A 70,920-nucleotide genomic window follows, 5' to 3' on the forward strand; every position below is an offset into this window, starting at 1 on the left:
GAAATCTCTTTTCTTCCACTTTCCAGCAATGAATTTTGATCATTGTTTCCATTTCAGATTCCAGATTCAACTTTAGATTGTATTTAGATACCGCTCAAAAACAAAGCCCTGGAAACAAGCAAGGTGGTGCATTTCATTTTTCTAATAACATGGTATTCTGAAGTCACTGTCTTTGGTACTTGAATTCTCATTGCTTCTTAGGGAATTTCTAATTTTGGTGTTCTGGAGCATATTATATGTGCATACATCCTAGTAAGTAGGTTGTGCGTTCTGTTTGTCAATATGTCTTGGATGTTTGTCTGCAATGAGAAAATTATTTCCTTGCTAGAACTTTTCATTCTTTACTAGTTCTAAGCTTTTGTTTGATTGAGACACGGTGGGTTTCATTTATTTATTTATTTACATGCAGCATGTCTTTGCTTGTAAACATTGTTGTTCGGAAATGCAGCATAATATTCTATGAATAAGAGAATGAGTCAACACTTCTTAATGAGGAATTAAAGATTTCTGCTTTTCAGCCAGCAGGAATGCAAAAGGCTGGTCTACAAAAGGAAGGTCTAAAACCTGAAAAAAATATATATTTTGATAGAATAGCTAATTTAGTTAACTTTGTTTCCTTGTATTTGTTTTCATAGGGTTTGGAGACTTTTTACAGTTGGCAGAGTTATCAAACCCTTGGTTTGCTCCTCAATACAGGCCTCCTATCTCGCACAATGTACCCATCCCTTTCAGACACTGATACCAGACTTGTTTAACTAGCAGAGTATTCATTTTCCCTTTTTTCCCTTTTTAAATTTTTTGTTGTAACTCACTAGAAGGGACTAATCAGGTACTTTTGATTCTACTATTAGTATTTGAAGCAGCTGTGTTTACCACTTAGTAAACTAAATACAAAAACTCTGTTGGTTTAATCTTGGCAGCATTCATCTTTAGAAGGATCTAATGGATGGGATCAAATCAGATAAGATTTGGCAGTGCGCATTTCAGGTTCACAATATTTCTGTATCCAGGAGCCATGCATCAGTTCCTCAGAGTTTCCTGTTCAATTAAAGTTACATTCTGGCCCTGAAGCTGAAGAGGAGGATCTTGGATAAAAAACAAGACTCTCCCAGTTCTCTGTGGATAGCAGCAATCCTTTTATATGGGATCAGAGGAATTTTATAACGCTCTTGGCCAGTATTTTCTTATCTGTATGCCAGTTAGTGGTCACACTTTGTACTCTGTGGAGATGGATTGGAATCCTCTGAAATAAATCCCACTGTAGAAATGAAAGATGTTATTAATGGCAAGATTGAATATCATGAAGAAGAAAAGGTTTCCTGTGTTTAGGGCTGTGAGGAAACAGGATGTGAGATAATTAGCCATAATTTATAATATATAACCATATTGTTTCCTCAGGAAGAAATGGGACGGGTGCCATCCTGTCATGGAGACACCATTCTTTAATTATTCTAAGAGTTCCCATGAGTATTTTACAAATATTCTGGTAGTTAGCTGTGACAAACCACATTTATTCATAGTCCTGAAACAAAAAAATGCTTGTAGCTTTTAACACCAGCATTTAACATGTACATACCTTGCAAATTCCAACAAAAACCCAACAGTACACTTCTTAGTGAAAACAAATGGCATTCTTATCCTCTTTCAAATCATTTTTTTCCTAATCTGTGGGATGTTGACCTGTCTAAATTAGCATGCTGGACTGAGGCTGAACCCCTTAATGCCAGCGTTCCTCTCTACAAACCTGAACAGGCATACTGATTTCGTTCAAACTTGCACCAACAAGTTGTGATAAATATTATTGAAAGCTGTGGGTGTAACTATCACCCATCTCTTGGAAGAACCATAGGAGATAGCTAAGCAAAAGCCAAGTTAAACTCAAATGAAAGGCATACATGGACTATGGGTGGAGAGGTTTTGCTGTGCTATGTTTTGAACTGAGCCCTGAGTGTGTGTGTGACAGAGTGAGAAGGAGGTTGAGTGGGAACAGAGTTAATCAGGAATGCCAAGGAAAAACTGAGAGTACAGCTGAAGTATTTAGGGTAGCAGAGTCTTTCACATTTGTGCAAATAAGCAGAATAAGCAAAATTGTCACACAAGATTCCTTACTCTTCTTTCAGCCTCTTCTCATGCAGAGTTGTAAGATCTCACACTGTTATCCGCCCACTTCCATCAAATGGTGTAGCAGTGCATAACGCATGAGTCAACCACGGCATGCTTCAGGAAAGCCTGTGATAAATCCAGCATGAGACACATGAGCAAGCTGTATGTTTTGAAGCTACAATATTTACTGGGAACTGGGGGCACGACAAGCTACAGAGAGGGACTGCCTGTTTCAAACTGTAACTGTGATTATGGTTACTTTCAGGTATAGCCCAAGGATGTGCTACGTGACTGCAGCTGCATAGGTCACTCCTTCATAAACTTGGCACTCTCAAAACATTGAGGAATGCCAGAAAACATAAATTTCTGCTTTCTTTGTACTTCTCTTTCTAAAAGGAGTAGTTCTTGTTTTATATTGCTAATTTCTTCTATTTTGTTTAATTAATCTCTGCATATTATTTACTTAAACAGAAGCTGATTAGTGTTTTTAAGATATATCTGAGTGCTTTTATCATTTAATGTTATTTAAATATGCAGCGTGCTGAGAGTTGGAAAAGGAATATTTAAAATTATGTACTGAATTTTAAATAACCAATTCCTACTATACTTCATATAAGGTCTTGTCTTTTCTTTCCCTTTTTTGACAGAGGAATATACACATTAATATTTTCAAGGGACTAGGTAAACTGTACCTTCCTGGTATATCTTACAATACTTCAGCTACCTGAAGCAATTGTTAAGTGTGAATTCATTGTTTTGACTTCTTTAGTTTATGTCCTAGTTTATGTTTTAGTTTTATTAGAAAGGAGTAACAAATTAGGCATGTCTAGGTGTTACTATGGAAGTGAAGAAACCCTATGAAATTAAGCCACTCTGAGGCCTGTCACATGGTAGGATTAATAGGTATTTTGTTATTTATGTGTTGACTCCTAAGGTTTACCATACAGCTGAAGTCTATATACAGAAACACTCCTTCCACTGGATACCTGCACTCTCTTACATTAATAGACTTACAAAACAAGATTTTTCCCTCTTTTTTTTTTTTTTTTTTTTTTTTTTTTTTTTTTTAAAATGTACCCTGGGGGATGAAAACATCACATCTATCAAGAGCTTATGCAATCTGAACCATTACTGGAGGATGTTATAACACAAGAATTTAATAGCTGTTTCACTTGAATCACTGTTTTTATATCCATATGAAAATCTACAGGATTTTATGTTTTAAACAGATTCAAATGGGTCAGTAGTTCTACATCACTAGACAGGGGAAGTTGATTTGTCTGATCTTTTTCCTTAAATTAACTTCAAGAAGTTAGGAACATTATTCTTGCCTTTGATGGTTCTGCTGCAGAAGAGCATCATAGACTTCAATTAAAATGCTGAATTTTTAGCACAGACTTCTTTTCTCCAAAATACTGATTAACTACTGCAGTTAGTAGTAGGGTTCCTTTGGGTAAGGAACTGGCTAGAGTGCGGTGCCCAGCGGGCAGTGGTTAATGGAGTTAAGTCCAACTGGTTACAAATGGCATCCCCTAGGGGTCGGTACTGGGGCCCATCTTGTTTAAAATCTTCATTGATGACCTTGATGAGGGGATTGAGTGTCCCCTCAGTTAGTTTGCAGATGACGCCAAGCTGGGAGGCTGTGTCAGTCTGCCTGAGGGTAGAGAGGCCCTTCAGTGGGATCTGGATAGGCTGGATTGCTTGGCTGAGGTTAATGGAATGAGGTTCAACAAGGCCAAGTGCCTGGTCCTGCAGTTTGACCACAATAACCCCATGCAGCGCTATAGGCTGTGTGGCTGGATGACTGTGGAGAGGAAAGGGACCTGGGGTGTTGGTTGATGCTCGGCTGAACATGAGCCAGCAGTGTGCCCAGGTGGCCAAGAAGGCCAGCAGCATCCTGGCCTGTATAAGAAATAGTGTGACCAGCAGGAGCAGAGAGGTAATCATCCCTCTGTACTCAGCTCTGGAGAGGCTGAACCTTGAGTACTGTGATCAGTTTTGGGATCCTTAGCACAAGAAAGATGTTGAGGCCCTGGAATGTGTCCAGAGAAGGGCAACGAAACTGGTGAGGGATCTGGAGCACAAGTCTTATGAGGAACGACTCAGGGAGCTGGGATTGTTCAGCCTGGAGAAGAGGAGGCTCAGGGGAGACCTCATTGCACTCTACAACTTCCTGAAGGGAAGTTGAGATGAGGAGGAGCTTGGCCTCTTCTCCCAGGCAAGAAACAGGACCCGAGGGAATGGTCACAAGTTGTACCAGAGGAGGTTTAGATTAGACATAAGGAAAAAACTTTTTCTCTCAGAGTGATCAGGTGCTGGAATGGCTGCCCAGGTTGGTGGTGGAGTCTTCATCTCTGGCAGTGTTCAAGAGGCATCTGGATGAGGAGCTACAAGATATGGTTTAGTAGCTTGTGGTAACAATGGTTATGGGATACTAAATGATACTAAATGATCTTGTGGGTCCTTTCCAACCTTGTGATTCTATGAGTTCAAAGGTGCTCATAAACAAAACAAAACAAACAAACAAACAAACAAAAAACATAAAACAAAACAAAACAAAAAAACCCTCTGACTTGAAATCATTTTCCTCCTCAGTTGTCCAGTATTTTGAGTCTCGCAGTATGATTTGCTCTTCCTTGAGATTCTGAATAGACCAGACTTCTTGAAGTTTCCTGCTGTTTCAGTTCCCCTGTTGAGGAACTCTGTATCTGTAACTCTAATTTATAGCAACAGCAGTACCTGCAGTGTGACTGGGACTCTCTGAAATTCAGCATGCAGTGCCAAGTAGCTCTTGTCTAAGAGAAGTTACAGAATCTGATCTCCAGAAAATATGTCTGTTAGAGAAGTTATATTGCCTCCCTGTCTGAAATGTCTATTCCCCTGAAGTTTCCATCTCAGGATGAAACATTAAATCCCAAACTGCTCAAGGTCTTACATTAATATGCAGCATGATGAACAGTTTGAAACACTGAGTCTGCTGCCTGTTATGAGATGACAATCATAAAATCATAGAATCCTTAGAGTTGGAAGGGACCTTTAAAGGTCATTTAGTCCAACTCCCCTGCAATGTATGGGGACACCACAGCTAGATCAGGTTGCCCAGAGCCTCATCCAACCTTGCCTTGAAAGTCTCCATGGATGGAACATAAACCACATCACTGGGCAACCTGCTCCAGTGCCTCGCTACCCTCACTGTAAAAGACATTTTCTTTGTATCCAACCTAAATCTACCCTCTTTCAGCTTGAAGCCATTCCTCCCTGTTCTTTCATCACAGACCCTTCTAAAGAGTCTGTGCCCTTCTTACAGCTCGCTTTTAGGTACTGAAAGGCTGCTATCATGTCACCTTGGAGCCTTCTCCAGGCTGAACAGACCCAGCTCTCTCAGCCTGTCCTCATAGGAGAGGTGTTCCATCCCTTTGGTGATGGCTTGGGTCTTTCACAGAAAACACCTCTATTTCAGTGTGGCACAACCGAGAAGAGTATCTGTTCAGAGAAAGCAGTTCTCAAAGGACTAACAGACCATTTCCTAAATTAACTTCTAATAGCTAGTTTTAAAGTGGTGAGTTTTTCTTTAAATTCAGTCTTTAAACGTGTATGCATTCTGCAAATGTCAAGTTCTAAGCACAACAGGCAACAATCCAAATTACTAAATTAGGAACAAAACTTGGCTATAACTTTGGCAAAAGATAATAATCAGTTCAGACTTTGGATTATTTGCAAACGGTTCACATGAATATATCAGTGCCAAAACCACCATCATCACATTTTCCAACCAGTCTTTATATTATTATTATCAAATATTTTATGTTGATAATTTAATTTGGACATTAGTGATTTACTGCACCAAAACTGGGCTATGTTATTGCAGTCCCTAGGCAATGATACCCTGATGATCACCCATAAATGGCAGTAGTCACCCATGAGGCTGCTAGCTAATGGTCCAATACAAACTGAAGTTCTGTTAGCTATCTAATAAACACATTTTTCATAGCAGATTTGCTAATAACACCACTAAAAAGAACATCCCTTAATCATATATAATACCACCGGTATATTTTTAGTGAGAAATAAACAACCTTTATACTCAAAGCAGTTAAGGATCCACTCAACTGAAAGTACAACTCATTTAATACACTCTAAGAATATTAGTACAGTATGTTCAAAACTCTTTTGAAATAAATAATTTCTGGCACTTCCCCCAAAATAACTCTTCAATGAGTCTGTGCTTGTCTGCAGCTGCTTGTGTTGGCATTATGGGAAATGGCAGCTAGGTGGAGGAGTTGCTAATGCTGCAGCGACAGAGCTAATGCAGCCAGCATCCTGGGTGGAAGAGGTCCCTAACTTTGTGCACTGCAGAGTTTTGTTGAATCACTGAGATTACTCACGGGATATAACACTGAACACCTAAGTAATTATTTGTAATTCCGATCATCACAAGCCTCAGGGTTGTTCTGGAATCATCTTTGTTTTTCTGCTATGGTTACAGACAACAATGATTAGCAGTTAAACTAGCATTTATTTTCTGTAGGGCTTTTTCCACCTGAAGCATCATAATCTTTTGAATTTTAAATGCTGGGAGATCTTACCAAATCTATGAGCACACTTATACCTGTAACTAATAGCTAAAAGTAGTAAAATAACATTTCCATAGAAATTCAGTAAGTTGGGCACCTTCTGATGTCCCCCTCTGCTATCAAAAGAACCAGTGTTATCTGTGTTGTCTTCTTACTCTAGAATCTTGCTGTTACTGCAGACCTTTTCAGGAGGAGTTCCTACCTACCCTCATTGCCTGCAGCAATCCCTTAGTGAGACCCTTTCTTCAGTATACTAATCAGACCCTTCATGGTCTGATTAGTATACTGAAAATATCCTTCTAACATACACAGAATTGTTGTGGAACAATTTATTTCTTAGATAAAATTCCCAGAATCGTGGAACTGGTTGAGGCTAGCATAGACCTCAGGGTCCAATAGGGCCAACCCTGTTCAGCAGGGACAGAGCGGGGTGCCCAGGCCCACATCCAGGTGACTTCTGAAGATCTCCAAGGAGGACATCCCACAGACTCTGGGCAGCCTGTGCCAGTGCTCCGTCACCTGGACAACACAGTTCCTGATATTCAGAGGGAAACTCCCATGTTCCAGTTTGTGCCCATTGCCTCCTGTCCTAGTATAGAGCAGCAGTGCACAGAGCCTGGCTTCATCTTTGCATTCTCTCTTCAGGTGTTTATGGACACTGATGAGACATCCCATGACCCATCTGCTCTCCAGGCTGAACAGTCCCAGCTCTCAACCTTTCCTTTTGGGAGGGGTGCTCCTGTTCTTCATCATCTTTATGGCCCTTAATCCTTAGTGGATTCTCCCCACTATATCCACGTCTCTTTCATACTGGAGAGCCAAGAACTGGACCCAACTCTCCAGGTGTGAACTCACCAGTGCCAAGCAGGGGAAGGATTACCTCTGTCATCCTGCTGGCAATACTTTACCTAATGCAGCCCAGGATACCATTACCTTTCTATACAGTTAAAGGCATACTGCTGTGTTCATCAGGACCCCAGGGTCCTTTTTCTGATTTTGAACAAGTACAAGAAAAAAAAAAAGAAAAAGAAAAAGAAAAAGCTATAAAATTAGATGAATGTTTTTATAAATTTCCAAATTGGAAGGCAGGAGAGCTAAGCAGATCATATAAATGCCAACCTCTCAGGTTAGTGAGAAGGAAATGTTATAAAGTTTTAATAAAACAGAAAGCTGCATTTCTGCTGAGGGAGCACATTATATATTTGTAGCTGTTAATAACACTAAGCTGTTTTGGGGAATCAGTAGGGACTTGCTCAGTTCAACAATAAATATGTGCCTGAGTCCATACATTAGGTGCAACAGATCTTATGTTTCAAGCACTGGAGTGCACTGCGTAAAAGGAACATTTAAAGCACGTAGTGTTAGAGTGATTATTTTTACCTACTAACCTCTTCCGACTGCTTTAAAGCCCGTAATAGAAATATTAGAGACTCAAAATATAACTTCATACCTTTTTAACAAAAATGAGGTCAACACTGAGACTGCACATCTCTAGCAGCGACAGGCTGGGTGCTATTTGTTCAGCCCACTCCTCTGGAATAACTTAAGTAGGCTGTAAATTTTCTAGCCCTGCAAAGGCTATGATTTCTTGATGTCATCTTCACTACCACAACAGCAACGTAAGAGCTCACATGGGAGGCTGGTGGGGTGTTGGCTGTAAGGGCACTGCTGCCCATGAGAGCAGTTACTGTCATTTAAGGATGGAGTTAATCTATCAGAAGATAGCTGTTAGCTGCTGGGTACTCCCTTTTTTTGTTTGTTTGTTTGTGGTGGGAGAGATGGGCATCTCTGCTGCTGCTAAGACATGACACGTGCTCCTTGGAGGTGGCAGGGAGTGAGCTGAGCAAGCTGTCCTCCTGCCACCCAGTTTGTAAGTGAGCTGCCCCAGTGCAGGGGAATGCTATTTGGAGCAGCAGCATGCAGGGATTACTAAATTGGAAATGCTGTTCCCTCAGGCTCTGTCATTGACACAGAGAGCACTACTCAGCACTACTCCCTGTGAGGAGCTGCAGCTGCCATGAGGCCTCCCTTCAGTTCTTCTGCTGTGGGCTGAGCACACCCAGGGACCTCAGCCATTCTACACATTTCTTGCCCTTTAGAAACTTCACCATCTTGTTCAGATGCTCTCTAACAGATTTATGTTCTTATACTGTGGCACCCAAACCTGCACCCAGTGCTGGAGGTGAGGCTGCACAGCGTAGAGCAGAGAGGACAACCTCTCACTTGCCCAGTGGGTCAGGGGCAGTCAGGCATGGTTGGCAATGCATAACAATGTATGAAGACCAAATTATTCATTGTAGTTACTAAAGAATAAGATAAGATCCTGAATCTCTTGATTTCTAGCTCTAAAAATGTTGTAGAAGTAGCTTGCTAAGTGTGAACATTGGTGCCTGGAGTTTCTTTCTACAAGTGAAGTACACAGCTCCATTCTGCTATGGAGCATGCAACACGATCAACCATGAACATTCCACAGATGCAACATTCTGGGGCAATTGCTCATTCTGGAGGAATTTTTTAATTGTGAGAAAAGATGCAATATCCTCTTAGAATAGGGCCTTTTCTCCAAATGGGTGTCAAGATGAGGTACGGGAAACCCCCTTCAGACCTTGTTTTTGGGTTATCTCTCGCTGAGCAGTTGGTTAAAAGCAGCTCAGTACATAACTCTTTACAGCAGCTGCAAACTGACCGAAGCAGCCACATGGTGGAGCTGGTTCTACGGAGAGGAAGGGCAGAGTATCCCGAAATGTGCTGGTACACAGGACAGGCTGCCTCCTGAGCTGCCGGCAGGTATTCTGCTTGGTGTCTCCCACAGTAGGCGACCACAAGGCCTTAGGCCTTTCATTTTGCAAAGCCACCAGCTCTTCTCTCCCTTCTGGCTTTCTGTAGGTTGCACATCAATCATCTCTGTCTTTCCCCTGGAGATAACCACATATTCACACCCCTTTCCCTCCTCCTCCCACCAACACTTCATTTTACAAGAGGGACAACTCTTGTCATTGCTGGGGTCCTACTCCAGGTGTCTTAAAAAGAAATAAAAAAGAAAAAAAATAAAAAGATGATGGTTATCTTTTAGACAGGGTTAAAGGCTGCAAACTGTGAATGAACACAATGAGCATCCCTTAGGGAAAGGGAGTAGCAGAGATGTTGTCAATTCCAAATAAGTGGCAATGCCAAAATTTAACAGTGTCAGGCTTTATAGGACCAGACATATTTAGCATTTCAGAAGTACTGTAAATGAGGATGTGCATCATTATTTCCCGTGATTGTCAACCCTCTGATTGAACTCTTGGTATGTGGTGAATAATATTATTACAATACTGTACATTCTTAAACGCAGAGGACATAACAAAGTCCCACCCACAAAGGTCAGATACATCTGACTTGCTATTGTTAAGAGTTAAGAGGTTTCCATTCAGTCTAACAATAACTTGTTTAGAAAATGAAGTCAATGAATTTCTTGGTTTTGTGAAAGGTGTCATTTTACTACAGCAGGAACAATGGAGTTTGTTTCTGAAGTGAAGCTAAAAATAGAGGAGAGATACTATTAGATCAGATGGCCATTTAAGACATTACAGCCTCTTTGATGAAATCAGCGTAAGTATTATTTACACTGGTCTACTACTGGTTCTACTACTGGTATATACTACTATATTCTACTACTGGTATATTTAAAGCAGGTCTATATACTTAAGGGATAATTGCTAAACCAATTTTATAGAAGTTATTATGAAGGAACTACACTTCTAAAGTTCAGTACTATTAGGTATTCGCATGCTCTTATCACCATAAATCAGCTTGGACAAAAATCTGTAATTCTCATTTTTATGACAGTTTTGCTGTCTGAAGCTCTTGTAGAAGCCCAGTACTGGTCCACTGTATTTGTATCTAGCATTGCATTGGAATATTTACGGGGGTCTCATCAGAAGAAAAAGAGTTTGAGCTATCATCACAAATAACAACAAAATAATTGTTAATGGAAGGGATTAGGAAAAAGCAATCTCTATTTTTTTTTTTTTTAAACTGATTGTTTGTACACTTTAAAGCCCTCTGTCTATAATTAGTTTCTTGGTTTTACTGATCTGGCCACTTCAACCCGGATCTTGATAAAATCATAGGATCATCAACATTGGAAAAGACCTTCAAGACCATCAAATCCAACCATCAGCCTGACCTGCTGAGTCCTATTGCTAAACCATATCTCTTATTGTCACATCCACATGTCTCTTGCCTTCCAGCTTTGAAATCTAGGGCAAGCCCGGTGTCCATGTTTATTATTAGGAGTCTAAATATCCTCTTGGAGTCAGATATTAGTGCTGGTAATGCAAACACATTAATCTGTACCTAATTCTGTTACTTTTAATAGTTTGGCTGTCAAGCTATAAAGTAAAAGCAGTGAAAAACAAAACTTCTTTCTCACTCTTTAAGTAACAGAAGTAGACAGAAAGCTTACATTGAGCAGTACAGAAGATACCAGCCAAATCCAGATTGACTTATCACTGTACATCCCGTGAGAGGATTTAGGAATCTACTAGGACTGTGTGTGTATTTTATACAACTTTTCTTTCATGCTCGCATGAAAGAACCACATCAGCTCACATTACTGTGTGTGGTACAGATGAAAGTGCTGTATACAACCAAAGCAAAAGATTTCAGCAGCATCTGGCAGCATTAACAGCAAAGCTCAAAAACAGAGGAAGAATGAAGCCTGAAAGTAACTTCCAAAATGATTGTATAGATCTCTGCCTTGTTTCTTCTCAAGCTGAAGGGGAGAGGGCAGGGTTCCGTACAACATCAGAATGAATCTAAATGCTGTTTGTGATTGATTTTGCTGTCTTACTTACATAACACACTTAATCCTGCCTCTCAGCTCTGTAAATCGCGGCCCACAGCCTTATTCTTATGCGTCTACTCAGAGGATCATGATGAAAAGAAAATCTCATTACTGATCTGCAGAGCAAGTGATACAGAATGGAAAGTAAAGAGAATTAGAACTTTGCTACTTAGATTGAATCAGTTTTATCTTTCTTTTTATCCTGTATTAATTCCTACACACACAAAAAAAGCCCAAAACAACCATAGTGCCTGAGGGCAGGGGAATGAGGTGGAACTGGGATAAAGTATCTTCTCTGACCAGATGAGCCCAGATCTTACATGTGAGGTGTGGAATTAGGAAGAAGGGAGCCTGAACAACATGTTTATTCCCATGTCCCTAGCTAAACCCACAAATAAATAGAGATTTGCAAAGAGGTATTCAACTCTCTGAAAGAGAGGTCTTACGAATATATCATGGCCAGTAATAGCAATGCAAAGCACTTTAAAAAAATCTGCTCTTATTTATTGACCTAAGAAGGAGCTGAGCTCTTCAGACAATTCATCCTTAATGGGGAGACAGCGTTTGGGCAGCCTGACCTTGCTCACACTCCCTTGTCATCTGGGAGGTGTGGGTTTGGCTTTGGCTTTTTATGTAGAAAACAAAGGCAGTTCTGAAAATACTCACAGGGGCAGGGACTGGCCTTGCTTGAGCCGTCCCTGCACTGAAAACAGTTGAGGTTTTATGCAAACACTTGTTTTCTGAAGGGAAATTTACAAGGAGAGATGATGAAAGAGCTTGTGGGGAGGAAATGGGAAGTAAGGGGCATGGCGATTGTTTGCATGAGCCTCAGAGAGCTTGAGAAAGTGGTGCTGGCCAGGTCTCTGCTGTCCTCCATCCACCTGCGCCTTGAGAACAACTCCCCTGGGTGAAGCACTGAGCCAAAGGCTTAAACATCCCTTGCAAACTTCAAGGGTGAAGGAAAGGAAAATCTGGTGGTGTAGCATCATATTGTGCACACTGTCCTTCAGTGAGAGCTTCATCCATCTCCTGGCAGAGCAGGGGCATGAGACCATTGCTCCAGCTGGCAGAAATGGATGGAAGCAATGTGACAGGAGCATGTACGACTCCATCTCTTTTTAACCATTAGGAACCTAGTGTTTTGGAGCAGTATCGGAACAAGCACAATCAGGAAGGCCACAAGAAATTAATTTCTGTTTACTTATTCATTGTGTATCTCTGTGTTGTACTGAGGAAATCATTGAGACTCCTGCAATACCCAGTTACTTTCAGCTGCCTTCCTGAAGGTAAGCATGTGACTCTGCTTTCGATTGCTACTGTAAATATACAATTATTTATAAACTACCTCACAGGGACCATATGGTCCCCTTTTGAATTAAAAATGCACAGACGGAGCTGAAAAAAATCTGTGAAAGAGAGGCATAGTAAATTGATACATGGCATACCATCTGCTTGCATGTGTGAGTGATGTTATAACAAACTGCAGGAGGCGCAGCTAAGGCAACAGTAGAGAGCCAACTCCTTTACGGTGTTTGAGGATCTTCTGCCGTTCTTATGCCTAGTATTAGTTTTGTGTTGTCATTTGCTGTGGCATTAAACCAAGAGGGCCATATTGGCTAACTTCTGCACACTTAGGCTAATACCCATCTGTGGTTTCCACTGAGTATCCAATGAGCACCCCTGAATTAGATTTCAATCACTTTCATTTTTGCAGGGTTTATGAAACACACTGGATATTACCAATCAACCAGGCTAAAATTTACAGTACTTCTGACAATGTTTATTCTGTAAAACAGCAAGAAAACCAATGTAGAACTTCTAAATTTTTGAACCATTTTCCATACAGAACTGAAACTTCTGTTTTTTCACAGATGTTTTTAAAATAGTATTTGCATTAGCGCTCACTTTTGGCATAGGACCTGTAAAAGTTACGTGTGTTTTTATTATTGTTATTTTGATGTCAGGGCACTATAAGTGCATGTGTCAAATGAAAGTAGTTGAATGGAGTCTTTGCCACAGCCATTGTTTACGATGCCACGCAAGCTGTGGTGTATGATCTCTTGTATGAATTGCTGGCAATGTAGGTAGAGGGCAGCTCAGCAAAAGCAAAAGGGCATGAAGGAAATGGATGAAATATTGTGGTTTTTACTATGGAAAGAAAAGAATGGAGTGGTTAACCAGCAGGACGGCCTGCCCTGACACTAGCACTGCACATCTGGCCATGGTTTGATGAGCTGGCTTGGTACTCATAGCACATCACGTCTGCTCTTGTGTGAGTCAGGAATGAGGCGGGGGCCAAGGAGGCAGTGCTGCCTGTCCTGCCTGCTGGGAGACACGGCCCCAGTTTGTGGCTGTCACTGGGGCCTCGGGTCTGCACTGCCCCTGCAGAAATCCAGCCGTGGTCATGTCACACCAGGGAGGGGAGGTGTCTGAGAGCATCTCAGAATTTTTCATAAATGCTTGAGAAAATGATACTTTTCATTAAAAAGGCACTTGGAATACACATTTCAAGATAGCAACAATGCTATCTTAATGAGTTACAAAATAGTGTCATGCATAATGTTAACACTGATATTATTCAATTGTATTCAAATTGTTCAGGTTTTGACACTGAAATTCCAACCACAGGGCGGGGGCTGAGTCAGACAGAAAAGAACGGAAGAGTTAAAAGGGAGATATAAATAAACAGAGCTGCCTTATTCTCTTCCACTGCTCTCCTTGAGGCCCCCAGCTCCAGAGCAGCACTCCCCTTGCCTCTGGCCACTTTCCTCCTTTAGTACCTCTCTGCAGAATACAGCATACACATGGGCATAGACTTCACCATCTCTACTGCCTGTGCACTGAAAGTGATTTGAGACCTTGTGCTGAGAAACTGCACCAAGAAGTGCTGAGGTAGGAGAGTGGCACATTACAAAAACGAAAGCAGTGCTCATCAAGAGACCCATATTTTCATGCATAGCTTTCTGACCTTCTGTCAGTCCTTCCTTACTTCAGACAATATTAAGGTTGTGTGCACACCATCATTTTCCTCTTTCTCCTCCTTAGGCTTCCCAGGTAACAGGCTGCTCACTGAGGCTCTACAGGGTCAGTTGAGCTCCTTTGGCTCTGAAGCAGCCAGGAAGAAAGACAGTCCTTCTGAAAGTACCATCTGCTAACTTGAAATAGAAAAAGCAGCAGGCACCCACTGTCTTGCATATTGGTTAAGGCCACCACAAGTAACATGAGCTGGGCTGCTAAATGATACACATGCATCAGAGTTGTGCTATGACTGTTTTTGGTTTTTTTTCATCTATCAAAGCAAAACACTCGGTATCTCTTACAGAATCATAGAATCATGAGGTTGGAAAGCATCTACAAGATCACCTAGTCCAACCATCCTCCCATTACCGTTGCTATCACAAGCCACTAAACCATCTCTCTTAGATTCCCATCCAGACGCCTCTTGAACGCTACCAGGGACGGCGACTCCACCACCTCCCTGGGCAGCCAGTCCAGTGCCTGACCACTCTCTGAGAGAGAAAGATGTTCCTTATGTCTAATCTAAACCTATCCCAGACCTGATGCAATGAAAAATGCTGTGCGTACCCCTGAGGACTGCACTCACCTCTGGTTTCCTTTCTGGGTGAGATGGGTTTGTTCAGCAGAAACGTGTATGCTGCACTTTCTGCATGGTCAGATACAGAACAATAGTGCAGGAGGAAATGCTCCTGGTGAAATAGATTAAGTGGTGCTGGGGGCAGATGCATTTTTTCTACAGCATGCAGCACTGCTGCAAAGCTATCATCAGTCTTGCTGATCTTTACACCCGCACCTCCTCAATAGAGCTTTGGAATAAAGTTACCCTAAAAGATGTTAAGGGAGCTCCTTCATGGACTGGTGCTGGTTTGCATTCCTTCCAACATTTTCCTCAGCAATGCACCACTGCTATCATTTACTGTCTGCTATCCTGGCTATTTGTTGATTCTCCACACCTATAGCAGAGTAAGTTTGGATAATTTTTCATTTCACATCTACGTTGAAAGCAATAAAATATAAATCCTAAGCATCAATAAAAGTCACAGAGACTTGATTCCTATCTTAGGTTCCCCTCTTCCCCTCTCAAAGCAATTTGTTTGTAGCTTAGCTCTGGTACCCCTTAAGGCAGTTATTCGGATTGTGCCAGTGCAGAGCTTTTAATCCAATCATGTAAAACTAAGTCTGATTCAGATGACCACAGTGAACATCAACCATTCTGCAGCAGGCTGTGTACCATGGGAAGTCTGTGGAAGTCATGCTTGGGAATAGCTCTGTGCATCTAAATAACAAACCAGTCTGATCCCTTTCAGGAGTGTTTTTGGCACTTTGGGGTGTCTGCTGGTAACTTTTGTCACATGAGCTTTGAACCAAAGCAGCAACTTTGTGGCTAAATTTCTTTATTACTAAAACTGAATACTCTAAATCACGTCTTTGTTAGGAGCTAATTAGCTTTCCATTCTTTGAAAACATACAGCATTTGTATATGGCTGCTGTACGGCTAATCTGGTTTGTTGTAACTAGCTTATGGGTTTTTTGCCTTTAGCTCACCCTGATCTGCCTGAAAGGTTCCTGGGACCAAAAGTTTGCTGAGCGGAGCAGTGGTGAGGATGAGGACGTGAACTTTCTTGCAGTTTTCAGCCGCTGGACATCGCAAAGTTAGTACTTTCCCCAGCAGGACTGCAGAGGTATTATGGGCTGTGTGCAGGGACAGTGCTTCCTTTGAAGGATTTCAGTGACATAGAGGGTTGGAAACATTGCAGGTTCTTCCTTGTGAGTAAATGCCATTCCCTGTGGGTAAATGTCCTCATCGTGTCTTTCCCCTTGAGAAACACACAGCTCTTGGGGCTGGCTTCAATGATTCTCACTCTTTGTGGGTGTTGTTTACATTGCTCAGCTGTGCTAACCGCAGTGTTTTCTCAGAGGTACGCAAGGAGTGTATTGCAAAAGGTTTGGTTTTTTTTCTGGCTATTAGTTTTGACCTATTCTGTTTACTGTCATCTGAGCTGTTTGTAAATACCAAAATCAAAAAAGTCTTTCCAGTTTTAAACAGATGAGCCTAAGAGGTATTTAGATGCCCTCAAAGGAAGCATAGGATATTTCTGTAATAAACAAGACTGATGATCTCTTATGCTTTGTGCTTGACAGAGGGTTGTAAAGTAAATACGGATATGTTACTACCTGAATGAACTTATTTATAATTGACCACTCTTTTTCGCACACTTCCCCAGACAAGTCAAAGACTTGCGCGCCTGTTGTGCTATAGGGTCAGTCACTTACCTTAGGTGCTTGCCTGGGGATTGCAGACCCCAGTTGGTGTGCATCTTTTGCTTTGTGGTGCTCATGCTTTGCTCAGTTGCAGAGAGAGAGAGGGAAGTGCTGGGCTTCCCCTGGTGTGCTCTGGAGGAGGCAGAGATGAGCAGGAGCACTGGACTATGGGACATAAGTAGCTCGTGTCTGAGTTGTCTTCCTGCTCGCCAGAGGCTACGCCGCATCTCAGCAGGCCCTGCACAAAAGAATTCTGTTCCTTGGCTCAGAGTAGAGGTGAGGGTTTTATCCTCTCTCTGAATTACCTTGGTAAAGGTAAGTGATGAGAAACAAATTAATATCCCATGTGAAGATGAAACTTCTGTTTTTGTGGTGATCCCAAATCCATATTGAAATAATCAACACAGCTAAGTCTCAATTATCCAGGCTTTTTCATCAACCAAATATGATTGGCTGCCCTGTACCAGAACACTTTAAGAAATCAGACAGTTTCTCTTAGTACTTCCTCAGTTTCATCTCATTAACAGCAGGGATTGTGGCTTCTGGTTAAAACTGTCTGCCTGGGTAAAGCAAGGAGGCTGACCCTGCTTGTTCTGCCCAGAAAGATGCCAATTAGTGCTCCACTAGAGTCAAAATTTAACAAAAGCTCGAATGTTCCTGTTCCTGTTGCTCAACAAGATTATTTATCAGTTTACATTGAGGCCACACTGCCTTTTCAAAGTGCTGCTGGAGGGCTGCCAGACGTAGTAAAAGAGACTGCTTTCATTGTTTAAATGCCACTGAATACAAGAGAGGCAGACTGATGCTTGTTTTCCTTTTATTTTATGATGATCTAATTGCCAGATATATATAATTCCTCATTACGGCAGGGAAGTTGTTTCTGCAGCATCTGGTAGTTCTCTGATTATCTACAAACGGTATCTGAAAATTAATAGATCCAGTGACATCCAGCTTTCCTGTAGAAGTATTGGTGGGAGCTGTTGCCTGCTCAAAGCTTGAGGAGACTTCAGAGTGCACGAACTGCCTTTGTCAAGGAGCATACAAGTATTATTTTTTTAACATCCTAGGAAATTACAGGCTTTAGTTACAGCTTCAAGAAATGTGTTCTACAAATGTTGTAGCATCTGTATGTTGCTGTTTTTACTGCAGTCGTTGTACAGGTCATTAATCTCATCTCACCTCGTAAAAATTTCTCCACCCTCTTTATGAGTTTCTTTGTTATCATAACACTTTCCAATACCTTGGCGCCTCACTCCGCTATACTCCATTATAATTACCCAGGGTAGAACAATGCTTTTTTATACTTGTCATGTTCCACTTCTTCAGTGGAGCTGCTGAGCACCACGTTTGCCACATTGCTGCTCTGGGCTGAGCATCCAGGAGCATGGCTGAGCTTTGCAGAGCTGCCCCCAGAGGCTGGGAGGCATTTGGCCAGCAGATCCTCCATGCTCTGGGCCGTGTGTGGAAGCTTGACAGCACAAAGCAGCTGCCTTATTCTCTTCCTACTGCTCACTTGAAGATGGAAAGGGGTTGGGTGACAGCTGTGACGTTATGGTGGTTGTGGTGGAAGTGGGAGCAGCCCAAGGGGGGAGCAAGCTGTACTACAGAGTACGCAGACAAACAAGGATAAGGGCCCTCCTTGTGCGTGTTAGGAGAGCTCACCTGTATAGATGCCAGAAGCCCACAAGCTCCCCTGTAGTCCACAGGGCACAGTAATAATCTCACAGGTTATTTCTGATGGCTGTGTGTGCAGTGAGCAGAGGTGAGACCAGTTTCCATAGAAACGCAGGGGAAAGATGAGGCAGCACACTGGAGGTGAATGGTGTCTGACATAGCATTTTGGAGAAGCATTTCCAGCTCTGCCAAAGACACTGATCCTGCTAGGCCGTAATCCATCCTGCACGGGATCATGCATGCTGAAGGCCACAGTGTGACCCCAAAATGCACTGTGCCTGATGAGACAAAGGTCTGCTTCTGCAGGTCTTGGGAGCAGAGCTGGGAGAGTAGGTGCATTTGGTGCTCCTGCAACTGGTACATCACTTTCATCTCTGCCATCACTGCCAAACAGCTCTGCACAATCTTGGTCCGATGTTGTGTGAAAAAGAGAAACTGCAAAGGGAAGAGCTGAGCAACCTCAGCTGTCACAGAACCACAGAATCAAAAAGGCTGGAAAAGACCTTCAAGATCATCAAGTCCAACCATCAACCTGATCTACTGAGTCCCATCATTAAGCTACATCCCTTAGTGCCTTGTCTGCACATCTCTTAAGTACTTCCAGAGATGACGACTCACTCTTTTCCCTGCACAGCCCATTCTAGTGCTTGACCAACCTCTTTGTGAAGAAATTCCTCCTTACACACCACTTGAGACTGTCCTGCTTAAGGCAAGGTGGTGGCAGCTCTGCCCAGAGTGCAGGGCCAGATTATAGCAGTGCCATTGGAACCAGGCCCATCATCCAGGCGGTACCATGGAGCGGCTTTGGTTTGCAGATGGGCTCACTGACGTGGTGGCTTTTGCCCAGGGGCAGGCACTCAGCCCATTGCAGCCTACTTTCATAGCTCTATTGTCTCAACTTTGGTCGAACTACACCTTTTTCCAAGAATCCCAATAAGCTCATGTTTTTCAAGCAGTAAGCCATGGCAAGGACGAGGCCTGCTAAGCCAACTGCACTTTCCCTCGCCAAAGCTGTGGTATTTAGCAGTGCAATACACACAGACTTCATTGTCCCTAACAGTAACTTGAAAGTGAAATGCATGGTACGTAATGTTTGCGAAAGACAGGTACTAGGCTGCCTGAAAACTTATATAAGAGCACTGTTAATGTTAAGTAGGCCCTGTTTTGGCCAAGGTGTATGAGCACAACTGAACACAAAGCAAATGCTGTTGCAGTCCTGTGGGGCCTGAGAACAAAAGCAATGACCACATTCAGTTTGTTGTGAGTTTGTGACAGACCTGTTACTCATCTCAGCTTCCTCCAAACTTATCAAAGCTGGTGTGAGTGCTTCCAGCTCTGGGCACAGTGAGGAATGAGGATGGGGAATGAGATGTCTTAATAACAACCCGAATTTAGCTTCAGCCTGAAGACCAGCTGTATGAACATGAACTGAAGTAAAAGTTCAACCAAATGGGGGGTAGTTTCTCCCTTAAGACGGGGCGTTCTATGCCCAAGGAAAAGGTAATTTTCCTTACTTTTTGCCCCCTAAGTAGGGAGTGGTTAGATGAACTCAGAGATCTGGCTAAGCACAGGGATTCATAAAGACCAAGCAAAAGGTAGCGGTCAGTGTCTAGGAAGGAAGCTGTGTTCTTTGGCTCTGTGGTTTACGGTTAACCTGAGGTGAAGCTGACAGTCTGCACTGCAGGTGACAGATGCTTATGCTCATCTCTGCAGGCAGGAAGAAAAGAAATACAGCTTATTCTCTTCCTCTACTCCAAAAGCCACCCTCCTGAGCTTTAAGGCATGGCTCTGAGGTGACTCTCCATTGCTGGGTAGAGAACAGAACCCAATGGTATGCCTGAAGGGGCTAAGCTATTGGACCAGGTCAGGAGCATGGCTTTGAGACATTTCCCTGGGTCTGCGGACCAGACAAAGACTTGTCAAGAATCCTCCGGTGCACAGATCCTCCCAACATTTGTCCCACAGAGGGGTGGGGGAGCTGCACCACAGATATTGACTGTTCCCTCCCCTTCAGTCTTACGGCCAGGGCTCCAGCCAGGGCCTTGTCTTGCCAGTGGTCACTACAACCTCAGCACTATTTAAAATTTGTGGTCAAAAGCAAAAAGCATTTTTGAGACCTCCTCAGGCTGTGACAGAAGCATAGATGTAGTCAGGAATACTCACATGGCCTCCTCATCCTTCTGCTATAAGTTTCTGTCCCAGTAGCAGAGAACATACAGCAGGGGTAGTTCTACTCCAGACACTATTTTGGCATCTGAGCTCAAACCCAACTACAGGAGGCCTTATTGCTTTACACTGAAAAAAACTGGTGAAAGTGTGGACATTCTTCAGGGAATGGACAGAAGGAAGCACTGATTAGCACCTCTGCTCTGTGGTGACACTAAGTCCTAGCTTTAAGCCCCTCTAAAGCTCTGTCAGAAATGTTATCTCCACAGCCACGTATTGTTGTGCCCTATATTTTGCACCAGGTCTTATGGAATTGGCTTCACAGAGCTGCAAGCCCTGAGTTCAGTGGAAACACTTGTGTAAGAGCTGGGAACACATCCTGTTTAGGGGATTAAAATGATATACATTCATCCCCTTCAAAGAATGACTATTGCCCACATGTTAGTTTAGATCACAATTTTAATGTTTAAAAACTATAGAGGTAACAGAGAGATTACAGAACATAATACATTTTCTTTTTTAAGTTTATTTACACACTGAAACTGAAAACTGCATCATTTATTTGAACATGAAGAGCACAAAGTATGATGACGATAGCAGGAGCAAAATGTTACCGATCACTCACTTGAACAATCTATTAGAGATGAGCTCATATCGAATGTACATCACTCAAACAGTACTGATTACATTGGGTCTGGGTGAGCCTTAACGTACCTTGGGATGCTATAAACAGATTTCTATAAACAAGTTCAAGTCTTGTGGAAACATACCTTTACAGTTTGTATTTTGTTGGCTGTAACAGTGAAAACAAAAAGTACCAGTAATTTGAAAAGCTCTGTAGAATCGACTGCATATAATTTTTTCCTCAAATTTGTGCTCATGGTGAAAGCAAATGTTATTTCAAGTTTCATTTTCATCCAAGATCATAAACTAAACATGGAAAAAATACAGTTATTTTTAGATGCATATCTCAACCTCTGATTTCCATCAATCCTGAAAAACACGTTCCTGTGCTTTACCAGTGAGACTCTATGCCTGCAGGACCAAGGCTGCACTCCTGTGGAGTTACTCTCGGGACTTACACAACTGTGGTTCCCTTCCATACCCTGCACCGCGGACATGCAGCCATCCCCTGAACAAAATGCTGCCATCCGGTTCATCCTATATACAGAGGGATGTACAAGCCATCCCTGTGCGGCTGATACTCTCCCAGCACAGGAGGTGCTAGTGTTGTGGTTACAGATAGCAGTGTGAGCCTGGGGCTGCAGTGAGGGAGCTGAGGGCCACAGGCTAAAACTGCACCAATTACTGTGTTTGTCACCTACCCTGGCATGTGATATTTCATGTCTCAACTATGTTTCTGCTGGTTGAAAAGGAAGTGCAGAAGTCCTTGCCTGACTTCTATCTGTACTAGTTGCCTTCCATGGAAAATACTGATAGCTATGCCCGAAAACCAAAGTGGCAAAATGTTAGGGCAGGTTGCTGGCTGCAGCTTACTCCACTTTCTGCATTAAGGCTGTGTCAGCGTGCTGCTGCCACCTGACCTCAGCTGAGGAACTGAGGGCATTACATGTGCCCTCTATGCTAGGAGAGACTTGCTAAGGAGAAACCAGGGAGATGTGCTGCAATTAAACCAAGAAATTTCATTGGACCTTTTTCGTCTTTTTTTTTCCTTTTTTTTTTTTTCCTTTTTTTTCCTTTTCTTTTGGTTTGCTATTTTTACATCAGCAACGTAATTATAATTTCAAGTTCAGGATTCAAATTGCCAACTCTTGGAAGAAAAGATATAGATTTTGCTAAGTCTGAAGCTAAAGCATTTGTATTTCTATTAAAATTATTCTTAATATGCAGAGCCTATCTCAACACTTATATATCATAGGGGATAAACAACTGCAAAAATATACAGCATCCTATTTATTTACAATATATATATGTACATAAAAATGAAATTTCCTACAGTAAAACACAACTGCATAGATTTGTCTTCAGTAACATAGGCATGTGTACAATTTGTGAATTCTAGACCTTTCCAGCCCTGTACTTTTTATTAATTCATTATCTTTTTTTTTCTTTTTTTTTCTTTTTCACAGTTTGTTACAGAAATCCTTACATTAGATACAAATAAAACATTCTTTGTGTACCTTATAGGATATAAGGACTTTCCTGATGCCAAGTGCTCTGGGGAACTGTTTAAGCGAGCAGCCTGGTACCAGGAGATAAAGCCATCTCGTGGAACTGCTGATGGACCTGAATACATTCTGCTGTGCCTCTCTCCTAAAGGCACCGGGGTGAGACATTAGGACTGGAGGTGGGATAACACCACATGGGAAGAGTTTTGTTTTGACCAAGATGCTCTTTAGCCTTAATGTAAGGTTCAAGCAAAGAAACGTATTAAATTAACGACAAACTAGAGATACCGTTGGTTGCTATCGTTAATACTCAGTATCAAAGAGAACTGTGGTGCTTATGCCTCGTAAGGCAGATGTACAGACAAAAGCCATGTAACATCAAAACTGCATTTGCACAAATGACCTGTTCCAAGGGGAGCACAAGCTATGGATCTGTATGGATCTGTATGGATCTCAGGACAGCAGCCTTCAAGGACAGGTGAGTGTCCCTGCCCTCACAGGATGGGGCTGGCCTTTCCCCCCCAGCTCCACACAGGGGCAGGGCACTGCTTGGGTCTGTGTGAATTCTACTAAAGAGCTGTGACGGTGCACAGGTTTGACATTGGCTCTCTGACCAGTAGCAAGCATCACACAGAGAGCCCACAGCTTTCATCACACTGTTCTCAAATAACAACCCACTGTGTTTTTACTTATTTGGCATGTTTGCTGCCAGCCAGAGAAAGACAGTTGTATTCTGCAACTAAAAAGGGTGTTTTAAGCTCAAGACTATTTTCTTTGCAGTGTGCTATGGACTAGGAGAGGCAGCAAGTCTGTCTTTTCAGTGTAGGATTAACTCCTGCAATCTTACTAGAAGCCCCTGCTTCTAATTACTCCTTCCTTGTCTCTCAGTACTCAGCTGTTGCTATTAAGCAAAAGAGAAGTTTAAAGTATTTTGCTGCACTTACTAGGAGCAATTTTTCATCCAGTCTATGAAATTTGCAGTGCTCACGACAGTGATAAACTCTCTGTGAAAAGAAAGCATGCTACCACCTACTAAGTAGATACGGTACTCTGGATCCTATTAATTTAACAACAGAGAAACTCCTACAGCATTTCACTGTGCTCTTTAGATCCTAGCTAAAATGTGGGACTTGTACATTGTTGGCTACAAGTTCACTATTCCAAATGAACTGAATAACAGCAGTACATTTTACAGATAACCTCATACAAATATTGTCATCCATCACTGATGTTGACAGTTACAGCAGGGTCTATTGCATTCTGTTAAGAATGTATAAACCTGATGAGAAAACAAAAAGCACGTTATTTCACGTTCATTACCACAGACATCAATAAACACATGATTCCTTTCCATAAATATCTATAAATATGATGCCAGTAAACAGCCTAAGCAAAATTCCCTCTATATTTTTTTTCCCCACAGACCCAGAAATGAAGCCTACTTGAAGACTCAATATTTCAGGTACCTGTCTTTTAGTATCTAAAATATGCTTTGATGGTACAGTACCTTGGGTAATTTCCCTCTGTGCACACACCCAGATCATTCTTCTCCCTATTTATCCAGTAAAACTCCAGTATACAAATAAACCAGGAAAAGGAGTAAGGCTGAAGAACAAAGAGGAGGGAGAGGGGTTGTCATGGAGGAGACTCGGGAAGTTGCATGGAGCAATCAGACATCCAACAGCCCCTCAAGTCAAAGTGTAGTGCACAAGACTACACAATATGGGGAAGGGAAAGAAGGGAAAACATAGTTGTGATCGTGCTGGGACTCTGTGCAGCAGATCAGACCTCTAGATTCTACCAAGATGTTTGAAAATCACTCCCAGGATCTCCTCTTTTGCAGCCCCCCAGTGCACAGAGCATCACTGCTCAAAGATCAGTAGTAGAAGGATAAAGGGGAAAAAAAGCAGAAGGGCCTTGGAGCATTATGAGGACAACACTATACAGTATTCTCAGGTCTGAGTAGGTTTACTGGGATGAAATCCAGAGAGATTATAAAGTGCCTTGGATTTTGACACATGATTGCAGCAAGCTAATAATAGCATGATCAAGTGGTTTGGGCTGGAAGGGATCTTTAAAGATGACCTAGTCCAACATCACTGACATGGGAAGGGACACCTTCCACTAGACCAGGTTGCTCAAAGCCTCATCCAACCTGGTGGAGTCACTGATCATGGGAATGTTCAAGAAACGTTTGGATGTGGTGTTGAGGAATATGATTTAGCTGGGAAGTATTGGTAATGGTTGGACTAGATGATCGTCTAGGTCTTTTCCAACCTCGATAATTCTTTGATTCTGTGATTCTGAGCATCCAAAGCTTCTCTGAGTAGTCTGTTCCAGTGCCTCACCATTCTCATCATAAAGAACTTCTTCCTTCCAATCTAATTCTAACCTTTTCCAGTTTAAAACCATTGCCCCATGTCCTCTACAAGCCATGGTAACGTGTCTTTCTGATTCGAAGTTACAAACCACGCTCCTGCTATGGCTGCCTTCGTGGATGCCTCTAAAAGGGAAGCCACAAATGACATTTCAAGCTGGAAGATGCAGGGAACGAGCTGAGAGGAGATGGCAAGAACTGATTCTTCTCTCTAGACTTTCACTAGCACCTAGACTTGTAGGCTATAGTGAATGAGAGCCCACCTGATGAAAGTGGTCACATAAAGAGGACAGGTTAGAGGTCAGTTGCTGGAAAGTGTTAGCTGCTGATCCTCAGCCTGCTTCAGCCTTGGGGCCCATCTAGCTTAATTGTTCATGTTTTGAACACTAGGCTGCATGAGAGGAAGGACGTCATGCTGGAGACTTTGCTGGGAGCCTGTATTTCTTGGAATAGAAATCTAGCAAGTCAGGACAGACTGAGGGAGTCCCACTATAAATCAGCAGGTCCTTTGTTAGAAGGAGGGGACTTCCAGTTTTCCTCTTGCTCCAAGGACCTCTCCACATGTTGATGCCTAAATTCCAAGTAAGGCTCCAAACTAACCTCTCTGTATGTTACCCTTAGAAACCATCTCTCAAGGTCCTGGGAAGGCTCTGGGGTCTCAACTCTCAGTGCCTTCAAGCCATGTAGGACAAAGTGGGGGCAACTGAGGTAATTCAACAGCTTGCAGAAATCCCAAGACCCTGAATTCTCCATCCCTAACCTTAAAAAGAACAAGCTGTAACGACAGTTTACCCACAGGCAGTGCTGTTAACTACAGGCTCCTCCCACAGCTACAGTGGAAGCCAGAGGGTCACTGCACAATGACAGGTACATCTCAAACACACATTACTTAGAGCATTACTTAGCCCTTGGATGTGACCTAGGGCTCCCTTCAGCCTTCAGGTTTTTTTTTGTTTTTTTCAGTAAGAGCCAGTTTCATCTTCTGGGAGCAAAACTCAGACACATTTTAGCTCACAGGATGAATGATACGAAGTGAACACAATTATGCTGCTGGCAGTGCACTAATAAATGTCTGCTGAGGATGGTCAACAATCACCTGCTTAGCACTGGAATCTCTATAAGTAGTTCTCTACACCATCTATAAGGCATTAGGCAAATACTTTGTGGACAACAGATACAAGTTACAGTGTTTCTGCTAGTAGTAATTGAATGTCTTTTCTGTATTGTTATGAAGAATGGACGTGAAATGTAAACAAAACATTTCAATATTGCAAAGTGTTAATGTTATTCGAAAGAAATTCTACAGGCTTCCAATTCCATTAGAAAACTGGTAGTTCAGTAGGGTGAGTCAGATACTGCTCCAGATGCAGTCAGAAACCCTGCTGACTTCAGCGGGAGGAGGGTGAAACATGAGAGGAGCAAATCTCTACAAGGTCACCCTAGGTGTGTACCAATGAATCCAAGAATGCAAAAGGCATGAGGTATAATTAAATGTGTAGGTTTTGATAAAACTGGAGCCTGCCATTGTTTTCTGAGATGAGCAGGGCATTAGTGAACAGTTTGATGCTGAAAGAAATGCAGACTTCCTATGGAAATCTCTGAGCATCTGCTTCTCTTTAGGTTCAGGTATCATTGCTGAGCATCCTGGCTATTGGTGGCCAGGTGCAAACTGAAAAGCAGCAGGGAAATGGTGGCTGATGATGATCATCCTACTCCAGCTCCTTATACCCCTTTGCAAAAACACACACACACGCATATGCACACACACAATGGCCTGCTTCTCAAAGCAACAAATGAGCCAAGCCCAGGGCTGGCCCCTCCACTGCAACATTACAGAGAGAAGCACCAGATTTAGGAACTAAGTTTATACAGCGCTCATTTATCCTCTGGTGGTGCTTTTTGTATCCATATCCAGAATGCTACACTTATTTGGTGAGGCAAATGGTGTACAAAACAGCAAAAGAACAAACAAATAAACAAACAAACAAACTGAATGCATACAATTCAAAAGCAGTTTTTGTTAAAATGCAATGGGGAAGGGAGTGAACTGATGACATTTGGGATAATCACTCCAGCTGGAATTGATAACAAATGTTGCTGCTCTAAAGGAGCAGAGCTCATGGTTCAAGGGCTAAGAATAATAACAGAACAATGCAGTTCATGGGTGGAAGAGGAAAAACAAGTTGTGATGAATTCCTATGAGCAATACTCTATATAGTCTTGCAGACAACATAGAATTGGTGCTTATCTGATTACTCAGTATTGTGGGACAGAGTGATATGCCTGTTGGAATAACGGGTCTGTTTTCTGCAAGAAAATACACCCAAAACAGCATTTTCGGTACTGGAAAAATCATTATTTGGATTTGATTTGAGTAAACTCACAAAAGGTAGAATAGATAACAGAATGGATGGTTGCGATTTTGGTGTGTAGCAAACAGGCATGTCTCCTTTTCAGAAGGTCAACTTCAGTCGCTGCCTTCAGTACTACCTCCTGACTGTACCCAGTCATAGATGACCAATGGGATGCTCACTAGGGAAAACATTATCCCTAGTGCCAAGAAAAGGGAAGCCTGAAACAAAAAGAAGAGAAAATTAATGAACAAAGAGAAAAGACAATTAATTTGATTGTGTTAAATTTTCTTAAGGACATTTACAAGGTGATGTATCAAAACCATGAGCTAAAATGGGATTTGTCTTCTGGTGAAGGCAAGAGCCATAGATAATTAAACAGATTACTGTCATTAATAATTACTTGCTGAACATAAAAAACAATTCTTCCCCTTTCGATTCACTTGTTAGAAGCCAGCCATCCCTAAAAAGGATTAAGTGAGTCTGCCTTTAGGACTTATCAGCTCCATTCTCCTCAAAGCCAGGATGAGCACAGTGCTGAATGCCTTCTGATTCAGCACACCGAAAGGCAGAAAACTTGCTGGGCTGAAAGGGCTGCCAAAGGCAGCTGGAGGGACACCCATACTTATATATGGGGCTATAACTGTGGCTGCTTGCAGACCTGCTGCTCCCCCAGAGGTAAGAGTTCCTCACTCCACAGAGAAGGGCTCTGGTGTACAGTGGAGCCCTGCACCAGGAGACACAGGGCAAACGAAAAGGGGCAAGTGAGGCTGCCAGCTAATGGAGGCAAGAACGGAAAGTCAGGAGAAACAGCTCACACGTGTTCAGATTAAGCAGGCTTTCTATCTAACTCACTTTAAGGAATGGCATGCAAAACGCTTTGCACAGATCAGAAAAGAATGCATACCCAAATCCTCTGAGTAAATTTTGCTCCATCCTGATGTGTAATTTTTAAATACAGTGATGAAGGAAGAATGAAAATCAGCATATTGGCAGAAGTGACCCCTGCAAAATTCAAATGAGTGAGTATTATTAGTTGCCAACACCATAATTATGTCGCTAATTAACAACAGTTCTGTGCTGGTAGTACAAAGGCAGGATACTGTACCTACAACTCCAAAAATATCCTTCATGGTTGGGATAAAAATGACTAACAGGTTGATGATAACCAAAAGAACAAAAGTAACCAAGACATGACGGCATAAGTCAAATTTTGTTTTTCTTGCCAGCTCGAATAATGATGAACGCACCTGTAGGAAAAGAGAGTTCTTGGTTAGGAGCAGTCCATCAGCCAGTTCAAGGCTCCCCATGATTATTTTAACCGGTTCTTCATGTGACAACAAACTCTACGTGAATCTGGCAGAAAATTTATGGACTCTGATCTATTGCCTTTTGAGATAATCCTTGCATTTACTCTGGTATTTCAAAAATGTATGTGTAGATGCATCCGAAGGATATTCCTCCCTTTCTACCATGCCTTTTGGGATAATGAACTTCACCTCTCAGCCTGCTCCAGTGAAATTGCGTGAAGGAAGAGAAGGCCCTTGTGGATTCAGTTTAAAACAAAAAGTGATTCATTGATTTCCTCCAGGGAGAAGCTCTAAAGAAGTCACTGGGAACCCGGTGTGGGAAAAGGCTGATCCAAGCTCAAGTTGTTTTGTATCTGCAACATTAATGACTAGGAAATGGCTGGACTGTTCTGAAAAGATCCAATGTGCACAGAGATCACCTACTTCCAAATCGTGTGGAGACTTTTACTTACAGTGAAAAACAGTACTGGCACTGTGAGTATAACTGCAACAATCACAGCCAAGCGCACCGTCAGGATGAGAATGTCATCTTTACTCTGGTACTTGTGAAGCAGATCTGACTGCACATTTTCTATGGAAAAGACAATTAGGTAAGAGTTCTGGCAAGGAGGCAATTAGTTTACAAAAATCATTGCTTAAAAACAGACTTCTTGAACAACAAGTGATTTATCTGCAAACAAGAGTATGGAATGAACATTCTTGAGTTAAAACAGCATTTTGAACCAAATCTTAATGATCTCATTATTCCAGATTAATCCTTTGAAGGCCTGATTAAGGAATGCATCCTAATTCAGGACAGCACATGCTTAAGTCTAAGGTGATTTTCACTGTAGGAAAGACAACAGTGAGACATACACCAAAGCTTTCTTAAATATATACATACATATGAAAAATAATTGAAGTAAAATTAGCTACTTCTAATCAGTTCTGCGGGCTTGTTTTTAAAGTTTGAAATGATATAAAAATAACCACATGCACTGCAATGGCTGAGTTAAATACAAATTACAGGGATGAGCTAAATCAGTCAAAACAGCAAGTAAACTCCCAGCACAGAGCAGTGCCTCTGTTTTCAAACAAGAACAAAACCTGTCTGAGGTCAGCTCCCTGTGGGATGTTGTGACATCTGCACTCACACCCCTGGGCAGCTCCTCAGAGGGCTGCCCTTCTGAATATTCTCTTGAACCTGCTTCCCCTTACGGTGCCCACAGCATAGCCAGTGCGCTTTGCGCAACCAGCGTGCCCAAGGGAGCATGCTGGGGTGCTAGCGGGAAGGCGCTGGCCTTGCTTTAAAAAGCCCTCCTGCAAAAATGCTTCCTTTGCACTATCTTTACGTACTGATAATGGACAGGGAAAGCAAGTCGCTGGGGGACCTACGTGCTTGCTTTGTGTCTTTCTAGTATTTAGGCAAGGCAACTCAGGGAGGTGGCTGTGAAACACCACAGAACCACACTTGCTGCCCTGTTTTAGAACAGCTTGTGTTTTGTTTCTGTCTGCTAATCTTAGAAGGCTGACAGTAAACTGTAATAGCTCTTAAACCGAAGTCCTTAAGTGGAACTCGGTGGGCATGTGTAGATCAAAATCTTGGTACAACCTCCTCTATTCTTGAAGGCAGAGAGCCGCCCTGCAGCGAAACTCCTGTGCTCCCCCCGGGGCATCCTCCTGGGGCGAGACCACCTCTCAACACCTCTCCGCAGCGCCTGAATTCCAACCAGGAGAAAAAAAACACTCTCCCACCTCCCTGCATGTTAGGAGTGGGATTTTCAAGCCGGGCACATGCACAGCTTCTGCGACACAGAGCTTACTCTGCTCCTGCGAGCACAGACTGCAACTTCTGTACCGCTCACGGGCTGCAGCCGGGTAGGAAGTGAAAGGCAAGGCTTACAGTTGAAGGTCTGTTTTCCTTTCAGCTAGATACACCACAGAGCCCAACCACAGTGACCTTTTAGGGGAAGAAAAACACCTCTTTTCTGTAATTCTGCAATGTAAATATAGTCATAACTGCAACACTTTCGAGAACACAGCAAACAGACAAGCACTACTGGTGTAAAAATGAAATGGACAAAATAAAAACCCTGGTCTTACCCAGCTAGGGAAGAGGTTAGAAAACTAAGTGCAAATACAAAAGGCAAAATCTTGTCAGTCCCAAGGGCAAGGAGGAATGGAGTGGAGGGGGGTTGATATTCCCTAGGCTCCTTTTTGTGCTGTTTCTTGTGGCACTAACTCTGAGACTGTTTGTATGAGCCCCAGTGGAGCTGTGTGGAAGCACATGGTGTCCATGTGCAGGGATGCCTGCTCCACCAGGGAAATTCCTCTCCCTTCCAGGGTCAGGAGGATGCAGCCTCTGCCTCCTCCATGGAGTGTGAGAGGTTCCCAGAGTGGTCCCTATGGGTATGTGCCTCCTCACATCCCTGGGGTGACCTCACCAAAATTTCCTTCCTGCCAAAGACAAAGGGTCTGTGCTGATTCACTCCCACTGCCCTCCTGGGGCTACTGATCTGATGTGTTTCTTTAAATGTTCTAGCAAGCAGCAGACAGATGAGAACAGCTGCTGCTGCTGTCACTTGAAGCAGATGCCCTCTATTTCCATCAGTTGTCTTGGGAAAATCACAACTGAGGACCTCAAATTACTTCAACACAGGAAGGCTCAAGGCGTTATGAGCCTGAGAAAATTGAGATAGGTACACATTTGAAAAAAAAAAAAAAAAAGCCAAATTTCATATTTACTTATTTTCCTTCTTTTGCAATATGTGCCTCACAATGAATGGTGTCACAAATGGGGAGACTGTAACAAAAAGGTCACTTGGAATATAGAATATATACTGGAGAAGACTGATGACCTTTAGGTGACTCTGAGATAAAAGACAAATGTCAGTTGAGTCATCTGTCTCATAACCCCTTAACGGCCTACAAGCAAACACACTGCGCTTCAACTTTTCCATGATACTGGAAATGGGAGTAGCTTCTTGGGCCACGTTCATTTTTTATCCTATTTACTTAATAGTTATATCTGTTCCTTTAGGACAGCAATACAACACGGTTTGTTTGTGTCACTAACTTAACCAATATTTATGAAGAGACGCAGCGCAAGTCCCAGACACTGCTATAGCCATGCTTGGCTGCTGAGCTGGGACAACCCTCTGGGCTTCCCCACCCTTTGCAGCCGATTTATTTAACCAAAAACCGAAGGGGTGAACCCTAGGGACATAAGGAAAATATGTAGTGTTTTGTCTATGGTGAAAAAGTCAAATAAGAAAGCAAAAAATCCTGCAATGGCTCACTTGATACCCAATTCCTAGGACCTGTTTTCAAACCTTCCTCATTTTATACAGTCACACATCAGTTATTACCAATGCATACAAAAAAACCCCCACCCAGGTAAGGACCATGGAACAAAAGCCTTTTGGTAGGGCCCAGCTAATCCCCAGTTCTATTAAATAAATCTTCCTCATATTCTGAATATGCCTTCTGTAAATACTATTTTCACTTGTGCTTCTCATCTCAGGGGGAGAGAGGAAAGGGTCTGTACCTTCAGTATGAAAACCCTACCGAAAAATCTTTGAAGAAGTATTGGAATGTAAGTGAACGGGACTTTCCAGTCGGGATTCACTACTGATTTCACGTGTATTCTCTTTCTGCATACTTACCATAGAAAGTCAAATAGCCAAATATGGCAGTCATAAAGTACATCACAAACATGGCAAAAAATGAGATATTTGAAACCAACTGCATTTTTTTCTGTGAACGGCTGGAAAAAGAAAAAAAGAAGGGAACATATAAAATGGTTGGATTGCATTTCTGAATAGCTGATTAAAAATGTATCAAGTCTTTGTATAAACATATCAATCCTGGGGAGATTCATGAATTCATTTTCATTTAAAACAGGCATTCATTGACAGCTGCACAAGGAAGAGAAAGGTGGGGGCAATGGATCGAACTTGGAGTTTAAGCACAGAAATTCTGTGAGCACCCCATGGCTCTGCTCCCTAACCATACTCTTGTAAACAGAGGGAAGGGAAATTTGAGTGGGCAGGGAGAGCCCTTAAATACTTCAGTAATTAAATTCAAAGGCCAAAATAAAGGGAGAGTAAACACACACACAGAAAAAAACCTCCAAAAAAACCCCATTCTGAATGTTTGCAAAAAAATATTTGTATTGCCATGTGTAGGAAATCATGGATGCATACAGACCACTGCAGATCCGTACATTGATTAAATGTAAATATTTCATTTTTAGATATTTGCTGTGAAACAGTACATGTATCTGTATATATATAGAGAGAGAGAGACTTTAAATACATGCAGGGATACCCTAAAGAGGCCCCAGAGAACCTGATGAACTCAAGTGAAATACAAAGTGCCCAGTTTTGAGCACATCCTGAGGATCCCCATGGGTCTGGCTGTTCATAACCCTCCCTTTGGTCCCTTCTTCCCACTTCCAGGGGCCAGGGCTCCACGTCAGCCCCATGTCGTTCCCTGCCCCAGCCAGGTTGCAGCAGGGCCAAGCTCCAGCTCTGCACAACCCTGTTCAAGGCCACAAGTTGGGCATTCTGGCAACAACACAATAGCACATGCAAGGCAGAAAATCATTTCTGTTTCTGGTACCACACCAGATTTTTAGTTACACTGGAACAAATGCCGTGGGCTGAACACACGTCTCCTTCCTACGCAAAATAACAGCAGTCGACACAACTTGGCTCTCCCCAGGCTGCCATGTACTTCCAGAGAAAACTCCCAATTTATTGCATTATCCTCAGCTTCTCTCCACCCCAATGACACCTCTGGGAGTCCAGCTTTCCTAGCTGACAGTCACACACTGACTTGTTTGGTTTTACTGAAGCACATCTCCTCCGAATGGTAAGAATGACTCAGAGCACCTCTGCACTAACATTTTCCATGCAAAACAGTGAAAACAATTAACTGGAAAAAAAAAATAATAAAAGAGAAAGGCTTACTCTTTAAGTTCGCTGTATATTGGAAGGACTGATGGGTGGCACACAAACGCAAAAGCGATGGTGGGCAAAGCATACACTGTCTGTTCAGAGAGAATTTCAGACAAAAAGTTAAGAAAAACAAGTATTTTTCCCAGCAGTATGAAGAAATGATCTGTGTTCAACTACCTCAGCTCCCAGCTATCTGGACTCTTCAAATGAATGTCGAGAACCCTTTTCAGAGAAGGCAGGAGACCTGTCAGCTGGCACATATTTAACAAAGTATGGAGAACAACACTCTTCCAAGGGGAGGACAACATCTTGGTGTTGGCCACCCAAGCCCAGTCCTGACTTTGTCCTCAGCGCACAGCAGTGGATGCCACGTGGCTGTGGGACTGCTCCCAGACAGGGGTCTCCCTGCCCAGCTACTGCCACCTCCACCAACACGCTGCCACGTGTAACAGGGATGTATGGTGGATCACTGCTACACTACCCTGCCTCGGAATGGAGAGGGGTGCACACCCATGGTGCTAAGGCTGAAGTCCTGGAGATGAAGCCCATATCCAGACTGTAAGAAAAGAGAAGAGGAATGCAGAACTTACAAATAAATGGATATTTCAAGGTACCAGACAGAGCCCCTTCATTTCCCAGGACAACAAAAGGGCTAGGAGGGCTGTGGAGGGAGCATGCTTTTCCTTGGGGAAAGAGAGAGACCGTTATGTCACTATGAAGCATAAAGGGCCTCTGAAGGGAGCCTCACCCACTGCTCAACCAAAAATCTGAGCAGGCTTCAGTGGTCAGCATCTGGCCAAGCTTTATAAATGATCTCAGAGCTCAAGCACTTCCATTCTCCCCAGGAAACTAGAACGAGCTGAGATCACATGAAAAAGGTCCTCCTGTTAGGATAAAAGGATAAATCCCTACAAGCAGCTCTCCCCACTGCTCGGAGGTTTCCTCATGTTGGCCACAGGACACTTATCACCACAGAAGCCATTCTGGGGCTGCCCAGTGGGGTGGGATTCAGAAAGCACACTGCTTGCTCTCCAGTGGGGCCTTTCCACACTGTGGCCTCTGCTGCCTTCTCTGCTTCACTCCCAGTGCACTATTGTTGTGGAATCTCTATCCCTGGAGATACACAGAAGCCATTTGGATGTGGTCCTGACCACTTTGCTCTGGGTGTCCCTGCTGGAGCATATGGACCCAGAGGCTCCTGCCAGCCTCAAAACAGATCTCCTCTCATGTAGCAAAGTTGCTTAAAGTGACTGGCAAATTGTTGACCCTGAGAGCAAATCTCTAAAGCTCAAGTCCAATGTGCCTAGTTCATACTGACTGCTCCTTCTGATGGGCATCCATCAACTCTGAAGTAAACACTAACACTTCAGGAGATCAAGACAGTCCTTTGACACTGCCTGAACTGTACCTACACCTATGTTGCTACCGCATACCCAGTCAACTGCTTCTTGGTCGGTCACATTGGATCTGAGCTGATGGCTGTCCCCGGCTGAATGAAAATGCTCACCTGATTTAATGTGAGCTGCACTGAAGCTGGCAGGATGAATTAAAAAAAATAATAATAATTTTTGCATGCATATAATATGCATATGCGTTCCCTACGAATGCAGTGGTGATACCCTGAGGAGCATGCCCTACTGGATAAGGTACCATTCAAGAGCGCTGCAAACCAGCATGGCCGGAAGAAGAAATCCTCTTACTCCCACAGCTACAGCCAGCTGCTCTTTTGCACTCTCTTGGCACAGCATTTTGTGCAGCTGTGCAGCGATCAAGGAAAGCATCCAGCTGAAAGGCCATCAAATTTTTACTTTCAACTGTATCCTTTTTCCTCATCTTGTTCACCATACGGCTACGGAAACACATACCCTGTCACAAAGAAGTGGTTTGTGTGCAGGACAGATGGGTTACTTCTGGCTTTTGGATGCAGGCATGGCTTACAGTGTCTGCTGAAACACAGCCTAAGCACTCAGTTGCAGCATGGAAAACAAGAAGCAGCAGAAAGGAAAACTTTCATAAAGAAAGCATTTGTTATCTGGTGGCAGCTCAAGCTCACAGCCTTAGAGGCAGCTCACTCTGTGCTCACACTGTCTCAGTTTCCCGAGGAATGGAGTGACAGAGCAAGGCTGCAAGGAGCTACAGGCATCATGGCACCTCCAAAACACTGGGCAAGGACACCTGTCATGCATTCACCATCAGAGTTATGTGTGGAAGCACGGAGGGCAGGCCCTAGGTGGTGCTGAGCTGAGTACGACATGGGGTGTGGGTGCATATATTATGTGAATCAAAAATAAGTATCATAAAGAGAAACATACCTTGGAATTAAAGATAACATACTTTGGCTTACACATATGCTCATGTGCTGAGCTATTGGATAGGATAGGTGATGTTGTATTTAGCCCCGGCTCGAAACAGGGAATTTGAAACTTCTTGTAAATAACCTAGAACAAGAGCTAACTGTTAAAAATAATACTAAAAAGCAGATTAAAATTAAATTCAGAAATTCTGCATATCTTATCAAGTGACTAATCCAACAAACAAAACAAGCTGAACTTACCACTATCAGGAAAAATACCATACAGCTTAATGAAAATCCACTGGTATAGCCAAGATACCCTGAAATAAGTAAATAAATAAAAAAGTTATACGGAATAATTTTTATTAAACGTATCTTGCTTTTTAATTGTCTACTCAAATGAACAATTTAAATGTATTATGAATTTCAAATGAGTTACAGGATTCTGGGCAGGACAAAAGCGACTTCATTTGGTGCCTTCCATGTTGTAAAACAGTGAGATTTCAGACAGAGTACATACTCAAAACAAAGCATACTCCCGAACCAGGGGTATCCTCTCATTACAACAAGAGCACAATTTCTAACTTTTATTTGACTTGCCAGTGCAGCTGTAAGAGGCACAACGTCTGGCTCCTCTATTTTATTCCTGCAATGGTATTTGCATCTTACCTAAGTTCTTTAGGAGACATAAAGGGAGGATGATACCAAACGTCACTGCAACAACAAGAATCCGCCCATCCACATACCATGCCCTGTATGAAACATTTAGAAAGTACCATGAACACACCTTAAACCCTTTCTGGCACTCCTCACACTCAGCTGACCTCTTTAATCACTGCAGTTACAGAAGTATCTTTAGTATCATTATATTTTGGAAGTAAAGATGGGGACCATGTCTGAACTTTGCAGAAGAGTACTCAGCATCCAGCTCTTAAAACACGACACTGCTCTGACTCAGATGCAGCATTAACGATGTTCTGTGTGTCGTATTTCCATTGATCTGGCCAATTCAGTATGGAAGCCTGAGGAATGGGATCTCTATTTTACCTGGTTCTTTACAGTATATTATGAAACCCAGTGTAAACGATACTCACTACTATAGAAGAATACCATCCCTCTATAAAAGAAGCTGGTAAATGTCAAGTGACAATTGGCAGAAATCTAAGAATAATATTCTGCTACTGTCATTGATTAGAAGAATTTTATACTATCAACAGTGCTTCGGGGGCACAAAAAAGTCCTGTAAGATGCGAAGAATGAAGGGAAACATATAATGTGAAATTTGCATTGTTCCAAATATCTTCAAATGTTACCAACACTCTAAAAGTCGTGATTCTGCACCAATATCCACTGTGCAAAGAATAACTGTTGATAACTTCATCTTTCATTTTCTATCCATCCTCCTTTCCTTCCCGAAGTTTTCATGTTTGTTTTTAACTCACAGAAATATTTCTGTGAAGATTTAGTTGTTTAGCCTAAAGAATACTGAAGTGCTTTTATACATGTTTACTTAAGCTTCCTTACACAACGTTAAATTCTAAAATCATCCAAATGAATTGAACTTACGAAAAAGATTCTTCTTTTCCCATTAGAAACTTTATGGCAGAAGGCAGCTCATTTTTGACTATGAAGAGATAGCTCAGCATTGCTGGAGGAAGAAGAAAGTCACTTTAGGAAACAGATGAGATATTTTGCAGAATAAGTACACGCTGAACTTTTTCCAATTTCAGCCTGTAAAGCTAGAAGGCCTAGAACTGTAACTGACTATAAACTACTGATTATTCAGTAAGAAAGTATTTTTAAAAGGCCATGTGCAAAACATTACTGAGATCAAGCATGAAAATCCAAAGACATTGCTAGGAGAAGAGGGAACCTGCCAAGTTGGGAGGCATAACTTCATAAAGGTGTTTGTGGGTTGTGTTTTTTAATATTCCTCCTTTACCTCCAACATTTTGAAGAGATGTAGATCCAAAGACAATCATTTTCCCTGGGGTACCAAAAACCTGCTCACCGAGCTTTTCATATACCATGCAGCCTGTGTAAGAAGAAATGAGGAGAAAGGTAAAGAATACAATGGCATATACTGTTGAGTCAAAACACTTCTGATTCCCTCTCTGCAATCATATCTTCCTGTCACAACTGAATAGAGAGCTCTCTTGTAATTGCTATGGCTGAAACTTAGGGAGGAATGTTTTCTTGATACCTGTAAATGCTTTCTTTGGCTACCAATCACTTATGGGATGGAGGCATTCCTTTAACGAGCCTATCTATACCTTTAGGGGCACTATCCCCATCCTGGCATATTAGGTTTGCAATCTCAATGAGAGGTTGAAAGTCTTCTCTCCAGACCAAATTCAGTACAACAGGGACCACAGACTGGCACTGGCAGCCTGGCCACAACAGGCACCAGACTGTAATTCTGTAATTTTGCTTGGTTTGACTAAATGACCCAAATGAAGGCAGTCACTGCTGCACCAGATGATTTACAGTCTTTAATGATGGTGTTCTTGTGAATTCTAGAATGTGGTATACTTTTGGTAAAAGCAGAGAACAGTGTAAATTATAACAAGAACTTAAATATCTGTCAAGCTTGTGAAACTCCACTATTAATTGGATTGTGCTTCGGTTAAATGCTTTTTGTTTTGTTTTGTTTTTTTTTCTCTTGGCTGTGATTCAGGCTGAGGGAAAAAAAGACTGGACATGGTGAAGCTGTTGAGACTCACAAGAACAGAAAGAGAAATATTGCAGATGTTACACTGAACAGATTGTTTTAAAAATGGATCTCACTGTTTGTTTTTCTCTACGTTTCCTTATAGCTGACATTTCTTCTTTGAAGCTTGTATAAACAACAAGATTGACCTTAAATGTAGTGTTGTGTCTGTGATCCAGCAGCACAGAAAACAGGGCTTAGATTCTGGGAACTAAAGGGGCAAAAGTGTTCACAATTAGGCCTGCATACCTAATTAAATAAGCTGTTGCTGCCATTGTACATAATAGTAACTCATCTGCATCCAAATTACATATTAAAATATATTGGTGCTCTTACATAGAGATAATTTTAAAACTCTGGCTTCAGTGATTGTTACTCAAGGAAAAAATCTATGATTCAGAATACAAAGTCATTTAACCCTGTATATAACATCTAATTTCTGTGTTTAGAAATACATTTTGCTTAGAGATACACCGCCTTTTCTAGAGGAACTGGTTCCCTTTTATTTTCTCCAACTACAACAGGAATTTCAAACTAGCCATTAACAACAAAGTGTACTTCCACATAAGCTACACTGTAGACAAAGATTCATTATATTTCATTTGGAATAGATTTTGTAATGCAAATAAACTATCTGAGCTGTTCCTCCTACTTTGCTGAAGACATTTCACTACGACAGAATTCAGTCTTTGGCATATATTTTTTTTCTCTTTACAGTGATGTTCATATGCTGTTCTCCTTTGCTATGACATAAATTATTTTTAATTCTGGGCTTCTGACCCAGAATTTGGCAGGACTTTCTTTTGTGTCAGCAAAGTTATAGAAATTCTGTGTTTCACAAAGCACTTGGCTTTATTCTGAGCACTTTCCACCTCTTCTTCTTTACAATTCCATTGAAATGGTACAATAAAGTCTTAGATTACCTGTTTCCTTTGAACACACCAACAGGAGATGTATTGAATAAATAGACAGCAATGTCACAGAAACCAAAAGCAGCCTACAAAAGAATGAAAGATAAAGCTTACTGTAAGAACAGAGCTCTAACGTTACAATATTTTATGTGTTGGGTCATATACCCATTGAAGCCAAGATATTTTTTATAATCCTCTGAGAACGCAAAAAGCTCTATAAACAAAAGTGATTTACATGCTTTATGCAGTTCTGACACACTACATAGGAGGTACGAAGCCTTGTATGCAGAGGAATCCAACCAAGGAAAACTCAGTAGAACTACGTCCTGCTATTTAGTTATACCCTCCCAAGCTGAAGGAACAGAGATGTCTCATCATATAGGAATTAGGATTTAATCAGAGCAGGAATGAGCTGCATACATTCCTCACCGCACAGTCTAAAGATTTTTGGTTTTTTTTTTTCTCTTCTGGAAGACAAAAATTTCAGAGGGAAGTCCTCTATTTAAGGATATTCATGCCAAATGTAAGCATCTCTCTCCAAGACACATGCCACCGAAGGTAGCCTCCCAGTGCCCTCGGAGGAGGAGAGGAGGAAGGCTAACACTGCACAGAGCTGTCTTGCTCTGGCCAGCTCTTGACGTGTGAATGGGACCTGGACATAAACTCAGCTCACTCAGTGAAGAAGGTGGTCTCTAGTTTCCATTCTGACCCTATGCTCACAATGAGTGAACGTGAAACTTGAGGGCTCTAGGCTTTAGGTGTTGGGCATCAAGACAGCTGAGCCAGAACCTAACCCTTCACCTCCATGGCCCACACTGGGAGTAAAGGCAGAAACCAAAGGCTTGTGCTTCACCCAGGCAGGGACAGGTGTTCCCTCACTGATGTCACTCCCTGTTTTCCTGTGACCCATATTTTGAGTTTGCATGTAAAAGAATTGCAGGAAGTAATGACCAAACTGTTTGTGGAGAGAACTTGCTGGCACAAAAAACTCTCAGTGCCGGGGGGTAAGTACATAAAAATACTTCAGTTCATTGCTCCATGTCTTTTAGCCAAGCACCATGTGTGTCTTCCCTTCCAATACTGAACACATAAAGGCCTGACGACGTTTTCACGATGTGTGTGAAGAGCATTCAGACAATCTGCTGGCAATTCCCCTTCTTATTATGACAGCTACCCTTGGGACACCACGGAAAACAAGCCTAAAATTTAAAAGAAAACTGTGTATCTACTGCCATAGATAGGCACAAACACATCTCTTCCATTGTAACGCATAGAATAGGATACAAAGCCTTCTTCCTCCCCCTTCTTCTTATTTTGGACTACAAATACTTTTGTGTCAAATAATGACCTATGGGTTACTTGGAGCCAGAGGAGGAGGAAGAAACACAGAAATGGTAGGAAGAACTGCTCTTTTGCCAAGAACGAATGATGGTTCACAATAACACAACGCTTTTCGTACAGGCCAAAGGGTGTTTCTCCTTGGGGAGGTGAAGGGAAAGGAGACTGCGCTGGCTGCTCCATTTTTAAAGATGTCCTAAGTTCTCCTGCTGCCCTGCTTCCCCTGTCCGTGTAGAGGCATGGTGCTCACAGCTGCCATGACTCACTCCCAGTCCCAAGTGGCTCTGGCTGTACAGGCCAGCAGCATCAAGGCTATTTTAATATTAAAAGCTCCCGTTTTTCAGGCACTGAGCTCATGGAGCTTTCGCAGTGGTAAAAATAACACTCTTGAGCAGCCAGGTATTTATCTGATCTGTTGTCCTTAGCTCCCCATAGGATTAATACAGAGAAGCTTGGCATTTTCATTAACACTGCGTGAAGAACTTGTTTGTGTCAGGACACTCGTGCCAGAACCGCCCCTTGGAAGGGAATGAGAATGTACATACCACTCATCCTGTGCAAATTCAAAACAGAAGTGGGGAAGCTCACACTGCCGTCTCAACGCTTATTATTTTGCCTAATTTTAAAGTAGTGCTGGCAGCTGTGAAGGCAACCAGCACACGGAAAAGTCACCTCCCTCCAACAAATCCAGAATAAACAGCTTAGGGCAGGAGACTGATACAGGGCTACGAAGAACACACTGTTCCTATGACACCACTGCTGTTTGCCAACAGCTGCGTTACCAAAGCAGCTGAAATGGGTACTGTCCCCAGCGCCCTGTGGAGCCCAGGCTGCATAGTCAGAAGAGCAATGAGGATCATGGAGTCCCCTCTTCACTGCCTGAACCCCTGTGAAGCATTAGATGCAGGGTCACGGCACTGTGTGGCCTCAGCCAAGTGACTGCCTCCAGCCAGCCTTAGCAGAGGTGCCTGCAGGGAGCAGTGTGAAGCTCCAGTTGTCACCTCACACTGCACCTCATCCAACAAGCCCGGTGTCTCAGATGATCTTCTCAACTCCTTTGCAGGTATAGGCTAAACACAGGCTGAAGGCATCTTGTGCTTGTTGGCCTGTATGTCTCTGCAACATGATCTGTGTCATTCTGCTAATGCGACTTGAATGAAACCACAAGCAGGATGAGCTACCTGCAGGTGCTCCTGCCATTCCCAGCTGGCCTGACTCAACTGAAGCTCTTCAACCTCTTGTGCCATATTTCTGCAGCACAAAACTTTTCTTCCCTTCTTCATAAAAGAAAGGATATTCTTTTCTGATCTAGGTTGTCATTATTAACAATGTCAGGATCAAGTTCCTCTGAGTTTCTCAGCCCAGAAAGCCTAACACTTCATTGCATCAATCAGTTTTGTGAATAGCATGTGAGAGCACATATCCATCTCTGTATTTCTTTTCTACAAAAATACAGGATCTGAACTGATCTATTTTACACTGCAGAAGCACAAAAGTTGTGAGAGTGGAAACCAGTTTTGGTCTGCTTTACCAGCCCTAAAAATGCTGCTTTAGTTTTTACTCCTCTGCTTTCTACTTTTCAGAGATGGCACAAGCCAGTACTGGCAGGCTGACAACCTGGACAAGGCAACCTAGAAACCCTGAATTCTGCTGTTCAGGAGCAATGAGTGTAAGTGCTCTCTCATGCGCAAAAATCATATGAATCTTTTCCAAGACTTTATCCTTTATCACTTGTAAAGAAGAGACAGTTCTAAGATATATTTGGAATAAAGAGCAGAACTATACATTTGTTGAAAAAATGTACTGAATGAGAGTGTGACCAAAACTGTAAAAGTAATGGTCTAACTTTAACTGTGAGTAAAAGTATGTATGGTAAAAGTCTATTTCAAGCATTTCAATTTTCAGGCATAACTACAGAAAACACATTTGAATGACCTGTCTCCAGGCTTCAAAAGCAAAATCTCAGCTAGACTGGTCAGCTAGTTCCCGATAGCTTCCTTACCTTTTAGCAGGCTGAGTGATCTCCAAGCCAACAGATCTAAGAGCATCATAAAGCTATCAGGAACAATTATCCACTCTTAAACACAATCCAGGAGAGAGTAGTGCTGTTATTTGCTGTATAAAACTACCAAACATGTGTCTTCGGCAGATTTTGTGCAGTTAGGTGGTATGTATTTACACACTCACTACTCAAACCAAGATGAACTTAGTCAATAGGTGAGACGCTATTAATCATAGAATCACAGAATGGCTTGGGTTGGAAGGGACTTCAAGGATCATCAAGCTCCAACCCCCCTGTTTCAGGCAGGGCTACCAGCCTTTACAACTAATTCTAGACCATTATCTCAAAAGAGGCAACTAGGCTGAGCTTTTTTTGGTTACAAGAGTTTTTGCCCACCTCTGTCATTGTCCTTATCAGAGTATGGTAGAGAACCACAGAGAGGTTAGTGTCACATGCTGGTTAAATTCAGCAGAACTGAAGTAAACTCAGTCCCTCTGCATAAGAAAAAATCTAAATTTGAGTCCTGCTACTTTATTGCCCAGCTTAGTTGCAAAACAATAATGAGGCTTTGTACATTCTTAATGTAAGTGGATTAATTCCTCGGATTATTCCCAGATTTCACCCAACCACTGCAAACTGTACTCTAGCAGCATGGCTGCAGCTATACTGGCACAAAATCCTGGAGCAGATGGCTGTACATACCACTGTGGCCATTCATTCTGCTATATGCAGAGCTCACATTATAATTCTTCAAAAAACAAACCAACCCAAAAAAACCACCTGGTTCCAGAAATTTTAGGATCTGATGTTTAAGAAATGACACCTCTGCAGAGTGATCTGTAAACTTAATAACTGTGTTGAGCGGTTCTCAAATACTGTAAATTATTGTGTTTTTTTCCCTCAATGAACATTTATTACTGGAATCTGCACACAATTCCCAACTGATTTCTTAACAATCACTTTTCACAATGAAATGCCTCATGCTGCAAACCAAAATAACACAGTACTCCGGGTCTTATTCATTCATTGGCAACTGTTTCATTTTTAAACTATACAATTCTGTTTTATGAAATGCTGCTTTTTTTTTTTTTTTTTTTTTTTTGGTAAAGTACTTTACCTCAGCTTTTTTTTTTTACACTCAAATCTTGGCTATATTTATGTTGGCTCTTAAGGACTCTCACATAAGAAACTGAAGAAACTGTGGGAGTGAGATGAAAATATTATATCTGACATTTAAAAGAATATAAATATTCCTTTTTCCTGCTTACAAGACTAGATATTGCTTCATGCTTTGCTGAAAGCTGTAGAGATTCTGGGACACAAGTAAGAAGTGAGTACTGTCACACTGCAAGTATTACTACTGAATAAATTTGCTTTTTTCAATGTATGTGCAATTTGCAGACCATAGGAAAAGTTCCTGGCGAGGCTCAGGTCAGCAGTTAATGACATGGCCTTAATCTGCTCTAGAAGCACAACTAGTGTTTTTCCCCCCGACACCATTTTGACTGAAAAATATATGACTGAAAAACGTAGCTAACATTTTCAGGCTTAAAAGCTGTAGTTGAGTATGAGTACATTTTTAGATGTGACACAGCTGACCCATCCAGAAGTACCCTGAAATCCAAGCTACTTATACAGGTCAGCTACTTCAAGCAGTGAAAAAGAACATTACATTTCCAGTAGACCATCAATCACTCAATCACAGAGCAGAGTTCAGCTCCTCAACCCATTCACACTTACGAAAAAAGGAAGATTCCTGTGTTGGCCAATGCAAAAGCGAGGCCTAAAATGCCACTGCCCATGATGGCGTTGCTGAGGTTGAAGACGGACATTCCCAAGGAAGTTGTACCTGGAATCTGGAGAAACAAATGTTTGTGTGTCAACAGGAGTTTGGAACAGAGCACAGGAATGCCCCTACACCCCAATCTGCAGGCTAATCAGAGAGAAAGAGCTACTGCTGTGGGAGCACTGTGAGGTTTGAAAGAGAAAAAAGGCCACTGTTCTTTTTCACACTTATATTCTGATGGCTGCTCTACTGGTTTTGTAAACTCACATCAGTAGCACGGGCAATATACAACTCATACTTACAGTGTGAATTTTAAAATCCATCTCTTGTCATGCCCATGGGACATCTTAGGTGTGTGAATGATGTATTATAAGCCCATGGAAACAGACATGCCTCCTGCCCAGCAAGGGCCAGAGGACTTCCCTTACCTGAACCAAAATGCCTTTTGGCTTTTTCGTATTTCAGTTACACATGCCTGTACTCAGCTCTTTTGAAAACTATATCCAAGGGTTCTCCACACATGACAGACAGTTAATTCTGACAAAGAGAAAGTCTACAGAAATACTTACATATTCATCACATTTCTTCTTTTCCAAGTGGCTGTTTGTGAGACTTCTCCTGCTCTCTCGGTCCGAAATAAATTTGCTGAAAAAACGTCAGAGTATTAATTTCCAGCAAAGAGCCATTAGAAAATGCAAACAAATTAATTCCATGAGCAGCACGTGATCACAAAATACACAATGTACACAAGCTGCACACAAGAAAAGGTCAAGCCTGTAACTGTTAAAGGAGCCCAATTATGCTTTCCTGATGCCAGCACAGACTGGGCGGCAATAAAGGTGCCACTAGATCAGAATAAACGTGTAGGGACTGGAATTTTAGGAGATCTAGTAATGAAAGGGCACTGATAAGCTGCTGAGTGCAAACCTTCTGCGGCTGTTGTGGGGTTGGTGTGGTTGGAGCCAAGAGGAAAATGAGGTGCTGCAGGCAGCAGCGCTGCCAGGGCCATCCTAAACCAGGCCATGTGCCCTGTGGGCGTGCTTCTTGTTGGGATTGCTGTACGGTCACCAAAAAGCCTTTCAAAACTCAGTGCAAAATTCACCACACTGCAAAATCAAACATGTCTGTGCAGAGGAACATGAGCTGAATGAATTTTTTTCCTCTACAGCTACACTAGCTCTCTATTCCTAATACACACACACAGTCACCAGAGCAAGATTTGCCTCTTGCCTTTGTGTGTCAGTATGCAATGGATTTTTGATACTTCTGATTAGGGTAAGCTGTTAGTTTCTCCCAAAACCACTCTTCAATAAACAATTTTACTTTGTGCAAAGCATTCTTTCAGCTACTGATCTTCCAAAAGGTTTATGCATAATTAAGTCCCTGGCATCTCTGCTAATTTACAGATGGTTCTCTGGCACTGCCTACAGCAGCCATCATTCGTAACACATACCTACCCAGCTGCTGTCACCAAGCTTCCTTTATTCTGAATGCAGATTACAGTGGCTCTTCTTAAAGCAAGGAGTGAGCTGAACACAAAGACCAGCCCTAATGGCCCTTTCCCACAGCTGGGAACATCTCCCAGCCAAAGATTCACAGTTCTGACTCTGACTGTGCAATTATTGCTGTTTGTGTGGCAACTTTGATTCCTACCATCAGTCTGCTTCGATTTGCTCTGTATATAAACCAGACATAGGCTTCTCTTTTATTTTTTAAACGGTTAACTTCAGAAACTAATTCACTGCAAAATATACTGAGCCAGTCTCTAAAGCCCTAAAGCAGTTGGGATGTACGGCTGATCCTCCCCCACTGTTTTAAGGAGTGAAAAGCAATCACGGCTAAGGTGAACCGATCCAAAATTAATTTTCTGAAACTCATCGGGAAGGCATTTCACTCCGATGGAATCAAATCTCAACCCAATCTTCTGTAGATTCGGAGTATATGCTTTCTTTTTCTTCCATGCCTGTTTAAAGCTGAGCACAGGCAGCTGAGTGTGAGCGGTCTGACAAAGACATTCCGGCTCCCTCTCGAAACACCCCGCAGGCAATTTGTACAAGCAGGAGCGCACAGAAAAGTTTTGTCTCTTCTGTGTTTCTGAGCACTGCTGGGAACATCTGTGGGCTTTGCCTTCTTCTGTCAACCATGGAGATCATGTGTCATTTCAGATTTAGTTGGAGTAAGAAGTCAGCCAGTTCGCTCCCCCTGCTCCTGCTCAGCCCCACGCATTCAGTCTGTTCAATAATCACCAAAATAACAAATCTGTAGATACTATCGTTACCACCACCTGGCACTAAAGATCAATGAAAACTGTTGTTAAAGAGCTAGTACGTGACAAAGACTACATCCAAAAGACATGGCTCAAATGTAAAGCAACTTTGGAATTTTTCATTTCAATACTTTCAACAGAAATGAGTTTTTATTGGTATTTTCAGTAGGGAACAAATGCATTATTTCCTTCCAGATGGGCAGTGGAGAAAACATCTGGTTAGATAAGCTATTCCAAAGTACTTTCTCTGGAGTCAGCCATGCTAAAATCCTCTCATCTCCTATGACAAGGTGTGTTCCTCATCCACTCCACATTTACTGTGTTGCAGGGCACACTTTTCTCTACCTCTGCGGTACAGTGTGTACTGGCAGGCAAAGTCAGATGCAGGACCTTCTGTGAGAGGCACAGCATTGCCCAGCTTGCACAGGGTGCTTCCCAGCCCTGCCTGCCAGCTGTGGCTGTGGGATGTCCGTCTGTCTGTCTGTAGCTACATGCACTGGTGCAGGTAACGTAACTGGCAAGCCTGGACAGGAAGGTTGCCTCGGGTCCATGCTCAGTAGGTGGTACAGATGAGCCGTGGGACACCCCACGCTGCTCACAAATGGAATGCGTTGCTGAACTCAGGTTCAGAAAGAGAAAATAAATGGAAGAAATAAAAGAAAGTAGGGAGAAGGCAGTCAGATGGATTCTACAGAAACTAATTTTCCCAATATACACTTTTTTTTTTTTTTAATCTAATTTCAGGATTTATTTATTTATTTTTTACTACAGTACATAAAGGAGAACATAGACTGGAATACTATAATTTCTTATTAAATTGTGCCTTGCATCTGCTCCGCTCAACAGCTGCATTTAGAAAGTGAGCTAATCATTGTCACAACGGTGTATATTTTAGCTTTATGAACCTGACTTGAATAAAGCAATATGACTTTTTTTTTTTGCTGAGGATCCTCCCAGCCCACAGAAGGACTAGAGCCAGCAACAGGTCCTAAAGAAACACACAGTGAGGCAGCACAAGCCTCCAGTGCCTTGTGGGCCCTGACAAGTGTGAGATCCATTTGGGCTGTTTGTCGTCTTCATTTTGAATGCTCTCCTCATCATACCCAATCATAACTTGTTCTTGTATGTTTCTGCTTTCCTGGTGTGCTTCCTACATCACAGTCAAGCACAAACAGTTTATGCAAAACTTTTCAGATGCATTTACAGAATATCCTGGTCAAAAGACGATCAGCTCACCCTTGTGATGAAAGAAGCCTCACAGTTGGCTTGGAAAGAATGCTGTAATCAAATTATTTTTCTGCCTTGATTTAGTGAAAAGCAGAAACTCAGTCTTATTGATAAAGTGGCTTTAAAAGGACCGTACTTAACCACGGTCTCCAAATTTAATTTATTAAAGACTTAAATGAGAAATGCTTGATAAAGGTGATATCCTGGAGCTAACCATTTTGGCTAAGCAGAGTTAAAACCATTTAGCCATCTCAGATATGTTTAAACATAATTAACTTAAACTGATATTTGACAATGCCTTAAACATTTGTTAGGGAAAGCTCATTTTGCCAAGATGACAGAACTCTATCCTCAGGCAGTTTCTTAAATGGAGCTGCAGCTTGAGTGATGGCAAAGATTTCCAGGGCAAGCAGGAACAAGAAATGCAGAAGAAAGCTTGCTTTGGCTTACACTATGAAACTCTGACCAGATCTGGGTATAGCTACCAGCAGCCTTGTCAACCAGACAAGGAGTGCTAATAACTTGCTCATAGCTGCAGACTAGGACAAACATTCAGCCAGCAGCTTCCTGTGAGCATCATCACAGGTACAGATCCAAGTCTGCTGAACGGCTTAGCAGATCTGTCCTGCTATCACAGGAAGCAACAGGTCACCTATGCACTGATTTATGTCACGTTCAGTGATGGCAAAGAGGTGTAGCCAGGATAAATCATTAAAAGATGGCAAATCCATATTCGTATTTGATGCATGTTCCTTTGTATTTCAGAAAATATTCAACATCTGCACGCACAGAAAAACCCATCCCAGTAGAGCTCCTCCCAAATAATATCCCATTTCTGAATATATAAATGCATATTCAGGCCCAGGAAATGCTGGAAATCTAAAGGGAACTACAGAATTCCTTTCTAAGATGGGGAAATATTTGGGGTTTAAATCAGACCTGGTATCAGCTTCTTACTGCTGCACTGTCCCCAGAAGACCCTTAAAAATACTGTTCTACATTCTGCTCAAAAAATAATGCACTGAGAAAGAAAAAAAAAGGTTCAAAATGAAGTACAGTGCGTGGAATCAGACAAGCTGAAACAACAACGAAAAAATGCCGGTTGAAAATTACACATCTAATCTAAAGCTCAAGTGAAATCAACATAAAAAGTCCCACTGATATTGGTGGACTTTGGCATTTCACAAGGCCTCACACCATGTGTCGGATGGCACAAAATACGAATGTGCATACACCCCTTATCCTCATAGTATGCAGAGGCTGGGTGTTTTCTGACATAGCTATGGGATTTCCATCATGGAGTGGAAAACAATGGAATATACTCACGTGCTTGAAGAGCCAGAACAGGACTTAGAAATTCTGTCTCAGTTTTGACACTTTCTTCACCCAGTTTTTATTCCAACTTAACCCTGCTCAGATGCTGCCATCATCACACAGCTCCATAAAACACAAGGTGTGCACTGTGGGTTACATGCATGCAGCACTCTCCCTGCTCAGCCTCTATGAGGGCTCAATGAAAGATGACGGGCTAACAGGGCTTTTCCCCTGACAGTTACCAGACAACAGCTTAGAAGGCACAGCCACCACTCCTCCTGTCAAGGACATAAATCCTCAGCAGGACCCAGGGAATGCTTCTACCAGTGTCAGCTCCTGAGCTCCAAGGAAGCCAGCATGAAAGCCAGCAGGTTCATACAGGAACTGTTTTGTTTTGACAAAGTCCGAGGGTTTTTTGTTTTGTTTTGTTTTGTTTTGAAACAGAAGTGGTTTGCATTTCACCCTGGCATGTTCCTTCAAAGTGGTTGCATCAGAAAATTCCTGATCAACCCTAATCTCCACTGGCGCAGCCACAATGTGGTCACACTGCAGCAGGCACAGCTGGTGGTCACTCCATAGCTTTCCCAGCTGGGCTGGCTGTAGGCCCTGCCACTGCCCCTGCCCTTGCCCCTGGAGTGCAGTGCTTTGACTGGGAGCTTGGTCGAAAAACTGCTTCTTGTTTTGCAGCTTGCAAAACCCAGCTGGAGCACAGCAAAACCCACACTGCACACAGCAGAGAACAGCACCTGTGAAATGCTGGTGCCTGGTAGAGAGGCCTGGAAGATGCACTATCATGAGGAACAAGTCTCTTCGGTAAACTGCTATACTATAGGAAAAGCAATTGGCCAGTTTTTACTAGAACTGACAAAGAGCTGCATTCTCTATCTGGATACAAGTTAGGTGCAGGTCTCTGAGCAGCTCCTCAGCCTCTGTGCTCTAGGGCAGAGTGGTTGCTGCCTCTCATCATTCTGCCCAACTACGAGCAGTGCCAGCTGCAAATCCCCACCAGCCTGGGGACGTGGATGTGGCCAGGCAGGTTTCAGCTGTCATCGAAAGGTCAACAAAGCAATTTGTTCCAAATTATTCTATCGGTCTAATTGTATTTATTATTATTGCTTCTCTGCTGTGTGCAAGTAGACGTTTCAGAATGTTGGGCTCTTTGCTACATTATATGTTTGTTCATTTTATTAGACTAATTTGAAAGATTTGAAACGATGAATAAATTGTCACTCTCTTTGCTTTATCTGCTGTTGCAGCCTATGCCCAACAGATGTCACATATGAAATTCAAATTACGTCTTCAAATGGAGCATGACTTGGTAATGAATAATTCAAAACTTATACTGAAAATTAGAATGCTGTTTTTAAACAGTGTGTTTCTTAGCACAGGCAGTGTCAATGGAAAAATACTCACCTATTTATCTGGCCATTTTCCACCTCTGTGAAATCATTTGAATCGTTGCTGATGTTATCATCTTCAGGGATAGTCATATTCTGTAATTCAGTCAGTTCTAATCCGGCTTTGAACGGCATCTTGGGTAAGGAACTGTACGTATCCAAGTGTTTTTAGAAATGTTAGCGTTTGGTTGGGATCTGGTGGGTAAATGGCAGCCACAGTATCAGCAACCTACGTAAGACAAGATAAAAGGCCAATAAATACACACCAGAGGTACGTAATGTTACCAGAACACAGTGAAACCTGGATATGAGTGACCATCCTCGCCAACCTATCTGACATCAGTAGAAGCACTCCTGGTTTTAACAGAAGTCATGCAGTCCAGTAGTGATGTTTCATTCCCCTTAGTGAGATCAACTCCACCTGCCTTACAGATTTACCCAGTCCCACAACTGACTGCAGAAGATGGTGCCTGTAGTTATAAACTAGGGTGCAAACCTATCATCTTTGATTCAGAAGTAGAGACTCAATGACTTACAAATTAAGGAAGAAAAATTATCTGCTTGCCCAAGAACCTTTAGTTATTCAGTGTTCATCTTCAGTACATTCTCCATGTTGCCCCTTACTTAAAAATATAAAATACTTCAAGTTCATGCTGCTGCTAAATAGAGGAACACTGAGGCAGTGTTATTGCAGCACTCTGTTCTACTGATGTCTGCACTCGTGGTATTTGAGTATGTTAGGGTTTTCTTGGTAAAGAAGAGGTACAGAGGCTGCTCTGTGTATGGTGACACTTATTCCAAACAAGGACAAAACCAGACAAAAATAAATTCCTAAGAACACATCTCATAGGAAGAATGAATAACATACATCTTGTGTCAAGCAGTTACTACTTACTGACCGGGAGGCAACTCCACTGTTAGATGCGTTACATAAAGGCACCATGAAAAGCACAAAAGGCAATTTGGATAGGGCTGCTCCATGGCACATTTCCTTGTTAGAAATGCAAATCAGCTGAAGGCCAGCCTTTTCAGGAGCCTGACTCAAATGGAACAACAGTGCCTGCGTGATGCAGAAGCACCCATACCACAGTCATTTCATTCCTGTTTTGTGAATGAATGTTGTGCTGCATTGCCAAGCAATAATTTACAATTCGTCTTGGGGTACTTGGTGAATGCCCACAGGCCACATTTATTTGGGGATATTTCCTCAAATTTGCAGAGCTGCCTCAAAGCCACCACGCTACTCTCAGGCAGTCTGTGACACCAGCCTGCTCCAAGTAAGTTTATAGGGCTCAATACTCCTGGCTTACACCACATCCCCCCGGGCAGAGGAGGGCTTTGCAAAGAAGCCCTTTTCCTTTTAAGTTTCTGAGAAAAGTACATTCGTTTTCAGTCCTCCAAAAGCTTCCTCATGATCTCAGGCTGTGGCAGAGGCACTGTGCTGGTGGTGGAGCAGGGCCCACCCGGCCTACAGGAGCAGCTCATGCCCAGCTACGGAGGCATGGGGAGGGCACATGGCTGCTGGGGGAGGACTGTGTGCAGGGACACTGGCCAGGCACTCCTCAACTCCCCTGCACAGCAAGTGCAGAGCATGGGCACCAAGGGCAAGTGCCAGTGTTTTACAAGGCTGGTGCAATGCAAAATGGACGCCAGCTGCAGACAAACGGCTGCAAACCAGTGAACAAGGGGTGGTTCTGATGGTGACATTCTGGAGCAGTCTTCCCAGGGGCATAAAGTAGTCTACTTATTTTGGAAGGAAAGCGTGATCTTTTTATAAAAGGATAAAGCCACAGGAGGCAGAGGCTGTGAGGCGGCAAGGAACAAGCATGATGAATCCTGAGGCTTCTTGTGACCCTGAGTTCCTAAAATAAACAGCACCTTAATAGAAGTGGCAATGTGTACTGAGATCTGTATCAGGCATTTTAAAGCCAAGCAGAGGCTCGTCTAAAATTCAAGCATAACTTTCCTTTTGGGGGCTCTTTTGCATCTTTGTCCCCCAGGAGGATTTTCCCAATAGCCCTGACACTGCTTGTGCTTAATGAATTCTATGCCGAGTGTGTGCAAAAATAGCAGCTGAAATTCACCCTTCTGTGAGGTAGACAGCATGTTTGTGGCTCGCTGGTGTGCAGCTCCTGCTGCCCCTTCCTACTGCCATGCAGCCGCTACACTGTGAGCTGGACCTACAGGAGTGCATCTGGCTGATTTATCTGCAAGGAATCTTTGGAGCACAAAAGTGCTGACTTCTTTGTTTGTTTGTTTTAACTAAAGCTCAGATTCCACCAAAAAAAAAAGTTTGAATGAAGATGCTGGTGCAGCTGACGCCAGCTGACCCACCAGCAACAACTTCAGCAGATTCCAGATTTCAGACAGATGAGTGGCTCCTGCAACAGCATGACAGCATCTTGGAGTCTGCACCGGGTTCTTGTTAGGTTAAGTGGTTTACTAAAACAAAACAGAACCCTGAAACTAAAAACACTGTGAAGTGAAATAATACATTGCATTTCCAAGTATGAGAAAACCTGACCTCAGTGCCAAAACATGAGGGCAGCAGAGAGAGAACTGTGGGGCTGAGGCCTGAAACGTTGACTGTCACAGCAGGAACTTATTCCGAGGCTTTGGCAAAGGATAACTACCTTGTCCTTAGCACCTCCAACTGTAAAGCTGGGGTGACAATAGTGACAAAAGCATTCAGTGAAGTGCTTCAAGATTCAGAGAGAAAGAGTGATATGTGTGATGCCCCCCAAAAAACAAAAACCAATTAAAGCTCAAAAATTTTGTAAAGAAACTTTCCTTTAGATATAAATAGCACAAACTCTTCATCAGAGATAATCACTCTTGGTTCCCCCCACAGGCCCGGATACAGGTGGTCACACGCAATTCACCCCAAACTGCCTGTTTATATTGCAGGTGATGGTAGGCACTTGGCTTCTTGAGAACACCCACAGCCTCAAGGGGTAGAGATCCCAGCTTTACATCCCTCATGCTACACACTGGCTCTGCAAAAGTATGGGGAAAAGAAGCCAGATATGTATCTGCTGCTGGTGCCATTGATGCTGTGGGAAAGGAAAAATATAAATGCTTCACCGCACAAGAGTCATTGTACGTTGATTCTGAGCTGGAAGACGTTTGTATTTTTACTGAAAGCCTTTTCGTTTGAACAGTGTAATAAGGTAAATGCAGATAAAAATGCTGTGTTGGCAATAATTCCTAGACTGAACTTATTATTTATTGCCTTTTAATGTGAATTAAAAATAATCTGAACAGTGACTGCAGCAACCTCATTGTGCTCGCAATTCTACCCATCTTTAAACCTCTTATACAGAGAAGTTCCAGATCCCTGCAATCAAACCTCTCTCCAGACACACACAGACTAAAGCAGAAAGAAAAAGAATTAGAATTTTGCCCTTCTTCAGACTTTCCCACTCACATGGGCAAACACTTCTTGAAGCATGAATTGCCCCAAGAGAAAAACAGGAAAGAGCTAAAGACACTTCTAAAGGAACCTCAGAAGTCTGTGTTTGGTAGCTGATCCAGGCCTCCGGTGCAGTAGAAAAAGCCCTGCACAGGCCTAGGAGCTTGGCTTTCTCTTTAGACATCCCATGACATGTCTTGCAAATCCCACAACAGATAATTTATTCCCTCCATGCTCCTTGTAGAATATGGGAAAGATTACAACTGGTCACAGACTTCAGAAGGAGGACTGTAAGATGACACAAGAAGATAAAACGAGTTTATTTTTCTCAAGGATATGGAGACCTTCACAAGCCATTAAAACACATTCCAAAAGCCGGACTCTTTTTCTCTGTTGCCTTCTGAAACATCAAAAGAAAAACAAAAAGAGCCCTGCAACTCCTCTCTTCTGGAAAGTCAAAAGCTCCACGCTGGCAGTAGTGGGCACACAAAGTTTGTATTTGAAAAAATATGTTAATATAGACAATCTAACTTTATTTCTTTTGGCTCAAGCATGAATCCTTTCTAGGCAGTACCTGGAAGAGGTATAACGTAAGAAAAATGCCCCTAGAAACATGCTAGAAGCAGCATATCTAAAAGTATCATCACCCGTAGTGATAACGATGACTTAATTCATGGGTATTCTGTCATATCCTATGAAGGATATAATTCAAGAAGTGCCACCTTAGGAAGGGAGGCTGCCCAGGAGCTGATCCGGTATGTGACAGGGCGTGGAGTGGGGCTGGACACCATTATGCCCATCTTGGGATATGGTTTTCCTCACGTCAACTTGCACACTTACCGTGTGCTCCAATCACAGTGCATCTCCTGCAGCCTTTGGGATGGCAAATATCCAAGACACACTAAGAAATTTCAAGTATGGAATTCAAGTCAATTTACTTAAAAGAAATACAATTTTTTTTTTTTTTTTTTTTTTTTTTTTGCTCAGAAGGAGTTTTGCCAAGAAGCCCCCACTCTTAGTCAGTTAGGAGGCAGCAGAATGCAGTGCCTGAGTTCTGCACATGCTGTTTCATTCTTCTCAGGGAAAGCCTGAGATATGATACATCTTTGCCTGCACTTTTGAATGTTCTTTTAAAGAACAGCAATGTGACCAATAAGACTCTATGGGTATACATAAAGATATGCCAAGCCTGAAACACTGCGTATGGACTATTCACTTAAATGACAGAAAGCAATAATAGGTTTTAGACAGTATCACGTTGAAAAGCCAGGAAGCAAACCTCTCCTTTCTGCTAGAGACACCTGACATCTGGAACATCAAGTTCCCGTTTTACTCCTAACCTACAGGAAGGACAAAATTGAGAGATGAGAGGAGCACTACCAAGATAACAAAGAGCCTGGAAATAAATTAAAGACTGACTCACATCCAGTGAGCAAACATCTGTGGAGCTGAAAATGTCACTGCCTCCAGCTATCCGGCACTGCCCAGGGAGCTGGAGGAAGGAAGCAGGCTCATCCCATTTGATCCCTGCTTGTAGAGGCCAAGGAGAGCCACCGAGGTGTCAGTACCAGTACCACCAGCAGCAGCACTGCCAGGCAATGTGGCAATGTGGTGGACATCAGCCCTTCCAGCAGTTGCAGCTGTTGGCTCAGTGGCTGCAAGCTACCACCTTTCACAACCAGCCTCCTCCCTCTCACGGACCCTGTGCAATGAACAGTTACAACATAAGATGGGGGGAGCAACCAACAAGTGAGAGAGAGGACTTGACGAGGAAGATCGGAAAAGGATGTGATGGCAAAGGAGCAATCTGCACATGTGCTCAGCCTTCCTCAGCACTGTGACCTTGTGTTGCAACAGGAAAGTGCTCCCCATCGCATCCCATTCCACGCTGCACAAAGGAGGGGGGACAATCCCAGATTAAGTCCCAACAGGCCGCTCAGTTGATCAAAGGCAGGCAAATCAGAAATCATAAAACACTCGCCTGATTCACCCAGTGATTCATGACTTTAGGCAAAACACTTAAAGATGAGCCATAAAGGAAAATGGTTTTAAGTACATTTCTGTTCTGAGCCCTTCCCAGTCAATTTAGGGAAGGCATTTGGCAGAGGAATATAGTCACATTTTTTCCTAATTATATTTCTCTGTGAAATCCTCTTAACAGGCCGGGTTTTGCTGAAGAGGTCCCAGGACACACCACCACAAATGAACGAACTCTTGTGCTGCACAGGGGCTGTGCTGTGAGTGCTGCAGGATGGGCCACAGCAAGCAACGAGAAGAAGGAGTCCACAGGGCTGAATAGCAGCTTTCATATTCCAATTTGAAATACATTGTGTACTACAGAAAGACAGGTTTGCGTAGGTTCATATGCAACTCACTTCTTCATTTTCCCCCAATTTACATGTAATTTCTTTGCTTCGGTTTCCTTTACTGTAGGAGATTCAGAGTGAAATTTAGCTGCTAACCTTTACACAAATATTATGAGAGAGAACTGGAAAAGGGCTGTAAAGCACTTCCAACATGAACAGGCTGCTGTTTTTCCCATGAGTAGCTGCTCAGACTTCATGGGTTGGATTAAGGTTACAGTAATAATTACATGCCAGAAAGGAAACTTCATTCAGGCTTGAAACATTTAAATACCCCCGCAACATCTCATTTGCCTTCATCATATGAACTTTTAAAGCGGCAGTAATTGTACTGCTGGGTGTTAAGCTGCTTCTATAGAAATGAGCAAATTGAGTAAAAGCCAGTGGGAACGGACAGGATGCAGGAGGGAGAACTGTGCCATTTCTGCTTGGTCACCCCTCTGCCCCCTGTAAAGAATGATGAAAATCCACATGACAAAATCCAGATGAAAGGCAGCATAGAGACCTGAGGAAGGGAGCCCACCAGCAGAGACCTCCCATCCTCACCTCCAGGCATTAAACCCCTATGAAAGGCAGGATTTGGCCACAAGGACATGGGCCCACCATGGTCTCCACCAGGCTGTGTGATGCCCCACAACAAGGGGACAGGCCAGAGGCAGGCAGCCTCAGCGACAGGCAGGGATGCTGCTGCTGCAGCATGCCTGGGGCAGCGTGCTCTCTGCTCTGCCTTCTCAGCCACGAGAGCCTCCTCAAGGCAAAGTCACACAGGAGTCACACAGTGCGGCAGCGAAGCTGATCCCATTGGAGTCAGTGAATTTCCACCACGCCACAGCAGCAGGCCCTGCTTGCTGGGAGCGCGGCAATGCCTGGATTTTGGACAGGTTGTTACCAGCTGATTTCAGTGCCATGTGGGAACAGCAGTTACTGACACTATGTATATCCTTCGGCAACAGATGGAACTTCCTTTTGGTGGCTTTTTAAACCGAGTTGACGCTTTGGTGGGGAATGAAGTTGCGTGGAGCAGTGCTCTCTCTTTCTTCCCTTTACTTCTAGACTCAGAATATATACACATATTTCCTCCAGAATGTATTCAGTCAACCTAAATGAGCCTTTTCTCGCCCTTACACAGCAATGGCTGCCCTCCTTGTGCAGCATTAAAACCAGGGGGGAAGCAGCACCGAATGCGGCTGGTAGCAATGGCCACGAGCACACAGGGACCTGTGGCAGGCACAAAGCCTGCTGCCGTGCAGGGCTTTTATTTCACCTCTTCCACTGCCACCTAAACAAAGCACAGCTTTACACGCTGCCCAGCTCCTCTTTCAGAAGGGTGAATAAACGACAGCTACAGGTTGCAGGGCAAACTCGGCGAAACAATGGGGCGCACCCCCATCACAGCGGGCTGTACCTGGGCACATGTGAGCGGCTGGACACACACGCACTCGGACATGCCCCCACTTTCGTCCTCGCCTTTGGCTGGTAAAAAGCGAGCAGACCGCCTGTTACACGCTCATATATCTAATACACACACACGTACGTACGCACGTATGTATGTATACACACACACACACACACACACACACACACACACACACACACACGCGGGCGCGCGCACGCGGCTCGGGCCCACCCCGCATTTTCCGAATGCCGCACAAGTTCCCCCCGGCCGCGGCTATGGGGCAGGGCCCTACAGGAGCCCGGCACGGGGGCTGCGGTACACGGGGCCCGGCCGCGTTCGCAGCGATCACGTTCAGAAGCTCCTACCCCCAAAAAATGGTCTTTTTAATTTTTTTTTATTTTATTTTATTTTATTTTTTTGCATTGCCAGCTAAAGAGCGCAGCTGCTCCCGCCATCGCTTAATTACCCCTAACCCCCTTTAATATTGTGCTTTTCCTTTTGCCGCCGCTCAGCATCCCGGCGGCCTCCCCCCCCCCCCCCCCCCCCCCGCAGAGACGGATGCCGCATGGCCGCCCCCCCCCGCTCCCCCAGGCCGCCCCAGCACCACGCCGCCGGGCTCCCAGCCGCCGGCCCCGCGAATTCGTAGGGTTGGAAGCCGGGCACGTTCGGGGACAAAGCGCGGAGGGCCCCGGCCAGGCTCCCCCCGGTCCCGAGCGGAGACAAAGGCAGCGCGGGGCGCCGCGTCCCCGTCCCCGGGATTGCATCAGATGCCGCCTACCTTGCGAGGAGCCGCGGGGACCCCCCCGGCGCGCAGCGCAGCCTCTCCCGGCGGCGGTAGGCAGAAGCAACCCGGCGGAAAATCGTACCGAGAAGAATATACGATTAAAAACAAAATACAAATAATCGGGAGGAGGCGTGAGGCCGGGAGAAATTAAATTGGAGAAAGGAGGACGGCGAGGGAGATGCCGCTCCTCCCGCCGCGGGTGTGTTCATGGACGGGCGGAGGGAGCGCGCGAGGCGCGCCGCCGAGCCGGACCGGGGCCGCGCCGCCAGGTGCCGTGGACGCGGAGCCCCCCGGGCCGCCCTTGGAAGCGGGGCTGAGCGCTGCCCCCCGGCCCCGCGACCCCTCCCCGCCCGGCACGCACACGCCGTGCCGCTCCGGCACCGCCGGCACCACGTTTCTGACTCTGTTTGGTTTTTGGTTTGATTTTGTTGTTATTAAGACAATAAGCGTTTTGCTTTAGATTTGCTTTCTTTTAGCACCGGGGCTCGCCCTAAGGAGAGCCTCTGCTTGCAAGGAGGGCAGATTTTTGTGGAGATGTTCTCTGAAATGGCCACGGAAGATCTGGCATCATCATTAGCGATTTCCTGTTTCGTTATGCAAAATGTATAGAGTGGAAATGCAGCAGTTGGTGCCAGAGGTCAAAAGATTTCAATGGGGAAAAGCTATGGTTTTCAGACATAAGAGGGGGATTTACTGAACAGATGATTTACTGTAACTTCTTGTTTCCAGAGTTATCTCTATAAAGTACTGTTGGAGCTTTCCAGTGTGGAAAATAATCCACCAACTTATAAGAACAAGCCCGAAGCAAGATGGCTTTGCGGCTGATGAGAGAGACTGCAGGCCCTGGTTCCACTCTGCAGCACACGGCCTGCACAGGATGCCCCGGGGCAAAAGGGAAAAGGATGTTGAGAATGTGCCTTGGTAAGCTGGGAGACCTCCCAGAGTCTCTTAATTGTCAGGCCCAAAGGCAGATGTTGCACGTGAAAAACTGTTTTTCAAATCTTTACACGCACAAGTTTGATTTCCTCTGTGATGATTACAGTGCCTTTTTGTTCTCACTGTGGATGCTCTTTGGGTGTGAAGCACACTTTATTAACAGTGAGTTAGTTCATCCCATTGCGCTCAACAAGGATGGGAGCTGACCACCCTCTTGGTAACCAGAGTGAGCAGAAGGAGCTGCCCAAGGTCACTGAGCCAACCAACACTTCCTCGTGCGCAGGAACCTCTCCCAGTGCCCCATCAAAACTTCAACCAAGGATATGGGGTCACCTCTGAGTTAAGGGCTCAGCTCTACATCCAGCCCTTTGTGCAACGCACCAGACCCTGCCAAAATGCAGACCAGAAAGTACATGCCACTCTCACTCAGTAAGATATATTTCTATCTAAAGTCCTCCAATTACTAAATCAGAATGCACATTTTATAGTGCGTGGGGTCAGGCAGTACTGGAGTAGGGAGGTGATCGTCCCCCTGTACTCTGCACTGGTGAGGCTGCACCTTGAGTACCGTGTTCAGTTTTGGGCCCCTCACTATAAGAAAGACACTGAAGCCCTGGAGCATGTTCAGAGAAGGGCAGTGAAGCTGTGAAGGGTCTGGAGCACAAGTCTTATGGAGAGTGGCCACAGAACACACTGATTGTTTGGTCTGGAGAAAAGGAGAGGGAGACCTCATCACTCTCTGCAATGACCTGAAAGGAAGCTGTGGCAAGGTGGGTGTCAGCCTCTTCTCCCAGGTAACAGCAATAGGATGAGAGGTAACAGCCTCAAGTTTCTCCAGGGGAGCTTTAGGTTGGATATTAGAAATAAAGTATTCTCCGAAGAGTGGTGAAGGTACTGGAACAGGCTGCCCAGGGACATGGTAGAATCACCATCCCTACAGGAGTTCAGGAAACATGTAGCTGCCACATTTAGGGCCATGGTTAGTGGGCATGGTGGTGATGGGTTGGGGCTGGACTAGATGTGGTCTTTTCCAGCCTTAATGATTCTCTGATTTTGTAAGAAACTTACATTTGTTCCTCTAAGACAAAACACGTCAGATGAGCAATAGTGTCATGGTTTAATAATTTTGTAATTTTTTGCTATCAGTATTCCACATCATAACATCATATAAAGCATGAATAATTTTACTGAATCTGCAACTTACAGAAGAAGACTACATCTCCCAGGGAACAACACGATAGGTCACGGGACCTGGACTCTATATTAACTCTGTCGCAGAACAGACTGACGTCTTTAGAGATGCACTTTTCCATGACACAGAGGATTTCCCTCTGCTTCAGCTCCTCTCCTGCCCCCCTGTTCTTGCAGGCATCATTGCAGTGCGGGAGCAAAGGAAAGCAGAGAAGCAAGCCAAATCTTACTTTAAAATGCAATCCAAATAACAGCTTCATAAGCTGCGCATGGAGAAGCAAGCCATGTGTTTATAACACAATCAAGCAGGAAATGCTTCGACATATTTTGACTTAAGTTACTTCAATGCACAGTTACACAGCATTTTCGTTGTATAGGCCTGCGGTTTCTATTAAGTTTTAAGTTAGTGAGTAAGCCTACGAGGTTGTTCTGGAGGTGGTACATGCTCAGAGGGGAATTATCCGGGCTCTGGAAAGGACATTGTACTTCAGAGAGCCGTTCTGGAAATGAACGTGGCTGCTGATGCAATTTTAGGCAGCGGAAATATATAATCTGAAGCAACATTCAGAGGATGCAGGTCTGAAAAAAAGGAAAGAACGAAATGGCGTTACGTGCTTGGAGTTATATAGGTTTGGCTCAGGTGATGCCTAGAGGAAGTAGGGGTAAGAGTGATCCATTTTGACGAGACTAAATGGTGCATTTGAAAGTCATTCCAAGGAGAGAACTGCATTCTAGGCTGACAACAGGAAGAAAAAAACGATGGGCCTCGAATATAAAGCAAACCCTGAACCTTCATACTCTTAAAACCAGATACAGAAGGGAGATGATAACACAAAAAGATAAAGGCCCGTGAGGAGTGAGTAAGGGTCAGCAAGGAGTGAATGACATGAAAACGTATTGAAAAGATCTTACAAGCATTGCAAAAGCTCAAAGTAGAAGGCGCTGGCAACAAACATCAAAGTTTCACGCAATGTGAGGGCAAATAGAGCCTGAAGTGTAAAAAATCATAAAGATGTTGTGTGGAAGAGTGGAGGAATGCAAAACGTTAATATGAAGTATTAGAAATGTGAGTAAAAAACACTGTAAAACACAACCATATGATAATTTTTAATTTCTGAGCTCTATCACTTTTGCGGAGGTGTGTTAAAGGAAATGTGCTACGAAGATTTTCTCTGAATTCCACAACTAATTACAGTAGTTCTAAAAATAGGCAGGATCAGGTGAGAGCCTCATCAGCTGTAAGCTAGAAATGTGTGTCTTCACAAGTACAAAACACAGGGAATCAACTATTTGTCACGGTTTTGAACTAAAATCCACCTGCGTCCGTGACAGGGGCGTAGGCCCGGAGGGGCTAGGTCGAAAGGAAAAAGTTAATTAGGAATAAGAAAACAGCGGACAACGATCTTAGGAGGCACACTTATTTACTAAATACTATATCGAAATACGAGGATAAACACAATATAATAAATATATTGAAAATTGAAAATTGAACTACGAATCAAGCCAAAATAGGAGAGAGAATGAGTCCGTAACGAGAGGCATATGTGATTCTAGCGAAAGGCTGAAGGCTCCCACACACTCCCCTGAAACGCAGAACTCGAAAGACGTCAGTCCTGTTCTGGCGACAGAGTTAATATGAGTCCAGGTTCCCGGTGGACGCTATGTTTGTTTTCCCGTGGGAAGATGTAGTCTTGCTTCTGTAAGTTGCAAGATTCAGTAAAATTATTCATGCTTTTATGATGTTATGATGTGGAATACTGATTACAAAAATTACAAAATTTTAAACGCATTGAATTCCCACCCTTATTCTAGCATCCATTAAATTTATGTTTATACATACATACACATCATATGTTAATTGGTAATAATTCAGCAACCTTATTTTTCTCACAATTTATATTTTACTTCCATAACAAATCCTAAGTTGAGAACAAAACTCTATAACCTAACCTACTATTTATTAATTTGAGAAAATGGGCAAAAACTGCAGAAAATAAGGAAAACATGTCAGCGGTAGATGGGGAAAGGCAGCGCTAGTAGGGCGTCCCCCACATCAAGGTGCCTCATCTTTCCCAGCACCACAGCAGATTTCCTTTTGACTTATACTTCTTTCCATGTGTGCTCTACACATGCATGGCAGTTGAGGATATAGAGTCCAGATGGAAAACTTGCTTAGAAGTGCCTAATTAAGGTATAATAAAGAGAAAAAGTGTTTCCTTAACATTATCCCTCTATCTTAAGTCTATTACCTAATTGAACATTTGTACTAATTGAAATTTTTCTGAGAACTCTACCTATATATTTACAGGAAAATCAATTGGCTTGCACTCCCCCAAAATCAATTCCTTGTGGTAACATTGGAAACATTCCATTTTTGTCCATCAGCACCATGTGGCACAGGTCCTGGGCAAGACGTAAACCCGTTGAGAGGTTTTGCCTTTCCAGATGCTGGGCAAGGACCAAACTGTTTTTTTTTCCCAACACTTTTATGTGTACTACAGGAAGTATCTTCCCTCACAGTACGTAGGGAGCTTGGATTGGTTAGGACATTACGATTACTAGAATCTCGAGTGTTTGAGCCAACCCAGGTGGCTTCTGCTTAAATGGTTCTCCCCAGTTTTTATAGTTCCACACCATGTGCTTTCAACATAGTTTTCAACAAGCATTGAATGTTCAATCTTACCAGAATGCTGGTGCATGATAGGGAAATATGGTAAATCCATCAAATGCCATGATTTTTGGCCCAAGTGGTTAAAGGGATTTTTAAAATGGGGTCCATTATTTGATTAATTCTTTCGAGTGCCGATGCGGCAAGCAGGATTTGCTTTTCCAACCCTTAATATGGTGTTTGGGGCGGGTGATGGGGGTACTGCGTATCGTTTCGAGCCACCAGCTGGTTGCTCCACCATGGTGGAGTACATACGCCTTACCATTGCGAGGATCGTGGGCAAGGTGATATAATCAACCTGCCATGCTCTCATATTTATACTTTTGCCATCGCCCTTGCCCCCCAATATAGGTTTCATCCTCTTGGCTTGTTTTAATTATGGCGCAATGTTTCACAATCATGACATAACTTGAGGGGGCTGTGTGAGTGGAGCGACAGAAGAGAATAAAAAAAAAATAAAAAAAAGTAAAAAAAGGAATAATGAACATTAATAGAAAAAAGAAATATTGAGAAATGTAAAAAAAATAGAGAATAAAGAAAGCAGATAAGAATAATATAAAAGACGAATGAAAGGAAAAAAGATGGTAGAACAATAGAAAAGAAAAAAAGAAAAAGAAAAAAAAAAAAAAAAAAAACTAAGAAATAAATCAAGAGGAATTTAAAAAGTAATGATTCAGAAAAAAAAGAGAAACAAAAAGGAGGAAATTAATAAAAAAAAGAAACAGATCAAAAAACAACGAAATTAGCATAAAGAAAAAAAAAAAATCAATAAAGGAAGAATACAAGAAAAAAAAAGAACTACGAGAGCTCATAAAAAATGAAATACAAAAGGGAGATCATAATATAAAACATAGAAAAAAGAAAAAAAATATAAAAAAAGAACGAAATAATAAATGGACAGGAACCAAAAAGATAAAACAGTAACAAAAAAAAAGCGATGCGAGGAAAACGATATAATAAAATGCGTCCATAGTTAAGGATATACGCCGTCGGTCTCCTGGCCCACTTATTGTTGCATTATCCCCTTCCTTGATGACTGAAGTCTCATGGGCCACGAGCTTAAGGATAAATTCACGACCTTGTTCTGCAGTGCCAAGTCTATTGATGCCACGTCTCAATTTTAGCAGCCTCGATCAACCTGATGTTTATTTTTTTCATGTTCTCAGTAGCCTTACTGTTTAGGGGCCAGTGAGCATGCTACATGGCGCACCTTTACAACTTTGATGTTCCTTATTGGCGCAGCAATGTACGTTTCCACAGTTCGCAAGAGCCAAAACGGTTACCTTTCGTTGCGAATTATATCATTCTCCCATTGTTGAAACCACCCATAGCATTTGCCACAATCCAATGAATCAGTATAAAGATGAAGATTGGCCACATTCTCCCGTTCAGCACATTAAAGCCAGCTGAACAGCCTTTACCTTGCAAATTGACTTGATTCTCCTTTAACCTTCAGTGGCCTCTGCAACTTGTCGTGTGGGGCTCCATACAGCAGTTTCCATCTGCGATGCTTCCCTACATAGACATGATCCGTCTGTGAATAGGGCAAATTTCTTTTCGTTTTCTGGTAGCTCATTGTATGGTGGTGCCTCTTTAGCACGTGATACCTCTTCTGTAGGTGGTGTTTCAATTTTTTTACTCTCAGGCCAGTCCATGATCACTTCTCAGAATTCCAGGACGGCTGAGTTTTCCCATTCGAGCTCGTTGAGTAATTAATGAAATCCACTTACTCAAGTGGCATCAGTAGCATGATGGGTGGAGGGGAACCTGTCCTTTAAACATCCAGTTTATTACTGGCAAGCGAGGTGCTAGAAGAAGCTGAACCTCTGTCCCAACTACTTCAGAAGCAGCCCGACCCCTCATAAACGGCTAAGAATCCTCTCTCAGTTGGAGTGTAGCCGCTCCTCAGAACCCTTTATATGCTCGACCTCCAAAATCCTAGGGGTCGGCCTCGGGTCTCTCCTGAGGCTCTTTGCCACAAACTCCAGTGGGACCTTTCTCTCAGCAGCAGTGTAGAGGATGTTTCTTCACATCCTGTCCCGTCGTATGGCCCAAGGCCACGGCACGGGCTTATTTCTTGTTTTATCTGCTCAGAAAGCCTGCTGCTGCTCAGGACCCCATGAGAAATTATTCTTCTTCGTGTTACCTGATAGAGAGGGCTTCACTATGTGGCTGTAGTTTTGGGACATGCATTCTCCAAAAAGCCCACTACTCCAGAAAAGATTGGGTCTCTGTTTTATTTGTGGGCGGAGACATAGCAGTGATTTTGTCAATCACATCTGCTGGGATGTGACGACGTCCATCTTGCCATTTTATGCCTAAGAACTGGATTTCCTGGGCAGGCCCCTTCACCTTGCTGCGCTTAATGGCAAAACCAGCTTTCAAAGAATTTTGGATTATCTGTTTCCCTTTCTTGAAAAACCTCTGCTGCTGTATGGCCAACACCACAATGTCATCAATATAACTGCAAGTGCTCAGGAGCATTACCCTGTTCCAAAACAGCTTGGATCAAGTCATGGCAAATTGTTGGGCTGTGCTTCACCCTGGGGTAAACGGTTCCAGGTATCTGAATACTCTCCAGGTAAAAAGCAAACTGTGGCCTACTATTTGCAGCCAATGGGATGGAAAAAGAAGGCATTAGCATATCAATGGTGGCATACCACTAGTTCTTTGACTCCAATTCATACTGGAGTTCTTGCATGTCTGGTACAAGTAGCACTTAATGGAAGTGTGACTTCATTCAGGCACGGTAATCTACCGTCAGCCTCATTCCCACTGGTTTTACGCACTGACCTATGGGGCTGTGTAAAGGCGAGTGCGTTTTGCTAATCATCCCTGATTTTCTAATTGGCGAATTAGCTTTTGAATGGGGAGCAATGAGTCCCTATTGGTGCGGTACTGCCGTCTGTGAACCACTTTGGTGGCAATTGGTACCTCTTGGTCTTTTTACTGGAGCAACCCACAAGCAGAAGGATCATCTGACAGACCAGGTTAAAGTTGACAGCTGCTTACACCATTTGTGTTTACAGCAGCTATCCAAAGCCCATCGATACCCCTTGGGATCCTTGAATATCCATCCTAAGGTAATCGATTCCAGTATAACATGGAGCCTCTGGACCAGTCACAATAGGGTGCATTGCCAGTTTTTACCAGTGAGGCTTATTTCGCCTCCAACATAGTCAATTCTTGGAACCCCAGTCACTCCATGGATATAAATTGTTGTGTCCCTTGTGACTTGAGGGCATTTAGGGTGGCATTGTGCACCAGTGTCCACCAAGGCTTTATAATTTCTGTGGTTGAGATGTGCCAGCCAACTTAATCCACACAGTCCAGTATACTCTGTTGTCCTTTCCCCCCCTGGCTGGGGGCAGGGCCCTCTATTGTTTACCTCGTTGACTTGCAGCAACTGGAACTCTCCCCGTTTGGAAGAGTTTCACCTTGGTGGTTGTGTTTGGATTGTAATTCTTTCACTCGTGCCTGAAGTGCAGAAGTGGATGAGTTATACCACTTCTTTATATCTCCCCATGATTACTCAAGAAATACAACAAAGCAAAACGTATGGTCTTTCATTGTCGTTTGCTTGAATACGAGGTCTTATCGTTGTCATTTGCTTGAATACGAGGACGTCTCTTTTTTATGGTGAGATTTTCGATGATACAGGTCGAGAGGAACTCATGTTGTTTAGCTCTCTCAATAGGCGATCGTGGAAATCCTGGTTTCCATCATCTGTACCACCGTGGATTCATCTACATCAGGCACATTAGCCAATTTGTCAATAATATCATTGTGTTTTCCTCCACTTTGTCTAACCTTCCCTATTTTTTTTTCCCATTTGGACAATGGCTGAAGTAATAAAGCTTAACTTCTGTCAGCGCTTATAAATAATTCAAGCTCTGAAGTCTGCTAATTAGCTCATTTACAAGGGGCTTTCTTTCCCCTTTGCCATATACCAATGCAAGTGCACTGCATGCTTTCTGGAGCTGCCTTTGTAAAGTCACGCCACATTTGTCGTGGAACGTGGACTGCTTCAGGATCATGTAATTGGTTTGGATTGTTACGATTGAACTGGGGGCTTGTAGAAGCATTTCCACCAGAGCCCTTTTCTCTCAAAAATTGGATACCTTTCTCCATATCAGTCCATTTCTTTTTCTCAGGCTCCAAGTCCCGTTTAAAGGGGAATCTATCTCTTACCGCTATCAACATCCGCTTCCAGAGGGTGTAGGACCGATTTTGGCATGTGCCTATACCTCTGTCCACACGTGAGTCCCTGGAAATGTACCCAGTTGGCGAGCTTCATGCCATCGAGCCACGCACTATTGGCACCATTGTCCCAGCAGCGAAGTAACCAAGTGACCATATTTTCTTTTGGCTGACGTGTGAAATCCTTTCTCAGATCTCGAATTTCACTCAGTTTAAAAGATCGATCAATAATGGTCGTAATACTTTGCTCACCTTTTGCTCTAGGGAGTCGGTGGTGTTAATGTTGGCACTGTGTTGATGAGGCTGCCCATCTATAAGTTTGGCCTCGAGAAATTCTCGTAAGAAAATTTAGCTTTTGGCTCCTCGTCTGACTCTGACCCTGACTCTGACGCTTGTGTATTTCCTCCAGGCGACCTTCCTCCTCTTCCTTCTCCTAACTTTCTCTCTCCTAACTTTCTCTGCTCCCTGACTTCTTCTCTCCTCTAAACATCTTCTTATTACTGCTCTAAACAACCTCTGCTCCGCCGACTTCCTCTGGTCTTCTGACTCCTCCTGCTCTCCTGAGTCCCCTGACCTCCTGAGTCCCCCTGCTCTCTGGTCCCCCTGCTCTCCTGAGTCCTGCTCTCCTAACTCCCTCCGCTCTTCTAATCCTTCTGCATTTTCCTCTATCTGAGTTGAAACTCGTTTTGTTTTTCGCCCTCTTACAGGGGCAACCAACATTGTATCTGGTGCCCCGGTGGTTGGTTAAGTTGGAGTACATACGGTTCAGACTTGAGGGTGTCGCATTCTGCCTGAGGACGTTATAACTAGACTGGAGGGCGTCGTGCTCAGACTGGAGAGCGTTGTGCTTACACAGGAGGGCGCTGCGCGCTGCCCGGAGATTGTCGTACCGGACTGGAGGTCTTTGTGTTTGGACTGGAGAGTGTCATACTTGGACCGGAGGGCGCTGTGCTCGGACTGGAGAGTGTCGTGCTCGGACCGGAGGGCATCGCGCTCAGTCTGGAGAGTGTCATGCTCGGACCGGAGGGCGCTGTGCTCGGACTGGAGAGTGTCGTGCTCGGACCGGAGGGCATCGCGCTCAGTCTGGAGAGTGTCATGCTCGACGGGGGCATCGCGCTCAGTCTGGAGAGTGTCATGCTCGGACCGGAGGGCGCCGTGCTCGGACTGGGAGCGTCGTGCTCGGACCGGAGGGCGCCGTGCTCGGACTGGAGAGGTCGTGCTCGGACCGGAGGGCATCGCGCTCAGTCTGGAGAGTGTCATGCTCGGACCGGAGGGCGCTGTAACTCGGACTGGAGAGTGTGTGCTCGACCGGAGGGCGCCGTGCTCGGACTGGAGAGCGTCGTGCTCGGACCGGAGGGCGCCGTGCTCGGACTGGAGAATGTCGTGCTCGGACCGGAGGGCACTGTGCTCAGACTGGAGAGTGTTGAGTTGGGATTGCAGGGAGCTTTTCTCATCCAAAGTTTTTCTGCGTCAGCTCTAAGACTCTCTTTCTCGTACCAGATTGAGTCTCGTTGGTACAGGAGATCTTTTCTCTCAGCCTCAAAAGCTTTTTCTCTCTCTACCTTTCTCATCCAAAGTTTTGCTGCGTCAGCTCTAAGACTCTCTTTCTCGTACCAGATTGAGTCTCCGTTGGTACAGGAGATCTTTTCTCTCAGCTTCAAAAGCTTTTTCTCTCTCTACCTTCTCATCCCAAAGTTTTGCTGCGTCAGTCTAAGACTCTCTTTCTCGTACCAGATTGAGTCTCGTTGGTACAGGAGATCTTTTCTCTCAGCTTCAAAAGCTTTTTCTCTCTCTACCTTCTCAGTCCAAAGTTTTTCTGCCTCAGCTCTAAGACTCTCTCTCTCAGGAATGGTTTGACTAAGGCCCAATAAGCATTAGCTAGGCCCAAAATCATTTGTGCCTCCTGAGATCTGCCTGAGCCACAACATTCCTGCCTCAAATATGCAATCAAACTCTCAGGATTCTTCAAGTGTTCAGGAGTGAAGCTCCATAACACTGAAGATGTCTGTCCTTTGAGAATCTCTTCATTCCCTGCCACTCAGTATTCTCTGGTTAGGGAAGACTTCTCCGGATGTTATAAATCCAGATACTGAGTGAGATTATTACAATAATCAACAGTAAGATCAGGGAGATTAAGAGTGTGGCCCACTGATCATTCAAGAACTGCATAAAGGATTCATAGAAAGAAAGAGGAGCACGCTTAAAAATCACCATTTCTGTATAATTAGTTGCATTAGTTGCTCCCTCTGGAGCTGTATACAGATACGAAGTGAGCATTGCTAACCATGCTTTTCAATCCATTATACAATTGTATAGCTCCATAAAGGAAAGAGTGGCTAGCTTAAACATGGCCCAATATGTTCGGGAGCGTCTCAAAAAAGGAACCAATGGCACAACAGTCCCTGGTAAAACAAATTTAGTAGAGAAAACATTTTTTTTCCTCCAATAGAGAGAAAAAAGTAAAAGAAAACAAAGTCAGCAGTGTTTATAAATATACCGGAGTATTGGCAGTCCGCCTGGACTTTCAAGGTCAAGCTCGCAGGTGCAGAATCGCAAACACGAGATAGCTCCTTAACAGGGAAAAAAACTCGTAGCTCTGTTAAAAGCTAAAAGAGCAACAGAAGAAAAACACAGAAAAAACAGCAACTCAATTTGCCGCATTCTCCACCAAAATCTGTCACGGTTTGAACTAAAAATCACCTGCGTCCGTGACAGGGGCCGTAGGCCCGGAGGGGCCCTAGGCCGAAAGGAAAAAGTTAATTAGGAAAAGAAAACAGCGGCAACGAATCTAAGGAGGCACACTTATTTACTAAATACTATATCGAAATACAGGATAAACACAATATAATACAATATAATTGAAAATTGAAAATTGAACTAACGAATCAAGCAAAATAGGAGAGAGAATGAGTCCCGTAACCGAGAGGCCTACTGTGAATCTAGGCGAACGGCTGAAGGCTCCCACACACTCCCTGAACGCCAGAACTCGAC

General features: G+C 43.3%; 1 protein-coding gene across 1 annotated transcript; it reads right to left on the bottom strand.

Annotated features, from left to right (window-relative positions):
• Positions 1-21,069: 21,069 nt before the first annotated feature.
• Positions 21,070-59,187, bottom strand: SLC38A1 (solute carrier family 38 member 1). Its single transcript, XM_015855030.2, has 16 exons — positions 58,929-59,187; positions 50,996-51,208; positions 45,345-45,420; positions 44,730-44,845; positions 39,662-39,735; positions 37,971-38,063; positions 37,595-37,676; positions 36,698-36,780; positions 36,290-36,348; positions 36,048-36,173; positions 33,748-33,827; positions 32,440-32,540; positions 29,248-29,366; positions 28,594-28,735; positions 28,393-28,490; positions 21,070-27,706 (listed from the first exon to the last, which is right to left on the bottom strand). Exons 2-16 carry the CDS (start codon positions 51,112-51,114, stop codon positions 27,602-27,604), a joined length of 1,473 nt encoding a protein of 490 aa, XP_015710516.1. The 5' UTR covers positions 51,115-51,208; positions 58,929-59,187; the 3' UTR covers positions 21,070-27,601.
• Positions 59,188-70,920: the final 11,733 nt, after the last annotated feature.

This window comes from Coturnix japonica, chromosome 1 (assembly GCF_001577835.2).
Source record: "Coturnix japonica isolate 7356 chromosome 1, Coturnix japonica 2.1, whole genome shotgun sequence".
Lineage (NCBI taxonomy): Eukaryota > Metazoa > Chordata > Aves > Galliformes > Phasianidae > Coturnix > Coturnix japonica.

Coding starts and splice junctions, on each gene's coding strand:
- SLC38A1 (XM_015855030.2), bottom strand. CDS start 51,114: ATGCCGTTCAAAGCCGGATTAGAACTGACTGAATTACAGAATATGACT. Junction 28,736..29,247: donor TGCCAGTACTGTTTTTCACT/GTAAGTAAAAGT, acceptor CTTTTCCTACAG/GTGCGTTCATCATTATTCGA. Junction 28,491..28,593: donor GGATATTTTTGGAGTTGTAG/GTACAGTATCCT, acceptor TGAATTTTGCAG/GGGTCACTTCTGCCAATATG.